Source organism: Glycine max, chromosome 11, assembly GCF_000004515.6.
Source record: "Glycine max cultivar Williams 82 chromosome 11, Glycine_max_v4.0, whole genome shotgun sequence".
NCBI classification, from domain to species: domain Eukaryota; kingdom Viridiplantae; phylum Streptophyta; class Magnoliopsida; order Fabales; family Fabaceae; genus Glycine; species Glycine max.
The window spans coordinates 18928642-19000730 of record NC_038247.2 but is presented as its reverse complement, the minus strand read 5'-3'; the positions used below and the strand labels follow the sequence as shown (position 1 = coordinate 19000730).

The window sequence follows — 72089 nt, the reverse complement described above, 5'->3', positions numbered from 1 at the left end:
GGGACCCATTGTTTCACCTCACCATTAAGATTGGCGATAGGTACTAGGCCCATTGTCCTGGCATTGATCAAGATGCCTTTTGTGGTGATGTTACATTTCTCTTTTTACCTAGGGTGCATCACCCGATGTGTCGTTTATTGAAGTACCACTATCACTTGTTCTCACCAGAACACATGCTCTGGGATATACATATATTACTCCTACTTCTCTTCCACCATCTTCTGATCCACTTTCATCTCTTGACTCATCGTCATCTTTGGATTTTGTTCTTCCTAGTACCGACACTTAGGCGACGCCTTCTAATGTTGCTATCCCTAGGGCGGCGTTACTCACCTTTAGCCTAATTCCTTTGACTACACAATATTTAGTTTTAGCTACCCCATAGGCGAGGAGAGAGGCTCTACTTTTGATTGTGATCAACAACGACATGGAGGATGCTATAGAGGAGGATCCCGAAGAGGATCCAAAGGAGGGTTTGTGTGAAATCCTCTCAGGGATCTTCTTAGGGTACTTTTTGGGGGTAGTTTTAGTAGTGGTGTCCATTTTTGTAACCGAGATAGTATAGGGATAGTTAACTGCTCTATCTAGGTTTTTCCATTCTTGGTGTATTCATGGGATTGTAACTTAGATATAGTATATGTATTTGTGGTTATCTATTCTGCCTTTTGAAATACTTGTACTTTATATCCCTTGTTTGTATGTGGTAACTTCATGATATTTCAGACACCATACTTTTAGCACCAATACTTATGTTATTGATATGTTTATTCCGAAAATGATGCGTATGATTTTTATTATTGCAATTGGTTGACTACATGTTATGTTTTTTAGGATGATGTTGTTTGAGTACAACCTAAAGAGAAAGGAAAGAAAGATCATTTACGCATATATAGTTTCAACCTTTATTTTGTACTATGTTCTCCTTATTAAAGAAAAAAATGTGTTTAAAATAAGCTTTATGCTAAATTGTAGTATTTGAAATCAAAATTTAAATAATATTTTCGTAAATTAAATGAATTTATTATTTTATTACTCGAAAAACAAAGTTTAGAAAAAGGGCATTATAGGATCCTACTAATGGGGTTTCCACACAAGGTAGGGTGTTAGAGATGACTAAGTCTATGAGAAAATTTAGTTTCCTAATATTTTTTAATTTAAACAAAAATCATGTTACTTTAAACTCATGTTTACATGAAATCAATCTTGCAAAATTACGTTGTTCTACAACCAATTCTACAAACGCACAATCCAAATGTTTACGTATTTCATACCATATTAGATTTTGGGAGAAGACCACCAACTGGTTTAGTGTATTTATTTTACTTAGACTTGAATGTATTCTTTCACCTTAAAGTTTCATTGTTGCAAATTTTGCCTCCTAATTTTCTTTCCCGCACATTTCGCCCCTCAACTTCTAAAACATCATGAATTTTGCTCCACATAAAAAAATCACCAAATTTAGGACGTGTTGTGATGATTGTTTACCCTCTAAACATTTACAACTAAGACAATTTTGTGTCATTTTTTCATTAATTTTGATCATTTGCTTTGAGGGGACAAAAAGTTGTGATTTTTGTATATTTAGGGGGGAAATTCACAATGTTTGTAAATTTAGGGATAAAATTTATGAAAAAATTTCAGGAAAAAAATTGTAATTATGTTTTCAATTTATTTACAATGTAGGATATTTATAAGGAAGTTAATATGTTATACATATTTATAATCAATTTGATTACGTAAGCCTAATTTCATGTTTAAATGCAAAAAAATTGACACATTTATTATTAAATTAACTTTTTTTATGAAAAATCTATGTTTTTTTGTAGCCTATGAAAAGTATTTCTTTAACTACTTTTGTCAACATGCCACAATGTAAGGTGAAAATAAGGGATCTCCTTGTCTAAATCTTTTTAATAATGTGAATTCATCTATTTTGTTATCACTTACAACAAGAGTTGATGCACTTTAAGCGAGTTTTAGATATCAAATTCATCCCCTTACATTAAATCTAAGTTTCTTTAACACATAACTAAATAACTCTAGTTCATTAAATCAAATCCCTTATAAAATCTATTCTTTTAAATAGTACCTATATGGTTTATGATTCATTGGCACATCAATAACCTTATTTGGTATTAAATATGTCATCAAGTATTAGCATTTCTTTCATGAAAGCATATTGGTTATTACATATCAATTATTTCAAGACTTTATTTAACCTTCATGTAAGAATTTTAGTCTATGTCTTGTAGATGCATCCTAATAAATAGATGAATCAACGAGAGTTACTCATTTTGTAATGGGTTTTGCTTTTTTATTATTAAAAAAAGGTGGAGTTGCAACCTTTCACCGTACTAATAGAAAAAATATCTTCGACGACATTTTTGAACCTTCTTTGAAGTCAACATCATCACTTTCCATGACGGTTTCCAAAAACCATTTTAGAAGAATACAATTTCTAAGACGATTCCGAAACAAAACCGTCTTAGAATGTCTTTTTTAAATATTTTTTACAATTGATAATTCTAAGACGGTTTTTGGAAGAACCGTCTTAGAATGTCTTTTTTTTTAAATATTATTTTTTCTATAGATATAATAAAAATATTATTATTAAAAAGTTATATAGATATAATAAAATTATTGAAAATATTATTTTATATATATTTTTAAAAAAAGAAATAAAATAGAAATAGTGAAAGACAAAATAAACTTGCATAAACTAGACAATGAGAGATCAAAATGTGGCACCAAACCTTTCTATTTTTAAGTGCTAAGTAACATGCATTTTTTTTATAGATAAAATAGCTAATAATTGTTTTGAGATAAGATCACACTGCATTGCTGCAAGCTGTTTTCCATGAAAAATGTTTGGAGAAAGAAAATCATTGTGGTTTATAATCAACCATATAGCATATCATACCAATTTTTTCATGGAAAACAAAAATGGGGATATAATTAGAAAGAAAACAAATTAAATATAGCATCAAACATTAGAATAAAAGCCTGGTGACATACAATGCCCTTGCTTATTTCACATCTGATTAGCTCCCTTGATATGTAACTAGTATCACAATTTTCAGAAAAGTTGACAACAACCCACTAATGAATATGTAATGCTTGTAGAAGTGTCTATAAAAAAGAAATATAACATCATAAATTACTAAACTAATTAACCAAATATTAGATAACTCCAAAAAAAAGTCCTGAAAACTTTTTGATCCATGCCTCTCTCAACTCCCAATTAACTAACTACTTATGGCTCTCTCTAACCATACACCCTATCCATAAATACAAAATAAATAAATAAATAAAAGTTGTGTTGTTTACATACAAAGTTGTCATATTGTCTGCCACTTTATTTGATGGTATGGGTCTAGTGATTTGATTCCAGCTAAGATCTCTAGAAAACATGAACCAATCACAAATGAGTTTGTAGCCAAAATGCGAGAAAAAAAATGATTTCACTATCATTAGGCATAATATAAAGAAAAGCCACCAAATATACTCAAACATACAAATAGGTAAGCTTGGGTATTGAACTGGAATCAAGAATAGCTCCTTGTAGACTACAATTTCGTATACTTTTGTTAAATCAAAAATAAAATCAGAGTCATTTAGTATTTGTAACATCCTACATTATGAAAAACAAACTAAAAGATAATAGCTATTGCTAGTTGTGTCTCTAGTCCTAATCATCATCATATTATCTAGTTCAACCACTAATTTAACCAGTTTAACAAATCAATCACTACTAAAAAAATAATTTTTTACGACGCACCTTTGACGATGGTTCTTGAAAACCGTCTTAGTATGTAAGGCGGTGACAAATTTGTAAATAAGAGGTTTTTCAACGAAGACAGTTTTACAAAAACCGTCTTAAAAACTATCATTCGATGACAGTTTCGCAAAAACCGTCTTAGAAGGTTATTATTCAAAACCGTCTTCGTTGAAAGTGCCCTCTACTCTATTGCTTTTTACTCTCCCTCTCACTCTCACTCTCATTCTCATTCACAAACCCTATGTTCTTTTCATCTTCCACTATGTCCATCTTTTTCCTTCTTGGTCTCTGACGACAAACAGAGATGCAAAATAAGGGTCATGGCCGTCGCCAGCTTCCAAAGGACATTCAAAGAGTACAAAAGTGACTATCTACTCCATTCCCTTCTCTCTTCCAAATACCAAACTCGTGCCTTCGTTCTTTGTCACCTCAGTCTCTCACCCTTTTGAAAAACTCTTCCCTCTCACCATGACCAACCTAATCCCTAAGAGTCAAATCCCCGATGAAACCCTAAACCCTAACGCCTGAATGAGATCTCGCAGTGCGTCAAAAGCCTCAACGACGTCAAAGAAGGAAGATGCAAATCCTCCCTCACTTTCTACAGACCCAATTTATGAGGCTACTTTTATCATTGCTTTCATTTTTTGGGTTTTTTAGTTTTCTCTGAAACCTTTTCTTTCGTTTTTGTTTTTTGCAGACCAGTCGGTGACCATCGATTTCCCGTGCGATTTTCTGGGAATATCGATGCTGGAGCAGCCGAACAAATACTACTTCATCATTTGTGGCCATAAGATTGTTTTGGAGGTTGATTCTTCTATCTTGCTTATCATGGAGAAACTCCAGTCCTACAACTCCAAAGTCGCCCTTCATTTCAAGGTTCATTTTGTTTTGCGAGTGCCGCGATTTTTATTCTTATGTTTTTGCTCGCTTAATCTATTATGATGGTTTTGTCGAGAGTGATGTATAAATCGGGTGACTTTCAAATGAGAGTCATTAAAGTTGTTCCTAGTCAAGCATAAAGTCTCAAAGGAATTATGATTGAGTTGTCTCAACTCTGAATTATAGTTGTTGAAAATAATACATGTTTGTTACTTGTTCTTAGTGTGTTTATGGTATGCTAATCCAACGTTATCAATAGAAGATTGTGGAAAATGGTGTATAGGGTCTCAGGGAAATAGTGAAAGTTGCATAGTGGTTGAAATAAATCAATTATATGTGGAGAATAAGTTAAGTTGTATGCAGATTAAAAATAAACTATATAACAATTGGCATAACATTAACTCAAAATTTTAGTTGTTCAATACAAAATACTGATGAAGACATTAAAAAGAATTTGGGAGTGAGAAATTGTGACTAGGAGGGAAGTCACTTGTCTTGCTTCCCGGTCACAAAATCGTGATGTCTATTGCAGATGTAATAGCAGTTTTTGCCGAAGCCTCACTGCAATGGAGTCGCAATAGCGGATTGGAGGATTTCCGTTAAGCTATAAAGCTATAGTGGCTATTTAAATAGTCTGGTAAATAGAAATGTGAGGTCTAAATAAATTTCATATTTGAATTAGTTTGGGTAATCCTGCATCAAACTTTGGAAAGGAAATGTACAAAATCCATTGCTAGTGTTGTTTTTTCCATCATGTCTCTTATACAAACAACAATTTGTCATGATTGTTGTCTCATGTATAGCTAGTCTCTTTAGTATCTCTTGAATATTGAGATAGCTTTTGGTGTTTTTAATGTACGTGATTCAAGAATTGAATGCATGAATGGTGTAGTACTCATGTATGTAACAGATGGGTTTACAGTAAATTAGTAACTAATAGGCTGACACTCTAGGTGTGGCTTTTGACACAGTGCTATATCAGATTGCTTACCACATAGCAGAAGCAATTGACCCTTTTAAATTCATAGAAACACAAAATCATCTATAAAATAATGTCCTACACAAGGTATTTTTTTTTTGTGAACACAAGGTATATTCCCTACCCTTTTTATGTTGACGACCTAACATTATTCATTTACCTGTTAACTTTTTTTTTTAAATCATTGTTCCAAATCAAGTATTTTTTATGCAGTGGCTGGAATTGCATTGAATAAGAACTTTGTGAAGCTTGTTTCTTGGTACGACAACGAGTGGGGATACAGGTAAATGCACCTTTAACATTTTCTTGTATGTGATAGTGGGTTAGTGTGTCAATAAGTTGTTAATTTGGCAAAAAATCTAATGACAAATTTTAGACGCTTTATTATTATTAATTCAGCTGGTTCTAATACCTTCTTTGTCCTCGGTTCTGCAGCTAACGTGTCATTGATCTTCTTGTATTTGTTGCCAAGAAGTCTCTTTAAGGTGTTACTTTAAACCACCCTAGACAGGTTTAAGTGTGCATGAGGAAATAAATTGAATGAATTGATTATTAATATATAGCTTTATCTCTATATTATGGTTGGTTGTTATTTGGAAATTCATAAATTTTTATGTAACTCTTTCCACAAATGTTATGGGAACACTTCATTCCATTTGGCTTTCTATATAATGCATCCAAAAGATGGATTTAGTGGTTTCTTCTGTTAGTGTATGTTCTGTTCCACTTCATAGCCATTGCATTCACCCAAACAAGCTTGTCAAGAACTAATTCTCCTTACAGATAACCTCTCTTAGGTGAAAGGCCATGAATGGTTTTATATCTAACGCACCTTGTAAGCAAAAGAATCTCAAGTTTGAAGTGTAGACAATGCACAAACCCAATTTACTGTATCCTAAAATTTACTTTAATTATGAAGAACGATGGTGACAAGGATTGAATTCTTGACCACTTGATCGTAAAAGCCTTGGTAAGAGCCAACTCTTATAAAAGCTTAAGCTCTTAGGTAGAGGTTTGTTCATTTGTAGCACTAAATGATGTTTATAAGTCTTATTTATGGTGCATATCGATGTTGGTAACTAAATACCAAAAACTTGATTTGGTGCAAACATTCTTGATTATTTGAGAATTGGCTACATTTGCTTATCTTCCTGCAAGGAGTAACACAGAATAAACAATAATTTATATAGATTTATGCATTTTTCCCTTTGAAGAAGAGTTGGTATTGATTGGATTAAGGGAACTTCTTTGTGAATGAAATGATATGTTTTATAGCTTTAACAATTAAGTGTTATAGTTTTTATGCTTACAATTTATCCTGTTACATGGTTTACATTTCAGGCTTAGCTGGTGCCACAGCTGATGTCCACTATTATGATGTCTTGACTAATAAATGGTCTAGGTGAGCTTAGAACTAAGTTACTCTTTCTCACCTCCATTAAGACTTAATTATTACTTGTATAGACTTGTATACTTTGCATCAATGCTTAATATAGGAAATATCATGCAGGATAACTCCATTTCGAGAACCTCCAACTCCAAGGGCTACACATCTGGCTACTGTTGTAGGAACTATGGTGGTTATTCAGGTAGCATATTCAGGTAGCATGGAAAGAATATCTTAATGTTGCTTAATTTATTTCCTTTATTTAAATGATTAGCTTAGTTCTTAATGGAATAATGCCATGTTAGTATTAGTCTACTCTATATGGCCTGGTTTATTCCGCAAGTATGCATTCCATTCTTTATCGTATTAGTCTACTCTATATATTATTCAATGGTCTATAGTTAACAAATTTTAAATAAAAAAAAAGTTAATGAACAATTATCTTCTCACTCTAAAAATGTCTTGAATGTGATTATTATTATTATTATTATTATTATTATTATTATTATTATTATTATTATTATTATTATATTCATCTTAAATAGCTATTTTCAATTGAAAAAGGTGAAGTTGCTTAGAGTATTTCCACTGAGGTATTGGGGAACAATGATAACATGCATTCTGGAAGCAATTCAAGTAGCAATAATAGGGGCCTTCTTAGATTCCAGTAAAGCTTCCTGGAAATTAGAGTGGGATTTACAACTATTCACTATATTATTCAATGGCCACTTTAAGTTGAGAAACCTACCCCCCCTCCCGATAACAATATAATGACCACTTTAAGTTTAATTTGTTCTACAAATTTGAGCCTGTCACGTTGGTTTTAAGTGGAATCCTATCAATGATTTGTGTGAGCCTTAAACTTGTACGGTGGAAAGCCAACTTAATGTTTTTTTTCATTTATTTGCTATGCTATAGTTTTGACCCCTAATATATATATATTACTAGACTATTTTATTATTATTACAAATATATATTGTCTAAGATTATATATAGGGGCAAAGTATTAAAAAAGTTTTATAAATTACTGTTTTATAAATTATTATAAAACAATAATAATTTACAAAGTAATAAATTTAATTGAACTACATTATTGTTTTATAAATTATTATATTATTAAAAAAATTATTTTTATAATTATTACTTTAAAAGTTAAATTAATTAATTAATAGTATAAATATCTGTAACTGACAGTATATCAAATTAACCTGTAAATCAATTTACTTAAGTTGTATAAGCTAATCCTCTGTATAAAAATAATGCATCTTCTCATACCTTGCCGCTCAATCAGCACACGTAGTATGTTATCTTTACAAAGAGATGCAACTAAGTGGATAGGCTTATTCATCTTGAAACCACATGGCATGACATGAATGAATTGCAAAATCTACACAAATAAATGAAGTTGGCCATGTGGCAATGAAGATGAGATTCAAGCAACATATCAAAACCAAAGCATTAGTAGCAACTCATCATACAGAAAGCCATGGCTTCTCTAGCAAGCTTAGATATTGTTCAACCATCTACTATCAAGGGCCTTGCTGGATCTTCCCTTACTGGAACTAAGCTCTCTTTCAAGCCCTCTCACCAGAGTTTTAGACCCAAGAATTTCAGGTGAACAAATTGCACTATGATTATTGATTACTCTACAACAGATTTAATTAAATAAATATGCATGCATAGTACTGTTCTTCTTTTTTGTTTTATATGTTTTCTGAAAACCAAAAAGGCCTCTATAGGTTCTAAATGTACATGGAAGTTCAATATTAATTACAGGAATGGTGTTGTGGTAGCAAATTATGGTGACAAGAGTGTGTACTTTGATTTGGAGGATCTAGGCAACACTATTGGTCAGTGGGACTTATACGTCTTCGATGCACCTTCACCCTACAACCCTCTTCGGGTTCGTTTTTCCTCTGTGAACCTCTTTATTGTTTATTCATTTAACTAAGAAATGGTGCGAATGATTAGGGTCCTAACTAAGGCATTGGAAGCAATAATATTGGATAGTTTCAGGTTTGACTTTTGAGGCTATTGCTTTAGACTTTAGTATGTACGAATTTTTTTAAATCATGAATCATGAACCACGATTTTAGTGTGATGGGATGATTCATTATGTATATTTAGTTTATAGTTTTTTCCTCTTGGCCTTTACTAAATTTTTGTATTGTATGGCTTACGCGAATTTGGATATCAATGGACAAGGAAGTGGTTATGCTACGTGGTTTGGTGATCTAATTGATATTAGACAGTTTGCAGTTGGAGGCTAGGATGTATATGTTCAAATTGATGATTCAGAATTAGGTAGGAACTTGACTTTGAAACTAATTATTAGTCTTTCTTCAAATAAATTTTTTAGCTAGGATACATTTTCATATGTGAATATTTATGTTACCTTTACTAATTTGTGACCAAATTTAATTAGAACACGCCAATGAGGTCCACAAGAAGGGTGGAGTCCTAGTGGCAGAAACAGTTTCTTTGGTTGTGGCTGCAGTTGCTGGAATACTAATAATACTTGGTTCGTGTTTTAGAAAGAAATCATGTTGCAATGTCAAAGGTAAAATTCATATTTCTATTCCTATTCTCATAAATAAAAAATTCTTTGTAGTGCTTTATTAATGTTTGTAGTATTGTATTAGATGTATGCATATTATTTGACAACCATACAGTGATCTGAAAAACAAAAACCATAGAAGTAAATAGTGTAGAGGTTCCACTCTAGATAATTTGGTTCGCCTTCTTTGGTCAATAACTGCATGCTAAATAAGAAGTTTGTTGAATTCAGTTTGAAATAACAGGACAAAAAGTTTTATGGACGTTGAAAAGTCATGACATACACTTGTTCTAAATTCTTCCTTCAATGGAGACTATTTATGATTGCAACCAATTTATAAATCATATTATGCGCATGACTTTTTTGTTTTTTCAGTTTTTTCTGGATAATGTGTTGGAAAAGGTAAATCAAAATGAACTTTTAATTGATTATCTCAAAACTAACTTAGTTAAAACTGAAACACTTTTTCCTATGTATAGTTTCTACTTGGAGGTACTAGCTCTCTTGTTTCCTTAATTATTTCTTTGCATATGAGGGAGGGAAAGTGGAATAACTTAGAGTAGGATATAAGAAATTTTCATTTTATCAAAAGATGAAATTCTAGTCCTTTAAAAAATTAAAAGAAATATGCTAAATTTTTTATCACAATCTGAAACACCTACTTATACTATGTCACAGAGATCAGACTTCAGTATCAAATCAAATCAAACCAAAATAGTGGAATGCAAGTGGATGATATGGACCTACTAGTTTTTGACTTGTCAACAATAGCTAAGGCCACTAGCAACTTCGCAGTCAAGAACAAAATTGGAGAAGGTGGTTTTGGACTTATATACATGACAATTTGCTTATAGATTATTATGGCATTAAGAATTGAGGAATAAAATGAACACTTCTTGATTTATTTCAAATGATCAATTTGAAAATTAAAATTTTCAAGGAAATCTAAAAGATGGGCAAGAAATTACTCTGAAGAGGCTTCTTGGATGTCGCCTTGAAGGAGAGGAAAAAATGTTGGTTTATGAGTACATGCTTAATGGTAGTTTGGACTCATTTATTTTTGGTATGGATACAAGGAATGAATTGTATTTTAAATGGTTAAGACTGGTTTCATGATTTTTCTTTTATGCTTAATGTTATAAATTAGTGCCTATTCTCTTTCTAGGGTGAAGTTATTAAAAATTTAGAATGTTGAGATTATGATAACAACTTATTCAAGTAATTGACTACCTCATATGTATTTTGCTACTTTACTTAACAAGTATGAATATTGTTTTGATTGTAACATGACCTTTGGGTATTAACCAACCTACTATAAATGGGTATTTCAAGCATTTAGCCATATACAAAACCAAGGGATTCGTAAATCTAAGTTGTCACTGATCATATTCTTATGGCATTTCATGTATGTGAATTTGTTGAGGATAAAGATGGTTAGAGACCCACTACCTGGTTTTGTTGGGACGTCAAGGTCAGTCAAATATAAATACTCTGCTACAATGCATGCATGCTTATTTTTGTTTTTTTTTTACTGTTGCATGCTTGGTTGCTCAATAAGTTACTCTGCTTGACTCTGACTTTTTCATAAATCACAGGTTATATTCTGCAGTGGCATGCTTTATTAGTTGCCTTCAATGGAAGCAAGATATTCTTCATTTTCTTGAGGTTTGTTACTCCTATTCCTACTTATCAGTTCATTTAAGTAGCTTTTGTGGTTCATGTATACTTATATGTTGCAATGGGTAAGAAGAGAGATTACTTCACTACTCCTAATTACTCAATGATAGAGGGCTCAATTATGATTGACCTTTTAATATGAGAGAGCGGGAAAGGAATCTGTATAAAGTGGATGCATTCAATAATAATTTTGATTTTTGTTGTTTGTTCCCCAATTAATTATGTGAATTTTGAGGCTGCACTATTTCAGACCCAATGAAGACAAAGGGCTAGGAGCTATGTTCTTCTCCCGACTCCTTAGGTTCTTTATTCTACTAAAATAATTATTCCTTTGATTGCACTTTGTTATATAATGATATGATATATTGTGCAGCTTGCCTCAATTGCATTAGTAAACATTAGTGTCCTATGTGATAATTCACATGAAGCATTATGGTCATATGTTGTTCTGCTTGATTAGTAAATAGAACTGCTTGACAAGAAGCATTATGGTCAAATTGTTCTTATATATGAAAATTCAATGTAGTGGAAGGGTTATATTATTATTATTATTATTATTATTATTATTATTATTATTATTATTATCTTTCAAAATATTGTATCATTATTCATTGATGAATAAATCGTGGGATACTTTCAAGAGCTTATTTAAAATAATAATTTTGTGAAACTACTCCCAGCTACTAATGGTTATGTCATCGGCTAAAATTCAATACTTTAAGAATCCAAATACAATTTTCTATTGCTTTCTTTATAAACTTGATCCATGCAACTTTTACTTGCATTATAAAATTAATGCATTTAGGATTATTAAATTGCATAAGCATCCTCAAGAGAAGAGTCTTGATACCATTAAACCAATAAATAATTAATTTGTGATGGTCTATATTGTGCAGGGTAAAGGGCTTATGAATTTTTTTATAATTCATATGAGACGTTAATGTATATGAATTTTTTTTATTAAAAAAAACACATTCTAAGATGATTCTCTGAAAAATCGTCTTAGAATGTCTACATATATTTTTTTTTTTAAAAAAAAAATACATTCTTAGACGATTCTCTGAAAAACCGTCTTAGAATGTCTACATAAATCATTTTAAAATCCTTAATGTATTTTAATTTTTTTTTAAAAAAAATATATTCTAAGACGATTCTCCATGAAACCATCGTAGAAAGTACAGACTTTCTACGTTGTTGATTACGACGACGATTAATAACCGACGTAGAAAATATTTGTCGTAGTAGTTAATTGTGACCTAGAAATCTTGCCGGTGCAATTTCTAGTAAGGTTTAAAAAATGTTAGCTAACATGAATGCCATCAATATTTTCACTCTAAAAAACTACTAGTAACTTTCAAAAAATCAAATGATTTAAATTAAAATAACTTTATTATATATATAAAATAAGATGCCGACAATTATCTCACTTTTATTTTTTATATATAAAAAATAAGATAAGGAATGCTCATCCAAGAACGAGGAAATGAACAAATATATTGCTGCATAGAATAAACATACACTCCCTTTATATTATCCCTGCAATTGAATAAACTTCAATTAATTCACCAAAAAAAAAGAATAAACTTCAATATTAATTAAAAAAAAAAAACTCTTTAGTCTCTTGTCCTTGTTGGTTCCATTGCACACCAATTGAAGCATTTAATCATTTAGGTAAACTACATTTTTCCAACAAACTGGGACTTGAATTGGAGCTTCTAATTCTCACGGAAACAAAATTAGATATTTCATATCTTAGCTCAATATTGTGTTTGATTTTACGTTATTTTCTTTATGGTTCCAATGTTCCCTTCGTATCCTTCACTTTCTAGCTGAAAAGGGAAACAATCCACTGCATATCTGCCTGAGTTCTAAATTGATGACAACTAATTGAAAGGTACAAAGGATAGAAATAGCTATACACAACTATGTCTATGCCTATGACATATTCTTCAATAAGAACTATAAATAACAAACTACATTACCAAAGTAACTTACATTAGAGATTCTTGAAATAGCAATTTTTTACTAACCATAGAAGTATCCAATGCCACCTAATAAGTTTCCAACAACTGCCTTACCAACACATATGGATTCTGAATCCACCTGGAAATCCACTACTATGATAAATAATTTGTTAACTTCTAAATCAATTTATTCAACTAAATGAATTATGAAAAATCCATAACACATCAAAAGACGAAACAAGAATATAAATCATTCAGTATGAGATACTTAAACAAAAAAAAAAAAAAAAAGTTAAAGGACAATAAAGTTGGTACTTTCTCAGCTAAATTGAAAATTTTCTCAAACTTTTCATAAAATGCTTGTTCTTTGTATTTCAGCTGATTGGACAGTGAGGTTCCTAACATCGAGCAGGAGAACAAACAAACCGTTACACAAGGACTTAGCATTTAGCAAGCTAATGTCAATCAGAATAAAATATTCTACAAATTCAATAAAAAGTGGTCTCGTTCAACTTAGAATATATAATGTTTAACGCAAAAGAATCCTAACATAAACCAAAAGTTGTTAAACTATAGAAATAAACACATAGAATTTAGAATAAATTATATAAATAATTTGGTTTTTGAGCTAGATTTGAATACAAACACAAGGGTTTTCCAATTATAAACAAAGGGGATTTCAGATCAATTATTAGAACACAGTTTAAATTTTTATTTTAATTAAAAAAAACTGAAGGTTTTCCTATTAATTGAAAGTGAAAATTGAGAGTTAATTTTATATTAAGTATTGCCTTCATTAATGGCTGCAAATTTCATCTCTCCTTCACAAGTACATGGCTTAAAGTTGGGCACTGCTTCTCTCCTTCATAATTCATGTAGCACTAAGGCCTTGCAGCTTCTACTTCGCTGTTGAATAGTCCAAGATATATATACCTGCATGAAAGCATTCCAATCTCTATAACCAAAACACATCTCTACATTACTATCTTAGACATGTATCTCCAAACATGGAAAAAAGCATAAAGATGCATCGAGAACTAAGCTGAAACCAGTTCACTTTGCAGCCCAATAATGCTTAAATTCATAATATCTCATATAACCATAGTAGATCACTACTTAAGTTGATAGATAAAAATATGTCTCACTTTTTGCCAAGGAATTGTCCCATTCGAGCTTCCCACTGGCCACACTTGTGGAGTGTTACTCCTTGGTATTTAAAACTTCCTCTTGAGAAACCAGTACTTTGGCGACGCAGTATATGTATGAAAAGGGTGAGTATTTTTATTTGTTGTTTTAGTACTCAACCCAATTTGACATGGGATAAATCATGGTATGTCCAATTTCTTCCGTCAATTGTATAAAACAAGGGTCAATATTTCCCATGAGATTTGGGATCTCTTCACCTAGTATATGAACAGATTAATAAGGCAAAGAAGGTAGATAGGGTTACACCAGTACCACTTGCAGACGTTTCCAGAAAGCTAAAGGCTCAAAGAAAGGCAGAAAAGGGTGCTAATTTACCTTCCCACACCTGGAAACATTTAACATTTTCCCAGAAACCTTGTGCTGATATGTGTCAAACCCTTTTGACAGCAATATCTTGTCCATCTAGTAGTGTGCCATCATAGCCTTTTGATAGCAATATCCTTTTTGTACTCGTCATATTTGTCATTGAAGTTAGCCTGAAAGGAAACGACCAACCAAAACACAATACAATCAGCTTTTTTACAATAGCATAAAAGAAGCAAAATTAATTTAATCAACACCACCTTGATAGCCTCCAAAACTCTGCCGAACTCCAATTTATCTTCATTCTTAACAGTGGTCAAGCACAAAACGGATGCAGTTTTCTTATGGACAGCCTGTTAAAAAGCATGTGGATTTTAAATCAGTCATTTAATTCATTCATACAGTATGAAAATCACAATATACAAAGAAACATTACCGTTCCCAAGCGGTAATGTTTTATGTCTTTGTATCAATTTTGAACAAACTATATTTTATTTGTATTTATTAGCTATTCTGAGTATAAAAGTTGACTTTGCCTATGCCTAAGAGCTAACAGAAAGCTACAATAGTCAAAATAATTAAGTTTTTTTGTTATAATGGTGATCATAGAATCTCATTTGAAAACTACCATTCAATAACTTTGGAAAATTAATTATTAATACTAGTGTTGCACTTTGGAATGAAAAAAAATATTCATAAAAAATTATACAAATTTAACTTTCACTAGTTCAACATGTAATAAGTTAAGAAAAATTAAATTAGTGAATGTTATATATGGAAGTTATGTTGCATCGTGTGTACCGAAATTCGAATAAATGATTAGTTTTCTATGACTATAACTATAATACAATATCGCTAGTTTCTTAAACCGCATAAATCCTCATATGTTATAATACCTTCAATATGGATATATAACTATCTAATCCACATCTTCTAATACATGTCCCCATGATCAAATCAGTGCAACTAATCAATAAGTTAATAACACATAATAAACAAAATGGAAAATGTAAAGAAACTTGTAAGATTTACAAAACAATTACCTTTTTGTCCAAACAAGAAAAAACAGCAGAGCATTCAAGGAAAGGGAATGCATTCTTCTTAAGATAACAATACAACTCCCAATGTTGTGCAATAGCCATCTCACCTATGGCGTTGTAGCAATAGAAATAATAGCAAATTTTGTTTTCAAGCTTATAAAATATCACTCTGTAGTAAGGATGAAAAGCGATGAACTTTCCATCTCTATTGACTTCCTTAAAAACAACAATATCATAATAATGGGTGCGGAACCACCCGAAGGCACAACCTCCAACTTCATCAATGTACTCCACAAACTCCCAAATACTGAAATACTCACCCAAGATAACAAAACCATTTCTCCATTTATCAATGAAATGTCTATGGTAATCATCTCTCTCTCCTTTTGGTCCAAATGAAGCTTTATCATGTGCCCTGATGTAGAAAGCTAGTAATTAAATTTCACCCTTTGAGTATACTGGTTTCTTTATCCATTTAACATCACTCACCTTTTGAGGCAATTGAAAACTCAAACTAGTCCAACACCCACTATCTGAAGAGAAAACTTTCACATGGGGACAACCTTGGATTTGAACAATTTTGAAGAACCATGATTCTAATGGCTCATAGGCAAGTGTGATGAGGACATGACCAAGAGCAAGGACAAGGATCTACTTGAAGGACTTGGAGGGCCTATTACAAGGGCTAGAGCAAGAAAAGTCAAGGAAGCTCTTCAACAAGTGTTGTCCATACTATTTGAATACAAGCCCAAGTTTCAAGGAGAAAAGTCCAAGGTTGTGAGTTGTATCATGGTCCAAATGGAGGAGGACTAAATGACACCACTTTGTCTCAATTTTAGAGTGTTTAGTTTGTCTAAATAATGGTCCAATTCTTGTAAAGTTGGCTGACCAAAAATATGTTTTGGGTTAATCAACTAAAAGGGCTTTAGTAGGTTTAGTTCAAGTTGTAATAAGGGCTCAATTGGCAACCTAGGCATCAGCCTTTTGGGAGACCAAATGGTGGCTGACTTGTTGGCTGTTGGGGGTGACTTTTGGTTGCTACAATTTCAGTTACACTCAGCCATTAAGTTTTTTTTTAATTCCCTAGGTTAATGACATTAAGTTATTTTAATTCTAGGTTAGTGGGTCATTACTAAAATCTGCTGTAAAGCTTCTATATAAGTTGAACCATTTTATCAATAAACACAAGTTGAGTTTTATTCAGAAAATTAGAGTTTATCTCTTTTATCTTAGTGAGAGTGATTCTCCTAAATTCTTGAGTGATTCAAAAACACCCTGGCTATATCAAAGGACTTTCACAACCTTTGTGTGTTGCCCTCGCTGGAAAGAGTGATTATTTCCTTCCTTTCATATTCACCCTTGTTCTTTCAAACCACAATTCCAGAAAATCCACCTCTGCCCAGAATTATCTCGTGGTCATAACTCCCATTTTACGCACTCAAATTAAGTGATTCTTGAACCTAAATTGAATTTCAAAACGAGACCTTTTACCTTGTTTTGGAATCACCTCATTTGGAGCCCTGTAGCTTCAGTTATTTCCATTTCTATATTTTTGTCCAGCCACCACTTAACCTACGTTTTACCATCCCATTCATCCATTTTATGCCAAGAACCACCTTATTGAGACCCACGAAATTAACCACCTTATTTTCCATCCTTTCCTTAATCAATTTCCGCATTTTCCATCAAGGTTTAATCCTAAACGATCCTAAGTCAGCCTTGTGCCACGAGGGTTCATATCAAAGTGTGACAAAGGAATAAGGTGTGGTGCATGGTTCAGGTAACAACACAGCCACACATTGCTTGGTGACAAGGTTGATCACATAATAGTGATAGGACCCATATGTGAGGTTCCCATCAGCTTGACCCTCCTTGTGGCAAAATAAGAGCAAGCCCTTTCAAAAACAAATAAAGTGTTTGGATTTTACCTTGCAACACATCACCTTAGAGCACCATTTGAAGAGATGGGTGATGTTTCGAAACGGGAAGGGTATGATGTTGTGGACTAGGATAAAGAGCCAAGTGGGGGTAATTCTTTCCTCATTCTCCATGCATTCAATGAGGTCAAGGAAACAAAGGCTCAAGGAATGAGTTGTTGGTTTTGTGGAGGAAATTATAAAAAACAGAGGAGAGAAGAGAGACAATACGTATGCGGAGGAAATAGAATTATTCTATTCTAATTCAAATTGTTCTCAGCAGCGATACAATAAATAGCAAAAGATAAACTAATTAGATAACAAGATATTAGCAAAATAGAATATTAAAACTAACTTGCTCCTTAAAGATAAGAGGAACCACTTATTGATTAGGCTAATCCATTAAAACTGACTTACTCCTAAAATATAGGAAATCAACTTATTTACTAAATCCTATTTTAAAAACTGAAAAATAAAATATTATGCAGTTACAAAAGTATATCTCCGACACTCCTCCTTGCTTTTGGAACTGCAAACTCCAATTCTTTGAGTTCAAGTTTGTTGATAGGTAGTGACTTTGTAAACATGTCAGCCAGTTGATCTTTAGACTTGCAGTAAATTAAGTTCACTTCTCCACTTTGTCGCATCTTTATCAAATAATAAACCTGGATGTTGAAATGTTTAATCTTCCCATGACACACGGGATTGTTTGCAATAGCAATGGCTACTTGATTGTCAACAAAAATTCCAATTTTGTTCTTTTTAGAAAACAGAATGTTTGACCTTGTTGAAGTGAGATACATTAGACATCCAATCAAGCTCCCATAATATCCTTCATCAATGTTATCAACACCTTCTTCCTTGTTAAACTTCTCCTTTTGATTCATTGTTATGCTAACAGACTTGCATTCTTCCATTTGAATCTTTTTCAAATTTTCTTTTGCATATTTCCTTTTTTCATGTTTAGCATTCTTTCAAGATGACAATGATCAAGTCTCTTGTGCCAGAGTTCCATGGGTGTGACTTGAGTGAAATAGGTTGTATGCTCCTCCTCTGCTGGATCAAATGAAAAGCTTTTACCTTTCATTTTAACCCTTAGAACTTCCCGGCCAAAATTGTCATAGATAAAGCAATGTTGATGTTCAAAGGACACTTTAAATCCCTTTTTAATCAATTGACCTACACTTAGCAAGTTTTGGTCAATGTTAGGTACATAAAGAATATCTGATATTAATTTGATACCTGAACACGTTGAAATTGCAACAGTTCCTTTTCCTTTTACTGGAATATAGCCACCATTCCCAATTCTGACCTTTGAGACATTAGTTGGCTTCAAATCCTTGAATAGAGTCTTATCATATGTCATGTGGTTCGTACAACCACTATCAATCAACCAACTTTCACTTGATTCACTACTCAAGAAGCATGTGGCCACAACCAGTTGGTCCTCTTCTTCTTGATTAGCAATCTGAGCTCCCTCATCATGGTGATTTTTGTTGGGGCAGATCACCGCTTCATGCCCTATCTGGTTGCACTTGTTACATTTTGCATCTGGTCTCCTCCAACATCTGAAAGGTGCATGACCTTTTTTGCCACAATGCTGACAAGGTGGATAATTTTTCTTTTTATCCTTACCTTTGTTTTGGTTGTTTGCACTATTTTCACTGCTTGCTGGTTTATTCTTCTTGAAAAAATCCTTTTTGCTTTCATCAACTTCATGATGTTTGGCGAGCAAAGCACCTTCGACAACACGATCTTGTCTCATCAACCTTCGTTGCTCTTGAGCTTGCAGGGCATGTAGCACTTCTGCCAATGTTATTTTTGGCAGATCCTTTGTGTTCTCCAATGAAGCTATAGATGCTTCATACCTCTCCGGCACCGTTACCAAAATTTTCTCTACGATTCTCGAATCAGCAAAATCACTTCCCAACAACTTTATCTTGTTGGCAATACCCAACAATTTGTTTGAGTATTCTTTGATTGTCTTTGACTCTTCCATCCTTTGAAACTCAAATTCCCTCCTTAAATTCAACACTTGCATGCTTCGTATTCTATCATCTCTAGCGTATTCCTCTTTCAGATAATCCCAAATTGCTTTGGGTGATTTAAGAGTCATGATTCTGATGAATATCATTTGTGAAACACCAGTGAACAAACATGACCTTGCCTTTGCCTTTTTCATCTTTCTTTCTTTGTGATTTTTAATTTGGGCCATGGTGGGATTTTCAGGCAGCGGATATATTTCATAATCCTCTTCCACAACATCCCACAAATCCAAAGATTCCATGTAGGATTGCATTTTCACTTCCCAAAGATCATAATTCTCTCCATCAAAGATTGGAAGAGTTATGTGGGAAAAACTTGCTTCACCTTCCATGGTACAAGTCCCGTAAGAATAAGGCTCTCAATACCAATTGTTGGTTTTGTAGAGGAAATTATAAAAAACAGAGGAGAGAAGAGAGACAATACGTATGCGGAGGAAATAGAATTATTCTATTCTAATTCAAATTGTTCTCAGCAGCGATACAATAAATAACAAAAGATAAACTAATTAGATAACAAGATATTAGCAAAACAGAATATTAAAACTAACTTGCTCCTTAAAGATAAGAGGAACTACTTATTGATTAGGCTAATCCATTAAAACTGACTTACTCCTCAAATATAGGAAATCAACTTATTTACTAAATCCTATTTTAAAAATTGAAAAATAAAATATTATGCAGTTACAAAAGTATATCTCCAACATGAGTTAATGGGACACACGAATAGAGGACAAAGTTTTGCCATGGTTTTCGCACACACATGGCTATTGAAAGGTCCTAATGCTCAAGGCGCTTCATGTTATCAATTTGGAGATCGTTGGGCAACATCTTGAACATGTCATCCTTTGTCATGTATTTGTGGTTGGTGGTGTTTTTTGGAACTCTTACACTTTTCTTCTTTCTCCCAACCCAGCTACTCTCCGTTGGAAATGTTTCATTCACTGTGTGACTCTAGTGTATATATATATATATATAAAGAGATGGAGAGAGTAAAAATAGGTGTTAGACAAATATCAAAATTGAAGAGTAAAGAAAGGTTTGAAGAGCACAAGGTCTTGTAAATTGTAAGAGACCTTGTAATAATCTCATACAAACAAGACCCACGTATTCATTTTTTTATGTTATTTAATACATATGGATCAAAAATATTATTAATATTTACATATATTATTTTCTCTCTCTATTTTCTTGTAGCATGTATACATATTTTTATGGACCAAACGATCTACTTTTCCCTACACAATATATTAAAATATTTATATTTTAGTAAAAAACCTAGTAACAAGTGAGATTAAAAATATTAATAAAAATAAAAATTAAATAAAAGATAAGATACTGATATATAAAAAATTATTAATATTTTTCAATACTTTTTTTTTCTTCCGAAATTGAAAGTATTTAATGAGATGATAAAAATCATTAATTCTATTAAAAAACCTTAAGATGTTGATTAGCGAAATTACTTATTATGATTATTATTATTATAAAGTAAAAAATATATGACCTATTAATTACATGTCTTATAAACCTATTTATCATTTAATAATTATTAATTTCAACTCATGAATATAGTAAGAAACTATTAAAAACATTATTAAATATTTTAAATTATTAAATTTTGAAAAAAAAATCATATTAGAAAAACAATATACATATACGACTAAGGATTTGCAATTGAAATGATTAAAATATACATATTATAGAATAGGAATTGAAACCTACATAGGATCAATCAGCAACGACGCGCGTCGTCATTATGATATCATCACTTTAAATTGCATAAATTTCAATTTTTAAATGAAGATTCCATTAATTTATTTATGAAAAGTGAGAGTAAATTTTTTGCGATATACATTCACCAAACAATGCATAATTACTTAAATGACTATATATATATATATATATCAACTCAGTACACATTATTCACATAACAAAAAGTAAATTAGTTCATACATATAATTAAATATGTGATTTACATCTTCAATTCAAAAAATAATTATAGAACCAGCTACTACAGAGGAGTTGATTAACAAAACACAACTCTCTCCCAAAATAATTTCAACGTCATCACGTCAGCTTGACGGCTCCACAAAAGAATCTCACTTCACGTACTTTACCGGTGTCTGTCTGCTCCCACGAATGAAGGTTCGTGATCATCATAGGTACCAACCACACGGTACAAAAATGGCAAGGACGAGTTTATTATAAAAGAAACTAATACAAAAACCAAATGACCATGATTAGTAAGAAAACATTAACAAATATCATAATCATACACAAACATCCATTAGTCCAACATACATTCAACAAGTAGTCATCATCCGTTCATAATTCCAATCAATCATGCTCAATATGATGCATGCACCTGACCTCAACTCTCAAATACAATGTGGTACCATTCGTCAGGAAATAGCCTAAGCATGTCCACGCGGCACTCTTACTTAGGAAAACTAGGCAGCAAGTGTCGAGGTCACCTTGTCGTGCACAGGCAACTCCTCCCATGGTGATCAGCCTGAGTCTCAAGGGTTCCAAACCGAGTGACATGCCCCTAAGTACAAGTATTCCCCCTCATGAAAAACTACAAGTACTTACTGACAAAGTTTATACTATTTTCATGTAATATGAAGTGTGAAACATGGGTAACATCAATGCATTGACCGTGGATAATTAAAGATTCTAAGCCATCACCCTTTAGAGATGCTTAAAACTCTTTAACCACTTTATTTCCCCCACTAGGGATATCCATCATGGTCACTGCACCTCCCATGTACATACACATCATACATCATCACAATGACATTTTCAACATCTCATCTCAATGTCATTCTCAACTTCAAAATCATCTCATCTCAATGTCATTCTCTACATCAACATCATCTCATCTCAATGATATTATCAACAACAACAACAACAACAACATCTCATATCAACATAATCATCAATAAAAGCATCATCTCATATCAATATTATCATAAACATCAACATCGTCTCATATTAATTATTATCAATATCATATTCAATAACAACATCATTCTCTATTAATGTTATCATAAACATCAACATTACCTCATATCAATTAATATCATCAGCAAATCACATTTTGTACATACATACATATATAGTTCATGCATGAGATTCACACTCCCCAGGTCTTCAAACAATACAAGTCTAATAAAAACAATAATATCATTTATCAATAACAGACGTATCGCATCCCATTAGTCAAAAACATTGTTTTTCTTGAAAACTAGCATACAACAGGGACAAACATATATTCTCATAGTTAGGTTCTCTGACCCCAACTAGGGTATCAAAAGCCGTAAATTATAATAAACTCCCCTCACCTATCGTGCGCTCTCCGTTAGTTCCTCTTTGCGTCGCTCAGAGACCTCTACCATCCACGTTCGTCAGTCCAAACACAAGGTTCTATATATCAAATCAAAGGAAATTTAGTATAGATTTCAAAAATAAGGTTAATAACAACATTTGGGGGTCAATTACCCCTGCCAAAACATAAAGGGCTAAGGGATGTTTCGGATTCTACTAAAAAGAGACATCGTTTTGAAATTCTGATCACGCCAATGTGACCGAGGTTCAGCGAAGGTCACAAAATAACATCAATTTTATAAAAAGATAACTTTTACAGCATCTCATTTTCAAGGATTTTTCAAAGGAAGTGTAAAAACACCATATTAAAGTACTCAAAACTAACTAAGAGAAAGGCTTAAAAGTCAAGATTACTTCAGAGAAGTTACGAAAGAAAGGATTGAGGATTGTTCTCCACCAAATCTTTGAGGTGGATTCTGAGGATTTCGCTCCGATTAAAATGTCTCTCTTGGTGTGGTGGGTCGGCGGCAAGGAAAGGTGGCTCGCGGTGGCCACTGGTGGTCGTGAGTGGTGGAGGAGAAGTCTCTAGGGTGGTTTGGAAGTAGTTTTGAGAGAGAAAGGTGTGAAATCATGTTTTTCACGTTGAAAAACGTATTTATAATCTGCAAATCTCGCTTAGCCAACTCGTCTCGCTAAGCAGGAGTCCATTTTTGGCGCTAAGCGCGAGTTTTTTGTGCTTAGCGCAATTCCTCTTAGGTTGAAATTTTCACTAATCGCAACAATTCGCACTGAGCACAATTCCTCTTGCGCTAAGCGCGACAATTCGCACTCAGTGCAATTCTCTCTCGGGTTGGAATTGCGCTTAGCGCGCCTCTCGCGCTAAGGGAAAGGTAAAAAATTGTTATTTTGCATATCCTAGCAGTCAAACTTTGGGAACATGGGTTAGGAACCTATAGTACAAATTTGAAGAAGATCCAACGGTTGATGAATCCAAGATCGTGATTTTACCAGAACAGGTTTAGATAAAATTTAAAATCTCATAATTTCAACTTAGATCAATAAAACTCCATATAACTCAACATCCACATCAAGAAAATCACACATGACTAATTCACACCATACCTCAACTTACTCAAATCAATCATATAACCAAATAACACGATAAATATATTTAAACATCGATTTATAGTTAGCCAAATTTCAGGGCGTTACACAATCTATCCCCGAGTTTCATTTCTTTTATTTATTTTCAATAAATTTCAATCAAACAATTCATGTTAATTTGTATTCTTGTTTCTAAATAATAATTTTATAACCAAGGGTGTCTAACTTAATTGATTAAGCAAGATGCATGAGCGTTGTAAACTCTTTAATACCATGTTCAATTCTTATAGATAAAAAAATTATATGACTATTTTACATACCACTAATTAATTTCTAGTTAATAAATTCAATCAAATTTGATTAAAATATTTAAATAAACAGTTAAAAATATAACATTGTGAAGTTGATTACCTATCAACGCCGAATCCCCTTCTTAGTTTATTTCACTATTTGATAATTATTATTAACATATAATTAAATACTTATTTCATTAAAAAAAACAATCATTCTAATAAAAAACGTTATTTATTTTGAAGAGTGAATATAAGTTGAGGCTGAAGCTAACCTAGTTTTAGAGGAAATCAAATTCAACTTTGGAAGAGATAATTATATCTTAATCCTTTTTGAAATTTAGGATGCTTTTGGTTTGTTTGTGGAAAAGCTCATTTTACTCTTATAGGACGGTGCATGAGACTTGTAGCTGAAGAGAGGATGATGATACAATTTGATGACGACCGATAAAGAACGATGATGGAATCCCAGAAGGGTGCAAATGTAATCAGGAAGGTGGAGGTTAGTGGTCAATATGGTAACTCTAAATTGGAAAAGAGAGAGGATGTAATAACAAAGAGAAAGAAGAAAACCCATTTTAGTATATTAAATATTATATTTTTATATCAATTAAATGTTTTTTAAATGTTATATTAAATTTAAATTTTAATATATTAAATGTTACTACCTTTATTTTGATTTCTATTTTATTTCATTAAGTACTCATTAATTGTAATTTGAGTGGTTGGTTCTAATTTTCATAATCAATATTATTAAGACATTAATTTATTTATTTATATAGGGTGATTAGACATAACATTTAATTACAATAACTTATCTATATTAATTTCAATTTATCACAATAAATATTTTTTATTTTATAATGTTTATATTTATAATTATAATAAATAAAAACTTTAATATTCAATCATTAGTATTACATTTGGATCTTATTGGACCTTGGTTAATTATCAGCGTTATACTTAGCCTTGGTAAAAAAATCAATGTTACACTTCGGTCTTGTTGAGCTTTAATTTGGTTAATCATCAATACTACACTTAAGCCTTATTGAGCATTAGTCATTCACCAATGTTACACTTAGGCCTTATTGGGCCTTGGTCAATTATCATTGTTTTACATTGAGCCTTATTGGACCTTAGTCAATCATTGGTACTACGCTTAGGCTTTATTGGGTCTTAATCCATCATCAATGTTACATATGAGCCTTATTGGACCTTGATCAATCATTAGTACCCCACCTAAGTATTATTTGGCATTGGTTAATAATATGTGTTACACTAGAGTCTTAATGAGATTTGGTCAATCATCAGTGTTACACTTGGATCTTATTAGGATCAGCCAATCATCAGTACTACACTTAGACTTTATTGGACATTCAATCATTAACTAGCACTTGAATCTTATTAGGCTTTGGTCAATCATTAATACTACATTTAAGTCTTATTGAGCCTTGGTCAATCATCAAGGTTACACTCAAACCTTATTGAGCTTAAATTAATCATTAGTGTTGCACTAAGTCTTATTGGATCCTAGTCAATCATTTTGGATCTTATTAGGTCTTGGAGAATCATGAGTTTTAAACTTGAGCCTTATTAGGACACTGTCAATCATTAGTATTACACTTGAGTTTTGGCCAAACATCAAGGTTGCACTTAAGTCTTATAGGGTCTTAGTCAATCATTGTTATTACAATTGGACCTTGTTAGGCCTTGAACAATCATTAGTGTTAAACTTGATCTTATTGGACCTATGTCAATCATCCATGTTACATTTGGATCTTATTGAACCTTGATTAATCATCATCGTTTCACATCTAGTCTTATTAGACATTGGTCAATCATTAAGGTTTGAAGTGAGTTTTGTTAGGCCTTAGACAATCATTATTTTTACAAGTGGATCCTACTCAACTTAATAAAACACCAAAGTAACATTCCGTATTGTATTCCTAACGTTGTATTCTTATTCTTATTTATTATTTGTAATATATGTTAAATATTTATTGTTTTTTATATTTTTAGTTTTATTTCGTACCAAAAAATATTACAGATATAGTATTTATAATTTTAATTTCGTAGAATATTTATTATGATATTAATATATAAAATATTATTAATTTTAGCCGGTAAAGCTAGGTTCTTCAACTTTAGTCCTCAAAATAGTGGAAATATATAAAACAATAATCTTGAATGAATATGCAAGTTAGACATGCACATGAATCTCACTCGTGTGGGCATACATGAGTCTCATCCCTCCAGGCTAAGCAGACTCATTTTCCTACTTAGAACTATTAAACATTTGTATGGACCACTCCTCAAAATAAATAGAAATTTAAATTTATTTTATGACAATCACGATATTTTAAACATGTTTTCTTCACTTTCACTTTCAATTAAACATCTTGATTCATCTAATGAACAACAAACTGCACTCAAACTAATTAGAAGACATTTAGGCCTATAATACAATAAAAGAGCAAGCTCAAATTCATCTCAAGCTGCTGCTATGAGAAATAGAAAGACAAGACAGGCACACTTTTATGTTCAACCTTCATAATTTTTTGTGTCTCCAGTTACTCAACCCTTTAGCTTGCTTAAATTACTTGTTCAAGCTTGAAAATATAAATTGAGGCTCCCACTGTAATTTAGGACTAGAGTAAGAATTTCTCTTTATTAGTTTAAGTCACACCTCATCCATTTAAGCCAAAACAGCAGTTGTGCCAAAAAATAATCTGCATAACAGGCTCTGAAACCTACCTGACAAGAATATTCAGAAAATACTCTACAGAACTTGAAAATTTATGGGACCAGTGAGGCTGGAAAGAGGATTTCCAGATCTAAAGTCTCCTAAAATATCAAAGACTAACTCTTCCAGACCTTAACACACGAACTTCTGCAAGACAGCCTATCTGCTGTCAAAATTTGGTAGCAACCACTAACCATTTCAATTTTGAGCTTTTTTTGAAGTTTTAACCATCCCACTCTTAACTTTTCTCAAACCCACTGAGCTTAGCTGTTAAACCTTAGAGTTTAGCTTATTCAGAAGATTTTACCCTTTTGGTTCTAAACTCTCTAATTAAATATAGGTCCAATTAATCAACAGGATGAAGCATATATGGTTTCTTCACAAATAATCCAAAACTCTTCATGAAATATATATATATATATGAATAAAAGGACTTTGGCTTTAGTGAATATTAGTCAGGTTTTTTTTACTATTTTCTCAAACTGGTTTGATCCTGGAGATGTTATACGACAAAAGGCTGACACAATGAATTTCACAAGGATCAGCATATCAGCTAGAGAACTAAGAATTTTAAAAGTTATCAACACTTGGTTCTTATTAGTTATTGGATCATAATCAATCATTATTGTTACATTTAGACCTAATTAGAATGTAAATTTACAAACTTATAAATTAGCACTGGCTGGCACAGGTGTTGATAATAAGTTATTTAGTCAAATGAAATCTGTGTGAAACTTGTAAAGGAGAAATTGAAAATCTGAATTTTTCTTGTTTTTATTATTATCTTATTAATACTTACTGGTTTTAATCCATAGTACTAGTTATCTTTATTGGAATTTCCTCGTTTAACATTTTTACCAAGACTCAAATTTAATTAAGGGATCAAGTTCAATATCACTTGAATTAACTTGTTAGTAGACAAGAATGTAATTATTTTTTTAAAGAAAACCAGGATTTATTTGAAACAATATATTAAGATTTTTAGTCAAACAAGTGAACTTTTTATCCAACAATATATTCTTTATACCAAATATATGTCGGTTTATGCTAAATATTTTAAGACACTGGCTGGCACTAGTGTTGATAATAAGTTATTTAGTCACACTGAGTGCATGATGTTTTCAATCACATCCTGGTTTCCAATTCTTCATTTAAAAATTTTACAAAAAATTGTTTGACTAAGTAACTTATTATCAACATTTTTTTTAACACACTGGCAATTTATTGTCTAACTCTGGTAACATTATTATCAGCACCATTGATCGAGGCCCCCAAATTTGTTCAAAATGTAATGATTAGTATTTGTCATTTTTGTTTAAATCATTCTAATTTTTTCTAACATTCTTTAATTAATATTCTTTTTTTACAAGAAAAAAACAAAGTAGAATATATTTTATGTTTTTAAATGTCTCTTTCAAAAAAAATGTTTTTAAGATGTCGATCAGTTTTATAAACATAATCTCTAATGATATATATATATATATATATATATATATATATATATATATATAATTAAATAATTTTATGTTGGTGAAAATATATAATGATATTTTCTATGCTTTTAAAGCCTTTATATAGAATAATCCACTAAGGTCTGATGATTGGATCATAAGTCTGAATCTTAGTGTTAATTTTATATATAAAACATTATACAGCAGATAATTACATAATTATAATTAAATTGAACAATTATATATACATGTATATACTAATAATACTCATTAGCACTGTTTCAAAAATCGGATCAGAATGTTCAACAGATTGAGTTGGAAATTGGTCGGGTGATCTGGACACTCCACAAAATTCGGGATTTCAGAACTCGTGGGAACCGGCCCAAAACCGATGTTAAACCAGTACTTTTCATTTTTTATTTTTACTTTTTATTTTTTATTAAATCTAAAATCTTTTTAAGATAAATAAAAATACATACTTAAATATTTCACAAAGGTATCAATTATTTTGTAAACTATTTTTAACTTTTATCTAATAAAACATATAATTTACTAAATTTAGTAATCTATATTAATTTATAATTTGTTAGATCCTAATTTTTTTATAGTTCTATGTTAGTTTATTACTTAAAAATATTATATAATATTAAAAAAATACAAAAACCGATTCAATCACGACTCAATTACTATTAAATAATTGAACCTTAAATCAATATAATTTTTACCGGTTCGGTTTTAAAAACAATATCAATGAGTAAAATGATTTGGTATTTTTCATGTAAAGATTTTATAACTATTAAATGATTTTGTAAAACTAACTTTTACTCACACAAAAGATAAGAAATGACCTATTATAAATAAAGACTGGATTATTTGAATCTTTTATCCTGTTTATTTTATTTAAAATAATTTTTTATCTTTTTAAAAATTTACTTTGACCTTATATAGAAGTGTCAAAATAAATTTAAATTCATGAGCCAACTTAAGTTCAGTACAGCAGAGTCAGGATTTTTTTATTTTTTATTTTTTGCAATTCTAGCCAAATAGTAATATTTGGCTTATCACTTAACCCACGAAGGAGGAGAGTTGAAGTTGGATTAACCCATTTAACCCTTTTAAACTTTAAAAAAGTAAAAACAAGTATAGAAGGCTCTTCACTTGTCCCTGTCTAACTTAACTAAAACATATTTTCTCTCTGCTGCCTACTGCTCTCTCGACTCCCTCCAATGCGATTTTACTATACCAAATTTAGGAAATTAATTGATTTCATTGCGTTTCTCCCCGTTGGCACTATTTAAAGTTCAACAGGAATGGAAAAATACATATCAGACAATCTTATGGAATCTCTAATAGTTATTTACAAAATACATCCTTCCATAAGAAAGCAATCATTCTAATTGTTTAATTATAAGTTGTGCTACTCAGGTCCATTAGAAAAAGAAAATGAATAGAATGGAAGAAGTTTTGAATCTCCCATTATACACTTTCATTAGAAGTTTCATACAAGCTTCCATTTTTTTATCTTTCTCGTATGATATTTGAATGGTATTTTGTATGTCATTTGAATGGTGCTAATGTGCTATTAAACTACTTCATACTTGCTTACATTATTTGAACGATAATATTAGCTTCTTATACCATTTATACCACCTTATTTGAATTGGATTGTACTTTTTGTCATTTGAAATTTTGAATCATGATTTGATACTTAAATATTATGATATTTTCTATTATTTGTATTTGAATAATTTAAATTAATAAATGTATTGATAGAAAAAAAATGTCACTTTTTAAAAGAAAATAAAGAGAAAAATGTTATTAGCTTTTAAAAAAAAATTGTGAGCTAACCCACCAATTCATGGTGGGTTGGATCGGGTTAAAATTTTCATGGTTCACCACAAGGTGAGTCGGGTAAGCTCAGACCATTTAAAGTCCAATTTGTGGTGAGCGAACTCTTACTCTTATGGGTTGAGTTAATCTAATTTAACACATCTAGTCTTTTATCTTATTTAAAAGGTTTAAAATAATTATTTATTATAAAGTTCACTTTGATACTTTATCTTATTTAAAAGATTCAAAATGATCTTTCAATTATATAAATATATTCATCTTTGTTCTTCAAATAACACTCAGATAAAAAACTATTTTGAATATATTTAAGGTTTAAATAATTTGTTTTTCTTTGCAATTCAGCAAAAAAATAATATTCATTTTCATCTTTGTGATTTTTTTTAGTTCATGCTAGATGTATTTGTTTTATTTTTTGTTCTTAAACTTTTACCCGTAAATAGTACTTTGAAACAAATATATGTTAGTGCCATTTGTAAATAGTACTTTGAAACAAATATATCTTAGTACCATTTATCATATTCTCTTTCTTTTTATTTTTCAAAATTATTTGCAAAGTATTCACCATCTGCAACATAATATACCTATCTTTTTGTAAAATAAAATGGGGTAATGATTATTTTAGTCCTTAAATATGTAAATCGGTAATAATTTAATCTTATTGAAAAATAATTTTTATTTAATTTATGGATATGCAAAAGTAAGACTATTTCATTTTGTCATTAAGTTTGTAGGACTATTTTATCAATGTAAGTTCAAGAACAAATTTGAAATTAAATTACATTTTTTTAGGACCAATTTTACATTAAATGTATTTTTTCAACATTAGCATTAAGTCTTTTTTAGAGGAAATCTAACATTAATTTGTAAATTTATAACATAAAATTGCATTTTATAATTACAATTTTTCCATTTTTTTTTTGTATATAAACCATTATTCTTTGACACTACCTCCTCACATTGCTTGCATGATAAAATCTCACTTATTGTGCATGTGATTGGGTTGTTGTTGGCTTTAAGAACCATGAAGAACTCACATTTGGTAGCAATCCACAAATGTCAAAACCAAGTGGCATTCTCAATCTAACCAACGACTTAAGGTACAAACACATATGTGATTACAACAACAAAAAAACTATAATTAGGACCAAACTATCTTTCGTGCTAAAAATGGCATCACCATCATCATTTGTCTCTCTCCCTTCAATTGTCTGGTCTCCTATTACTTCTCGGAGGCTTAATCGAAACCCACAAAAGCATGAGTTGAATCCCTTTCGTCCAATTCCAACTCAAGAAAACAAGAAAAAAAAGGAAAAAAATAAGACAAAAAAATAAGGAAAAAGAAAAACTTGTACTAAAACAAGTGAAAGAAAAAAAAGAGCAATCCTTTGTTCTAAGTTCTAACCAACCTCTTGTTTTCCTCGTCAATCCGATAGAACCATTGTTTCATTGAAAATCTAAAGGCAAACCATTTGACACAACCACATAAACAACACAAATCCAAAAGCAAAAAAAAGTTTATTTTTCTTTGTCTCGTGTTTAGTTTCACAATTTGATTGATTCCCTCTATTTGTGTGTCTTCTGATATGTGTTTTTCTGTTCTGAGTTTGGTGCAAAAATGTTTTTTGCCACATTGCATTCATCAAACTATGTGTTGTTGATTGGGGGAAAATTGTGATGAGGACATTGATGGATGAAGGTGAATAGTGGTGTGTGTGGGAGGGGGGGGAGGGGGGGTGGGAGGGGGGAAGAAGGGTGATTCAAAGTGGAAACCTTCAAGAGAATGAGCAGAGAGATAAATGGCATAGTGAAGGGCTGGGAAGCAACGGTTCGCAAATCAAGTGGTGCAAAGAAAAGGGCAAACAACATCTTTACACCAATGTTCGTGGCCCATGTGGATGATGATAAGTCAACAGAGGTGTGTCAGGTTGAGAAGATTCTCCCTAACGGTGACTTCTACATAGGCCAATGGCTTGAAAGGTACCCCCATGGCCAAGGCAAATACCTTTGGACAGATGGGTGCATGTATGTTGGTGAATGGAGCAAAGGAACCAACATGGGGAATGGGAGGTTTAGTTGGCCTAGTGGGGCCACCTATGAGGGTGAATTCAAGAGTGGTAACATGGATGGGAGAGGCACCTACATTGGTTCTAATGGGGACACATACAAAGGGTCTTGGGTGATGAACTTGAAGCATGGACAAGGAATTGAGAGTTACCCTAATGGGGATTTCTATGATGGGGAGTGGAGAAAAGGACTGCAAAATGGACATGGGAGGTACCAGTGGAAAAATGGGAATCAATACATTGGGCAATGGAGGAGTGGGGTGTTTTGTGGGAATGGGACAATGATGTGGAGCACTGGCAATAGGTATGATGGGTGTTGGGCAGAAGGATTGCCTAAGGGAAATGGTACTTTTAGGTGGGGTGATGGGAGTTTCTATGTTGGGGTTTGGAGTCAAGATCCAAAGGAGCAGAGCGGGACCTATTACTCTTCTAGATCTTCAGATGACCACATGGATCGAGATCCTCATGATGTGTTCAAGGTGGAGCTGAATGATTTCCAGATTTGTCCTTGTGAGAAGGTGGCAATTTACCCTTCACAGAAGACATTGAGTGTGTGTGGCAAAGAGGATGATAATAAGCCAGTGCATAAGAAAAGAACTGATGAGAGTGGAAGGCCATGGTGGACTTCTGAGGATGGAAGGGTTAGTAATTACAACTCTAAAAATAGGTCTTATGCATTTGATGTAGGTAGGAAATCTAGATTTAGTTCCTTGGGTGATCATTCCATTTTGAGCCGAAACAGTTTGGATTGTTTGAGAATAAAGAATCCCAAAAGACAAGGAGAGACCATATCTAAAGGGCACAAGAATTATGAGCTTATGTTGAATCTGCAGCTAGGCATCAGGTATTGATCATACTTGTTGTTTTCAAGTAATTTAGTCTCATGTTTATGGTTTGGCTGAATGATTGAGTCTTTTCTTCACTCATATATATGAATGTAGATTTTTCTTTTGTTTTGTTTAATCTTTGAGTGATAAATGTATTTTCTAGACTGGAAATATAACTTGAGTTAAATTGATGTCTTCCATAATATGATGCAATGATGTACATGACATTCTAGCAAATAAAATTTGCTTCTATTGTTTGCTACACCATTATTAACTACTTGTGCCATAGCACAGACATTCTGTTGGAAGACCTGCTCCAAGTGCATCTCTTGATTTGAAGTCTTCTGCATTTGATCCCAAAGAAAAAGTATGGACTAGATTTCCACCAGAAGGATCCAAGCACACTCCACCGCACCCGTCTTGTGAGTTTAGATGGAAAGACTACTGCCCAGTAGTGTTCAGGTAGACATCAGGGTTGAATAGTCTTGTTTTTAATTTCAGCAAACTTTGGTCTTGATTAGGTGAACCATGTTTTGTAACAGAATCTACTATATGCTAACTTGTTGAGAGTGGTCTTGAAAATTTATAACCTTCCTTTTGAGGCACAAACAGGTAGGTGATATGCTTTAAAGAAGGTTTTTATTTCTCTAGAAAGTGGCACTAGGAAAACCTCCTAGATGTGTCTCTATAAAGAATAGTTGGGGTTAGGAAATACTATGTTCATGGTTGTTATTGCAATTGTTTCATAACTATAACAATTAGTCTACAATTGTACTCAAATTGATTGCATTTATATTTCTAGGGCTCTTAGAAAATTGTTCAAAGTTGATCCTGCTGATTATATGATTTCAATATGTGGCAATGATGCCCTTCGAGAGCTCTCATCCCCTGGGAAAAGTGGAAGTTTTTTCTATTTGACCAATGATGAATGTTACATGATAAAGACCATGAAGAAAGCAGAAGTGAAAGTGAGTTCCCTTTCAGTTAGTTAGATATAATACAAGCAACTTTCTATTTTTTAGTATGTTTGTCTAAACTGGTTCTGCTTAAAAAAATAGTTTTATGCTTATTTTAAGAAACAATTCTTATCTGCTTCTAAAAAAGGACTTATTTTAAATTTTTTTTTTTTAAGTGTAAACAAACTCACTCGTAAGCCATTAGTTTACACATGCATATATATTCTTTTCAATTTTATAATTAGATAGTTTCACACTTGTAATCTTCATAATCACACTATGTTCCAAAAAAATTAAGCTTGTCATACATATGTATTACTCTAGTTTGGCACGATGTTTGTCAATTAATGTTTGAGTTATAAGGGTTATATATTGTTATATATCTACTACTAAGTGATAATTTAGTCCTAACTTTATAACACGATTGCAGGTTTTTCTAAGAATGCTTCCAACTTATTATAAGCATGTCTGGGCTTTTGAGAACACTCTAGTCACCAAGTTCTTTGGCCTCTACTGCGTTAGACAAACAGGGGCCACACAGAAGAAGGTAGTACACTAATACTGAGGTGTCAAGTGTGTATCAACTAGTGTTTTGGTATTAAAGCATTTAGTACTAATTTCACTTGCAATAATCTCAGGTTCGTTTTGTCATCATGGGAAACCTGTTCTGTTCAAAGTATGTCATCCACAGACGCTTTGACTTGAAAGGCTCAACCTTTGGTCGCACTACTAATAAACCTGAATCAGAAATAGAGCCAACAACAACACTTAAGGACCTTGACCTAAATTTTATATTCCGGTTGCAGAAGTCTTGGTTCCAAGAATTCTGCAGGTGAATTTCTTGCTTATTGCTTCTTTTTCAACTATTTATGTGTGCATAGCATGTAGGACACTACACTATATATGCAAGTATCTATATCATTAAAAGCATATTTTATTAGCTTTTGCAACAATAAAGTAAATTATAACTTTATTTGAAAGATACAAGCTCTCCATTGAAAAAGTTGCAATGTTGCATAAGGTGCATAATAGTCCACAATGTTATATAATATGATTGGTGCACCAAAATGTGGCTTTTGTGACTTGACATTTCTGTTATGGAGTACTTGGAAGTTGGTTATATTTCTAAATATGCTTTCATGTAGGCAAGTGGAAAGAGACTGTGACTTTCTTGAACAAGAGAGGATTATGGATTACAGTATGTTGGTGGGTCTTCACTTCAAGGAAACAACATCCGTTGGCACTATCGCACCTTCTTGTCACAGTTCAACAAGTTGCACTACCCCAACTGGTGTTGACGATGGATTGCCACATCTTTCTGGAGTGGATGCAAATCATTTTATTATAGATCCTAGTCGGTATATAGTCAATTAATTCATCCTAGTAGAAGTTTCAATTTTTTAAAGTAACCTAGTTTTTTTATTGAAATAAACATAAATTCAACTAGAGCACACATTAGTTTTCACTTTTCATTTACTAAACCATATTACGAATTTGAGTTTCAATCAAATTTATCTCATATCAGTAAGACTATTTAGTTTGTACCAAGTCATTTTTAGGGCGGATACTTTTCACCCCTTATTAACTTTCCCTAAAATCTGCATAATTGGTATTACACTATTACTTAAGCCTTCAGTCAAGATAAGGTTTCTTTCATTCTCTAAAAATTTTACATTGTTTTTAATGTTTCAGGAGGATTCAACTAGGAGTGAACATGCCAGCAAAGGCTGAAATGACGACAAGAAAAAGCACTAGTGACACTCCTCGGCTGGTTGGAGAACCAACTGGGAAGTTCTATGAGATCATAATCTTCTTTGGCATCATAGACATATTGCAAGACTATGACATCAGCAAAAAGCTTGAGCATGCTTACAAATCATTCCAATATGATTCAACATCAATCTCTGCAGTTGATCCAAGGCTATACTCTAAACGCTTTCGCGATTTCATCTTCGGAGTTTTTGTGGAGGACACTTGAAGGTGAAGTTTTGATGTTAAACATTCATCTACTTGCAATTGGTGGCCATCAATGTACAATTATAAGGAAATGACAAAGTTATAACCAACATATTGCTACTCATACTTAGTTTTAGCAACCAACAAACTTATTGGAGGTTATTCCATGATCAGAAAGGAGATACACATTTTCTATAATTTGTTCTTTTTTTTTCTTTCTACACTACATTTTAGTGAATTTTACTTTATTTATAGTCACAAAAAATGTATGTTGTAGTGTAGATCAAATATTGTTAAGAGTTAGTCAAAGCCTTTTCCAATTGTAAATGAATGCACAAAGAGGCACACGACATTGGAAATTATTCATTTCCGTAACCATTCTTTTGTGTCTCCCAAATGAGGCCTTTAAGATTCAGCACTCGATAAAATATACATACAGAAGATAAGGTTAGGAATTGTAGTTTTTTGTGTGCAAAATTAAATGATAATAATTAGGTTTGTTGCATTTGCATGCTATGGTTTTGTGACTTACAAACATGAGAACTTTTGTGTGGGTTTTAGGTGTAGTAGCATCCACCAAGGGATATATCAATCATTTCCATATGTGGTTTTACTCTTTTTTAAACCTGATGTGTATAAAACAACAATTTCACAATCAAATGCACTTTTCAATATTTGTTTTTGCTCTAGAGCAATGCTAGATATAGTTTAATTTTGATATATTGTCATTGCAAATATTTTTATACTGCCAATAAATTAAAAACTATTTTAAACTTGAATTTTAAAGTAATTGTTACAAAGTAAAAAAAAATGTTCAATTATATGACAATTTATGTTTGGATAGCAATATATAAAAAAATCTTTATTGTGTATTTCAATTGAACTATTCTTTTAAATACAATTTTTCTTTTGACAGATTAAATACAATTTTCAATATAGATTTGAATATTCCTATAATTAAGTAACATAATAATGACATGCTATGAGATAGAAAAACATGAGAGCAAAATAATATATTTTAGACTCATGTGTTGAAGTTTGGCATGACAAATATGTTTAGTCCCAATTCTTTGTATTTTAATTAAGACAAACCTTCTTAACACAAATTATAAGCTTTATGAGTTTAAGTCTACTAATGAGTTTGTTTAAGTGTGTTAAGAAAATATAGGTTCTTTAGAGAACAACAACTGAAGTAAACTCAGGGCTAACATGAGTCACTCAAAAAGGAAGATAGACTTGAAAACTCAAAAGAAGACTCAGTGTGTCTTTGACTGTGTACTGTAATGAAGTCAACATGCTCACTAGATGAAGAGAAAACTTCAAACCAAGAGAATGAATCAACAACTAAAGGACAAGAAAAACATTGTTCTAGATGGAACAATTATGAGCCATATTGAAGAACAACATTGTTGCAACATACTCAATGAAATTTCATCAGCAATTTGAGTTCATTCTGGACATCATATCTGAAGTTCCAAAAATGCAATTAAGTTGTTTTGATGGCTATGAAAAGCTTGAAGAAATAGCTTCAACTTTAATGAACAAGTCGTAGTCTGAACCTAGATCACGGACAAAATTGAGCCTAAAGTTGTAGACACTGATGAGCATGGACAACTTGATATAAGCACAATAATTTGAAGATTGTTTAAGCTACAGAAATGCATTTGAGATGATCTTAGTGTCTGTGAAAAGCTAAGAGAAAGATATACATTGGATCATTAAAATGAGACTCACATTAATATTGTTTATAAAGGTTTTGGCCTTAATATGCTACGTAATTTGGAGATATTGATATTTCCTTACATATTTTGTGGCCACTTATTTATTAATAAAGTGATTAGAGAATTTGTTATTAGCTTTAAGGCAATGCACTTTTAGATATAAAGTTTATCAAACGTGAAATCTGTTGAGAAAAAAGCCTAATGTTATGAAGAGATGGCTAGTGAAAATTGGGTGTCTTAGTTAAATATTTCAATTATAAAAAGAATGTTGTGTCTTAATTTTTTAGGATGGATCAATGTGGGGGATCTTTAAAAGTGATATTTGGTTGACTTTATGGTTACAATAAAATGATTGGAATATTGTAAGGAAGATATCTACATAAAAATTTGAGATGCGAGTTCTCTAAATTTTGCAACATGAGACACAGGAGACTGTGTGATTTATTATGAGTAATTAATTTTTTCAATGTGAAGTATGAGTTCTCCATATCACGAAACTTGCAAAATATGAGATACTTGAGAGGTACTATAAATTTTGGTATTCACATGGTGGATTTTCCATTGTATTAGAAAATAGGCTTAATAGTCAATTTGGTCTCTTAGTTTATTAAAAGCACTTAATTAGGTTCCTTAGTTTTTTTAGTATTCAATTGGGTCTCTTTGTTTTTTAAATTTTATCCAATTGGGTCAATTTCATTCTTCTCCATCCAATTAAGAAGAAGTTTGTTAGGTTGCATATTTTAGCAACTTTTATTTATGGATATTGGCTGTTTTGAGTTGTCATTAAAATTTTTACATAAAGTAATGATTTTGAACCCCAACTTTTTATTTATTATTTTAAAAAAATAAAAGTTTTGTCTTCTATCAGGTAAGGTTTTTTTAGATAGAAATCAATTTTTTTAACAATGCATGTCATTTCATTAAATCGGTGATTTGGAAATATTCTAATTTTTGAAATTTCAACCCAAAGAGGGAGAAGAAGAGAAGGGAACATGGGGTATGTGACCGAGAAAGAGGCTATCGCAAGATGAACACCGCGCACCCTGTCTCCTCCCTCCTTTATTTCTGCCATCCTGAGATTGAACCACATTGGAAAATTCAGGAATGAGAGGAAGTTGAACCAAATCCAACTGCACAACATCTTTGCGGCACCTGCAAAGTTGTGACGAATGGCAAAACCCTCACCGCCACCATGACCCCCACCTCGCCACCACCAAACGTCCAAATCTAGTCTCATATGGCCAAAACCATTTTGAGGATCTGCAACGTCCTCATTTCGCCTCCTTGATGGTGGGATTTAGTGAGGGTGATGACTTGTGGTGGTGGTCACTACGATGGTGCAAGGAGGAAAAGGAAGAAGAATGTGGAGTTTAGGGTTTGGAGCAGCAGCGACATTGGGCTTGGGCTTCTCCAGATCTTTTATTGAAAACTTAAAAAAAAATATAGTGACAGTTAAAAACCGCTACTATATGTACAAGTTATTGAAAATGAAAAAAATGATATTCTCAAGTGCCACATGTAAATTTCCATTAATCAATTTGTCAAAGGTGACCAAAAGGATCCAGTTGGATAAACTTAGAAAACTAAGGGACCCAATTGAATAGTAAAAAAAAAAGATCTAATTGAACACTTTTAATGAACTAAGGGACCAAATTGGGTATTAAGCCTAGAAAATACACCGATGTTAAATTGACTTTTAATCCATATGAGACAAAACTCACTAATGGTTGTTCACTATACCTAGTTGTGGGGTGTTACTTGAAGATCAACCAAACAAAATTGTGGAGTTAAAGTTTATTACTCTTAAGATGGTAGACTATGAGGCTAAGTGGTTGAAAAATTTGTTAGCGAATATTCCACTAGAAATATAAAATTGAGAAATAATTGATAGAAAATGTTTTATAGCGGATGATTTGAAATGAATAATACTTTTCTCTTTTCTTTCTGCATGTGATGTTTTGTTGAGCAACATGTATGTTCCAAGTTTTTTTTTTAAAAAAAAAAAGGTATGGAAGTATTAGGATGTTAATAAAGTGAATGAGAAAACAAAAATCCTTTAATATCTTCTAAGAGAAATAAATAAATAATACTTTGTACATGAGATGCTTCTAATGATAACATGGAATTATATTTATGTTATACATGTTATGAATATGATGATTGAGACTAAAACATATTACATGAGTAACTTATTGTACCAGGTGCTTAGTGAGCACATGTTGCTTGATGTGATTCATGTATATATATATATATATATATATATATATATATATATATATATATATATATATATATATAGGGTTTGCTAACATATTCTTATGTATTTTAACAACTTACACCAAATTATTTAGACAAAAAATCTAACTATTTTTTTGTGATAATAAATTTATTTAGGGATAATGTGCTAAATTAATGTTTATATTTTAAAACTCATTTATTTCTCTCTCCTACTGATTCTCTCTCCTCTCCCTTGTCTCACGTAATTTAATGTTTATATTTTTTAAAATTAAAATTTAAAAATATTTAGGGAGATGAGAGACAATGAGTGAGAGACAGAGAAGTAAATAAGTTTTAAAAATATAAGCATTAAATTATCATATTATCCCTAAATAAATTTATTATCACAAAAATAGTTGGATTTTTGGTCCAAATAATTTTGTGTAGGTTACTAAAATACTCTAACATGAAGTATGTTAGCAAACTCCTATATATGTGTGTGAGAGAAAGAGGGAGAGAGACATTAAAGTGGAGAGCTTAATTGAGATTATTATTATTATTATTATTATTATTATTATTATTATTATTATTATTATTATTATTATTATTATTATTATTATTATTATTATTATTATTATTCCTACACTTTGAGTATATATATATTTGGAGAAAATGCTTATTGTTTCATATGTGAGTTGTACATTTTTGTACAAAATTATAAATTTTTTAGAGGTATTATAAAATTTGATGCATATGTTAAAGGTGTCATAGTGGATTTTCCACTATATTAGAAGGGCACAATGATGCTAATTGAATCTTTGATTCATATGAGAATAAATTTATGAATAAAATTATTTTACTTTTATACATGTTTTTGCTTGGAATTCAACCAAGTAGACTTGTATAATTTGTTATGCTTTGGAGATTGAGTTTTGCCTTAGTAGAATATGAGATTGATTAGCTAAGAAAATGTCTTAGCAAATATATTTCTTTATGGAAGAGTACATATTCTATATGTTGTGATTGTCAAATGGCAAAAGAGTTCATTGTGATTAAAAGTAAAGAGATATTTTGGTGAAACAATTTTTTAAAAAGATAGAAATATTTTGTTTATGTGAAGCCAATAATGGATTCAGTCGATCCTCTGACTTTAACCCCCAGGGAAGAGATTATTGTATGAAACACCGAGGGGAATGAGATTTTATTAAGCCACTAGAAAACAAACAAGTGATGGTAACTCAACCTTTGTGATTGGAGATCTCATGAAAAATATTCATATGGGTTAAAACAAATCATTTGTTAGTTCTACTAGCACTAAAATTGATTTTAGTCAATCTTAATTTTTAGTTTCTTCCTATGGTGTGAGAAAGTGCTAGACGGTACATTAATGAGAGGTTAAACTTTATAATTAAGCTTTACGTGAGTATGAGAAAGCTTGATGCCTTTTTTAGTGATTTTCATATCCCTTATGGGTGGTGTATGATTTGCAGCCTACACTTAATGACATCACCTGTATAAGTGCCAAGTGGAACCGCTTGTATGAGATCATGGCGAGATCTCTAAAGCACTCTTGAATATTGAGCTCGCGCATGACCTAGTAGCGCAAAACAATAATAACAAGAAGAATTGTGGGGGTGTAATGTGATTGGTAGATTGTTAACATACTTAAAATGTTTTTAGTTCATATAGCTTGTTACATCAACTACACTATGCGTTAAGTCTTATCAATGTAGGTTTGGTTCATATAGCTTGTTATACGAGATCCGAGGCATTACATCAAAGAGAAGGAGAACCCAAGAATTTCTTATCTTTTCTTAAAAACTTTTTGTAACATAAATATGTGGGGGATTGTTGTATATTTAGATTATATATTTCAAAAGGTTAATATTTGGTAAAGTTGTTATATAAAATTATTTAGAACTTAATATGAAAATAAGATATTTTCATATGTTGAAATTACTTCTTTTTTAATGACATTAATGTAATTTGTTAATAAGTTTATTTACATGTGTTAATGTGTATTAATATTTTATATTTAATTGGATTTGTTACACATTATTAGAAACAATGTTTGACCCTTTTGAGTGTTTTCTCCCATATTTGGGTGCTTTTGTTTTCTCATTGAGTTCTTGGGTTATCTCACAAAAATACTAGTCAATTCTATTGTCCCAATTCATTGGGAAGAACCTTCTATATCTAAGAGGGCTTGCGCACATTAGGCGGATAAGTCCTTAAGAATAATATAATTTTACACGTCTCAAATTTATCTTGTTTGTGATATATTTACTCGTGGGTTTGTGATTTATTGTGATTAATGATCATTTTGAAATTCATGAGTTCATTATTGATAAGGAATCATGATTTTGGACAACAAAATCAAATCTATGAAATATTGAATCTCCAAGACGAATTAATATTGTTAGTCATAAGAGACTTCATAATGCAACTCGTCATAATTCACTTGTATTTGTTAGGAAAAGGACAAAGGAACTAATAGTCTTCTATTTTTTTTTACAAAAAAAATTAAATAATTTAGTTGAGTCTCAGGACTCACCAGGATTAGAGTATGTCTCAAGACTCAACAAGCGTTTAAAAATATACATACAAATTATCCACCAATAAGGTCTTCACATGGGCAGAAAAATCAAATCTACATTCTCGATCAACCTAAATTATAGGTTAAATTCTTTACCAACTAGATCAACCTTTGTCAACAATAGTCTTTTACTTTGACGTGCACAAAATTTCTTTAATGTATTATAGGTTAAATTAATTTTTTGGTCTTCTAATTTATTTTAGATTTAATTTGGTCATCTAATTTTTTTTAGGTAAAATTTGGTCATCTAATTTTTAAAATTGATTTAATTTGATCATACCGTCTAAATTAGGTCAACATGTTAAGAAATTGTACTTTGTGGTTTTAAACTACCACAAAATACACACATTTCCAAACACCATCAATTTAATATGGACGAAAGCATTAAACTCAATCGATTTTAAAAATTAAAGGATTAAATTGAAAAGAAAAAACTAAATTGAACCTAAATAATAAATTAAAGGAAAAAAACTTATTTAACCTACATTATATTCATAATAAGTCGAGTACATGACTTACTAATTGGATTTTGCTTTCTTTTCTTCTTCTTCTGTTTTCTCTTTGGTTAATTTTTAAAAAAATCAGCTTCCCTTTGGTTAATTATGTTATGGCTTCCCATCTTTGAATGTGAAACATGAGTTTATTTCGTCTTCGATCGTAATCATCATATTATATCTTGTAAAAAGTTTAGTTTAGACTTCTCACCCGATTCATTAAATCTTTTTTTTTTTATCTTTTTTGAAGAGAAATTTACACAATTAAAGACCACTTTAACATATATATGGTCAGTTTTCCCCCAAAAAAATTGCAAAATGAACTGTCATCCTTTGGGGTTCATGAAACTGATCCATCACCTGTTATTGGCACAAAGAAGATTTAGACATTGTTAGTCCTAAGTAAATGTGGCAAAGTTCTGTTCTAAAACAGCTGAACAACACCAAGGGGGTCTAACTCGTCGACGAGAGTGTGGGTATTGTAAATCCCATTATATTATGTTTAATTTTTACTGATAAAAAAAAAAAAAACAACCAGAGAAACAAATCAATTCGGAAAATAAAAGCAATAAAACCAAACTGTACTAGTTATCAACATACCACTATTGTGTTTGCCCTGCTCCCTTCCCCCGCCAACTTTTTTCCATTGCTTAACAAACAATCATGATCTTTGGTATTTCAATCTTCATTTCCAAGCTATTTCACTCTTGTAACAAATGTTGAAAATCTTGGAAAAGTGTGTTGCAGTATTGGCAAGGCAAACTCGGTTGCTAAATTAGGCAAACTATGTTGTGAGCACCGCCGACTCAATCGTAATGTTATTATAACTGACCAACTCAAAGGTAACTCTACTAAAGTTCAATCTTTAAATTTATTAATAAAAAATTATTTGTTATTGATTATTATAAAGCAAAAGTGTCATATAAGTTAACAAAAAGATCTAACACAAAATAAAAAATAAAAATCTCTTAAAAGTTAAAATTTGCTTCATAACCCTCTCTACCACTTCCAATAATTTAAGGTGCATGGGGTTCTAAAAACAATTTGTTCTCTTAAATCTTTCCATCTAGGAAGATCACATACAACACGATGATAAGTAGAGATACAACAAATTTTAAAATCCCAGGACATAACATCTATCATTATAATACAACTTATAAAATTAATCTAGAATTAATGCAAACTGAAAATTTTAGATCTTGAAAATTATTTAATATTTTAAACATAAGTTATTATAGACATAATAAAATGTATAATTTATCTAATTATTGGTATTTTAATATGTATTGGATGGTATAAAATTAAAAATAAAGAAGTCTATAAAAGTGAATATAAATATTTGAAGTGTTATGAATATATATCCGACACAATTACCACTCAAAAACACATACTTTTTCAGAAAAAGATTGTCCTTTAATTTGTCGATCCATGCAGAAAAGGTAAGACAGTAAAAAAAAAGTGGGTGTCATTGAGATGGGGTGGTTATTCGTGGTTGATAGAGAGTGTGGTGTCTTTTCCCTCGCTAAGGTTTAAGTTAACTCAAATTTGAAATGGATATAAACATCTCATGAAACAAAACAAAATATTGCATTAAAATGGTGGTGACCTTTATCCGCACTATGATGAATGGCATGAAAGCCTACCCTTTGAGAAGGGAGAAAGAAAGAAAACTGCAATTGCTTAATTATTATGTTTGTAGTTATTTCAGTATATCCATGAGTGGCCAAAAGAAAAATATTATAGCGCTATGATTCTTGTCATTCTATTGAAAAATGGTTCAAAAGAGCATTCCGATGAGTTCCCAAAAAGAAAATATAGGTGCAAAGAGTGGAGAGGATAAACAAGGGAGGTTGTTAGTGTGTGTATCTGTATACTTTCATTTTCTTTAATTATAAGATTTTTAAAGTAATTTATTTATCTTTCTTATAAGATTATATATTTTCTAATTTTTATATGTATTTATTATTTTTTTCTACATATTCTTACTTATTTATTTTCTCCAAATATTAATAAAAAATAATTAAATAGATAGAGAGATAAGAAAAGAATAATTCTAAAATGATAGAACAAGTAATTAATAAATTTAATGTGATTAACTGAACTAACTCCTTCAATCTTGATTATAAGTAAAAAGATATATTTCACCCTTATTAAGAAAATTAGTTAATTTTATTAAATTATGTTATTTTTAAATAGAAATAAACATTTTTTTTAAACTATCTTTTATTGAAATTTGATATCAAACATAAAAAAATTTAATCTTATTAAATAAATAATATTTTAAATAAGGTCTCGTAAAATAAGACATAAGTAACCAAAATTTATTTATATTTGAGAATAAAAAAATAAGAGACTTCCATTGCTTATATTTAAGACATGAAGATGAAATATGTTTTTTGCACGCTTATTGATACAATTTACTCATTTTAGTTATTATAATGTTTTATAATTTATAATGTTTTGAATAGTCCTCTAAAAAATAATGTTTTGAATAGGTTTTAGAAGTGAATGTTAACATGGATTAGAGATATCGATATGTGAAGACAGAACAATGCCCCTAGGCCTCATTTGACAATTAAAGTAGAGAAATTGCATTATTTATGTATTTTTTACGGCAAAACGTATAATAAAGATACGAAGGAAAGAAATAAAATAATTGATGTAATAAAAAAATATAAAAAGAAAACTAATGTTATAAAAATAATATAACTCAGTAAGCATGCAACTTTTGGGAGCGGCGGTGGAAATGCAACATAGATGGCAACGTGGATGGCATGGTCGCATGGGTAGTGGAAATGCAAATTACGCAATAGACACTCTCATAATGGACATTGATAATTACACAATAGCTGCTTTTTTCTCTTGTTGTCTTTTGTTGTTCGAGAGTGACATTTTTAAAAGTGATTTCGACTCTTAATTCCTCCTTAATACATCAAGGGATTTAATTCAAGAATATATAAATGTTCTAAATTTTTTAATATCATATTCAATTCCTACAAATAAAAAAAATTTACTTTTATATTAATAGTTCAAATGAAATAACCAGAAGCATGCATAAATTATACAATACATGTGATTGAGGAGTATTATTATCAACCAATTTTTTTAATATACTTTTTTAACAATTTTTTGTTAAAAGAAATTTATTAAAAATCCTAAAATTATAAGTAAAGTTCATTAAATATAATATGAGATTGCATAATTTATGTTATTAATATTTTTCATCGCGTTGTGAACTTATGATGCAATGTTAAACTGTTCTTCTATCCTTTTTATGTAGATACAATGAATTTATTTATTTATTTTCTTTTCCTTATATCCTCCTTAATGGTATTTAAGTTACATTTTCTTTTTTACTTTTGGTACATCGTTCCCTTTCCTTTTTCAAAGTAAAAGATACAAAAGAAAAAGTATAAGAATATAACATATCAATAACATCACATTTTGATTATTTTAAACCCCCCAATTGCCCCCAACTCATCTCTCATATTTTACACTTTTTTATACCTCTCATTTTTTTTATTAATAATTTATTCCTCACACGTATCACTTTCATTATCTTTTTTTCCTGACTCTCTTTCCCCTCAATGTACTATTTACACTTACAAATGAAAGAAAAATTTGAAAAATCTGTTTTGCAAAAAGCAAAATCTCTCTCTTTCCCCTCAATGTACTATTGACACTTACAAATGAAAAAGAATTGAAAAATCTGTTTTGCAAAGCAAAATCTCTTGCAGGCCAATAATTACCACATAAAAAGTATAACTACAATTAAATAACTGTAACGATCCTAAGGCTAAAAAGTATATCTACGTATTCGTAGTTGCACACACATCACCTTAAATATATTTTTTAGTTTCTCTAATTTAATGCTTATTATTTTTGTTTTTGTAATTGTTTTTGTTTTAGTCATTTAAAATGTGTTTCGTTTTTAAAATATTTCATATTTTTTATTTTTATTGTTTATAATATCATCTAAAATATTTTAAGGGTAAAAAATAAAATAAAAATATTTTATAAAAACTAAAATGAAAATAAAAACTTTACCAAGAACAAAAATAAAATAAAAATTAAATTATAATGAGAAAAAAGATATGTAAGCATATTATAAATTAAGCTGAGTGCAATTGAGTACCTATAAAGAAATCTTCAAGTCGCAGAAGCAGGGTATGCATTGTTGTTTGTAACCCCAATTGCAATGGCAGAGGAACATTCTCTGTTCTTCCCACTGCAATTGTTTCCCACCTGCAGTTCCGAGACACAAGGCACTACTGCATTTGCGGTTTTCCCATCAACACCATGGTCATAGAGAAACCCTTTGAACACATGGCCACTAATGTGGACCGTGGCCAAGTATGCAAACTCATCTTCACCATTCCCAATGGCAGAGACTCTATGACACTTGAACACTGCTGGTGCTCGAACATGACCCAGTAATGACTGCTTCAGGCTACCATCTGCATTTCAAAATCATCATTTGATTTTTTTTTTATTCTTAGAAATTAAATACAATCTCATATGATTTATAACACTGACATTCTACTCAATTAACTGAATTATACTCTCTTAATCATTTAATAATTTGGTGCCTCATTTTGCTTCTCAAGTATAACATCAATCTCATGAACCCTCAAATTAATTCATCTTAAACATCAATTTATTCTATCAAACTATTTCAATATGTGACATCCAATTAGTTTCAAAAGCACACAAATTATAGCATACGTGTTAATGTTCCCTATAAATAAAGGACTAATACGGCATCAAATATTTATGGGTAGATTGATTACATGGAACACACTAATATGAATCACATGATGATATCATTTAATTTGAGAAAAATGAACATTTAATTTATTTCATTTCTTTGATGAGGGAAAGAAAGTGAAAAGAAAAAAGAGAAAAAGAGAAAGCACCTTGGTGAAAGGAGCTCGTAGCTAAGCTCCTAGGTGTAGTAGCATTAGAGTTGGAACTATGAGAAGTGACAGTGGCCTTTTGAGATGACCCCACTATACCTCTTGGCCTCTTACCACCACCGCCGGAAGCCACCGTGATCTCGCGCTCGCGGCGGCGAACCGATGGGATCCACGTGCTCTTCACGTGAGTGTTGCAATCATACCCACGTCCCTTGCAGCAAGTCCTGCATCTTCTAAAGATGCAATCTTTCTTAGCCCTGTTGCCACAATCTTGGCACACCCTAAAGTTAGGCCCATAAACCCCGTTTTCTTCATTCTCCATTATACCCTTTTCATCATCATGATCAGCCACGTTGATCACACCCTTCTTTGGAGGATTATTCACTTCTTGTTGGCACATCTTGAGGTTCCAATAGTTGGTGGTGGTGTTACTATTGGCACCACCACCCAACTCTTGAACCTCATTGTTATGATGATGATGATGAGACTGTGGCACACATGGTGTCGCAGTGAGGAGAGGGAAAATGCCAAAGCCAACACTGAGAGAAGCTGCTGAAGAAGGCAAAGGAATGTTATTGGGAGTGTGAGTGTTAGTGTGGTTTTCTGAAAAGGGTTGGCCTTGGTGGTGGTTAAGGGAAGAAGGGGTTGGAGCTATGAGAACTAGGTCTCGCAGGCCTAACATGCTCATTGGAAACAAGTTATCACAAGCTCGGAGATTGAGGCTCTTGTTCTTGTTCTTGGAAAAAGGGTGTTTTGTGTTTGTGTGATTGCAAGTTGTAAGAGACTTTTTTTTATCTAGCTGAGCTAGCTCCTGTTGAATGTTGTGGATGGAGATCTTATCTTATTACGTGGAGAGTAATGGGAACAGAACATGAGTTTCCATTCTTTTGATGCAAATGTGATATATATGTGGTTTTTTGAATTTAAAAAGAAAAAAAAGGGAAAAAAAAAATAAGGAATCCCATAATGGACAAATTTTAATTTTTATATTATTTTGAGTACTTATCTTATTATATAGTTCTTAAAGTATCTTTTTATGGTAAATTTCAATTAAGAGTTTGATGTTCATAATTAATGCAGTAATCATTAAATTTATGAAATTATTTTAGTTTAATTAGAGATTTTAAATTTGAGCCTTGATATATAATTTAGTTAAATATTTTAAAAAAATTATTGTCTATAATAATCAACCAGTTTAAATAACATAACTTTTAATATAAAAAAATGCATATGATCTAGAAAAAAAATTAATCTAATAAAAATTAATATAAATGATGTGAATGAAACTATAAATAACAAAAACAAAATTACTTAAACATCTTTTTTTAATACTAAAACTACCTAAATATGTAATTTTTTTTTTCTTTTTCATCTGTACTTTGATTTATCTGGTGGGGCTTTTGATTAGTGGCATTGAGAAAGGGTGTTTTATTTTTTGGGGGGGGGGGTACGAAGAACGCAGACTGCTACAGGTTCTGACACTGAAAGTCCACTTAGAGATTCTTAGATTGGTAGGGTTAGCAATTATTATTATTGAATTTTTGTGCTTACCATGCAATTTTTGTGCCCGATGTGTAGGTGAAGGTGTAGGTTTCCTCTTGCACGTTTTTGTTTCGAATTCATTTTTAGTGAAAGGTCATTGGGATTTGGGGCCTTCTGTGTTTTGTTGCAAATGGAAGGGAGAGATAGGAAAAAAAGGAAAAACGAATAGGCTTTCCATTTTGAAAGAATAGAAACAAAAGGTCTCTGGTAATAAGTAAACGGATTTAGTGTTTTGTTCTTCAATTTTCTTATTATTCTCCTTAAAGTACCTATTTATTTTATCTATTTAAATAATGTTATGACACTTCTATAATTTTCACAAAAGTAGATGCATTGTAGAAGAATTTATTTCCTCCATATATAGTACTTAATACTTATGTGATGCAACTTAGATTTAAGTGGGTCTAAAAAGTGGCAGATCGAATTTATTTAGAAAAATTAATCTTATAAAATAAAAAAGTGAAAAAAAGACATAATGAATTCAACACATAAAATAAGAGGTTTAAATATAAAATTTTAAAATTAATACTTATAATTTTATTAAAATAAGAGAATGTATTTATTTATCCTCGTATAAAAATAGTTTAGGAAATTGAAGCATATAAAATTAGAATCTGTAACATATACAATTTTAAGATAAATCGTATGTGACTTTATTAAAATAAGGGAGTGCATTTTCCAACATCAAATACATATAAGTCCGCTTATTCATCTACATTTTATGATTTTTATCTAAGCCAAAATTGAATTAATGTTTTTTTTTTTACTTTTTTCTTTTTTTTTCTTACATGGGGGCTGAGTTAATATTATATTAAACGATTTTAAGGAAGATAATTTTCTTCCTCGATCCCACTCTATATAAAAAAAAATTCAATTCATCATTGTCGAGTGACAAGCATATTTATCTCTTTTAATAAATAATTAAATTTTCTATTTGTTAGAAGAAATTTTCAAATTTTGTGATTAACTTTATCCGTTGTAACGAAAACAAAATCAATTAAATAAGTGAAAATTTTATACTTTCTTAAACTATTAATTTATTTTCGCAACTTTGAGAAATACCTACACTATGAGTGATACTTCGATCATATAAGACATACAAGTTTATATAGAAATAATGAAAATGTCCTTTTGGATCATTTTTTTGTCTTTTACCTAAAAAATGTGCATTTTTCTTCTAATTATAGAAATTAATCACTAACTTAAACGTAGGAAATTAGCAACATAAAAGTAAAATTAAATCAAGAAAATTATGTTTCACCAAAAAACAAAATCAAGAAATTATGCTGAATTATATAAATGATCGAATGAAATTGCACTTAAACTGATAAATTAAAGTCGGGAAAGTCTAATTAACCTTTTTCTTCTTTGCCTTAGGATGCAATATATTTTTTCATTGAACCTTTCTTCTTGCTTCTTGCAGATAACTTAATATTTTTAGAAGATTGTTACATATACAATGTAAACATTCTTTCTACTTAAATATATATCTAACTCAACCACAATATAGGTTACAAGTAAATTCATTGATCTAATTTCGATTATGTCTCCTGAATAATTTCATTCAGTTTAAAAACGAATTATAAAAGGAACAAAAAAAGAAAAAGAAAAAAGAAAAACATACAACTATTAAAAGGACCTTCTAGCCAGTCCCAACAATAGACTAGGGAGTAGTCTCATGTCATGTCTTACAAGAATACTACGAAGACCCGTTAGAAAAATGACTAGAAAACAATTGTCTTTTAATCATTTAAAACTAAAAAGAATAAAATTAACTTAATTCAATTTACTTCAAGGAATTGGTCTAGTTAGCTCTCATGATATGTAATGCATGTTTTGATTTACAAAAACAAAATCATATCATTTCATTAAGGATAATTGAGAATACATATATTAAAATGCAAATAAAGTCATAAGAACTAGTATGGAATACTGATGTCCTGACTAAATTATGAGCAATAATATGGTCACGTGTTATAACATGTGAAAAAGGTTTATATAAAATGAGTTTGTATATATATAAATAATAAAATATTTAATTGAATTTAATTAAAATGTATTATAATCTTAATGCACCTAATTATTTAAGAAAATTTGCTCTATTATTTAGTTTAAAGATAACTTCACAATTCGGGGTAGATACACCTATTCTTTTTCTTCCTTTTATATATATCAATATCTTATCCATAGGCGCTAATTACTTTTTTTTCCATGTTGAGTAAACACCATATTTTACAAATTAAACAGCAACATATTGAAAAACCTTTTGTCTTTCATATTTACTCTTGCGTGCTTTACCTGATAACTATAACTAATTTGATTATATATGATCATAGTCAATTTTTATATATATGGAGAGATTTACTTATTTCAAGAGTAATTTTTCATCTCATCCTTCATTTTGTTAAAATCCAATGATTATAATAAATAACTAATTTTAAATATTAGATTTTAAAAAATAAAAAATTAGGATAAAAATAATATTTTTTATGCCATACTATATTATTTTGGTAAATAAACAAGAAAAGACAATGATTGCCGTAGTTTCTAATATGACAATAATGAAATAAAATTCACATCAAATAATTATATATCATAATCTGAATACAATCCTTGACAATCTTCGTAGTTCATGAAGAAACAAATAACAAATTGAACCATCACTTACAATTCAGAGATTACTTAGTTAAATTCCTGCGAAAATCCGAAACATTAATATGAAATTATGGTGTTATTAAAAAGGTACTAAGATTTGATGGTTGACGAACGGTGCCAATCTTTGTGTTATTAAATTGGGGAACATGGTTAGGTATGTAACAGTGAAGGTTTCTAATACTGAAATTACTTAGCATTGTGTGTGGGGGGGGGGGGGACCAACCTACAGTTCCATAATACACCAGAGAGTCTATGTAGGTCAAGAAAACAGCCTATATAACCCTAATTGCCCTATAGAATTGCCTTAAAGGAAACAAAAATAGCTGACTATGGCCCTATGGAACCCTAGCCTTGGTACCTCATTAGTCATTCTTCTTCATAAAAGTTGGCCCTCTTTTCTTGCTTGGCCAACCGAACTGACAATGATGTGGCATAATCAACCTCTTTGCACCTAATTATATTATTTAATTTTAAATATATTTTTAATCTTGAAATTTAATATTTTTTTATTTTTCTTTTAAGAAAAACTTAATCCTTACAAATTATATTTATTTTATTTTTAGTTTGTAAGACACAACATTTTGAACAGTTAAAAAATACTAAATTATAAAGATTAAAAATATATTTAATTTATCCATTTGGTTTTTCAATTTTGGTCTTACGGGTTCACACTACTAAAAAAAGCTCTTTTTACGTTGCTATATCCACATCGGTTTAAAGGAAAACGATATAAAATAACGTACAGTGACATTTTTCGTAAATAATGGAAAGTGTTTTACATCGTTTTTTAAGAGAAAGTCTTTGAAATTAGATCGTTTATGTCAGTTATTTAAAATCGTCGTTGAAGGGCACAAAAACCTAACACGTACGCATCCTTTTTATTCTCTTTTCTGGCAGTAGTATTCATTCACCCTAATTAAAATCCACAAACCCAATTTTCTTTTCTCTCTCTCTCCTCTCATCACTTCGCAATTTCTCTTCCACCGTGAAACTCTAGACCCAACTGCAAGTGTGGAGCCAAGCCATGTCCCTCAACCGCCTCCTCTCTGAGGCCCGCCGCTTCGATCGGCGAGCCTCCGCCCTCTCCTCCCTCCAATCCCTCTCTGCCTTCGCCGCCACTGTGGCTCCCTCCACCTCCCGTCCCTCTTCCCCCCACCGCCATGATCAATGACCGCGTCGCCGAGGCTGTGAAGTACAAGCTTCGGCAGCTCGAGAACCCCGACCCCCGGTTCCTGAAGCACGGGTCCCCCGACCTACCCTTTCTAGCCACACGCGCATCCTCTCCTCCCCCGAGACGCGCATGACCACGCTTCCTAACGGCCTTCACATTGCCACTGAGTCCACCCTCGGCGCCCACACCGCCATCGTCAGCATCTGGATCGACGTCGGGTCACAGTTCGAGACTGAGGAGACCAACGGCACCGCGTACTTTCTCGAGCACATAATAAGAATAAGATACTTCATACTTGTCCCTTTTTTTTTACGTCCTTTGGATATTATTGTTTGTTTATTTATTTGCTCATTTGGTGTTGAATTTTGTGCATTTGTGTGTGAAGGGGAACATTCCCTGTGGAGCAAGGAGATCTACACAAGAGGTGGAAGTTGGTGAGTAAGAGGTTGAGAAAATTTCACCAATGTGTTGTGTTTCCTATAGGTAACTTATCTAGTGGACTCTGTAGGCATCGCGCAATTCTCTTCAAGGTGAAGAATATGTTTCTTTGTTATTGTATCATTTGGATGAGTTTAGACGTTAGTGTTGTTGTTTTGCCTAGTTGATTTTTGTAATCTCATATTAGTTATTTACTTATTTGAAGTAATTTGATTTTATTTTGGTTTTGCGGATGCAGAGATTGGCTGGTAGTTGGCAGTTTCCGCGTTGATGGTTTGGTTGTTGCTTCTGTTGCTATATGTCGATGCTGATTCTAATAATCTGCATTATCCTTTTGAGGTTTTTATTATAATTTTATTACACAAATACCATATGCCAATATGTAGTGAAGTCTTTTGATATTGTACCATTGATTTTGCATAGTGTTCTTTATACTACTTTGGTTAGGTGCTACAGTGCATTATAAAAGGATAAATATTTAGTGGTATCAAATATTGAAAATGTAACATTAAGAGGTTACTTTGTAATGCCATATTCTATGGTACTCCTTGTTATAATGTCATGTTTTGTGGCATACCTTGCTAGTTGCTACCTCGGTATTTGACTTAGATGTAGCTGTTTATATTTTCAATTTATGAAGATAGTTTTTTGTAATTTTAATTCTTTCCTAATGGTGTTTTTTTCTTATTGTTGAACCTCTATTTTCTTTTCTTTTATCCTATTTGATTCTAGTTGGACAGATGAAATAACTGATATCTTAGCAATGCAGTAAATCAGACTTGGATGAGGCTGAATTTTCCAATTTCCATTCTAATGTGAAGCGCGGGGACATAGTTGGTATCACTGGGTTTCCAGGTTTGTGATGTTATAAACTTTCAGTTTAATCTTTTTTTAACTGTTTTTCCCACATATAAGGTCTGTGTCCAATTCTATGACAACAACAACAACAACAACAACAACAACAACAACGCCTTATCCCACTAGGTGGGGTCGGCTACATGGATCAACTTCCGCCATAATGTTCTATCAAGTACCATACTTCTATCCAAACCATTAATTTCGAGATCCTTTTTGATAACCTCTCTTATAGTCTTTTTGGGTCTTCCTCTGCCTCGAATTGTTTGTCTTCTCTCCATCTGGTCTACTCTCCTCACTACAGAGTCTACCGGTCTTCTCTCTACATGCCCAAACCACCTAAGTCTATTTTCCACCATCTTCTCTACAATAGGCGCTACTCCAACCCTCTCTCTAATAGCTTCGTTTCTAATTTTATCCTGTCGAGTCTTACCACACATCCACCGCGACATCCTCATCTCCGCTACACCTACTTTATTCTCATGTTGGCTCTTGACCGCCCAACATTCTGTTCCGTACAAAATCACCGGTCTTACCGCAGTCCGATAAAACTTTCCCTTTAGCTTGACCGGTACCTTTGCATCACATAACACCCCCGATGCTTTTCTCCATTTCATCCATCCTGCTTGAATGCGATGATTCACATCCCCTTCAATTTCCCCATCATCCTGTATTACAGACCCAAGATATTTAAACCGTGTGACTTGAGGGATAATATGGTCTCCTATTTTCACCTCTGAGTTAGAAACCCTCCTTCTTTTGTTGAACTTACATTCCATATACTCCGATTTGCTTCTGCTTAGGCGAAAGCCATGTGTTTCTAGAGCTCGTCTCCAAGTTTCCAACCTCTCATTCAACTCCTCCCTCGACTCTCCAAGGAGGACTATGTCATCTGCAAAAAGCATGCATCTCGGCGCTATCTCTTGGATTTGTTCCGTGAGGACATCCAGAATTAAGGTAAAAAGGTAGGGGCTAAGGGTTGACCCTTGATGTAAACCAATTGTGATGGGAAAATCGTCTGACTCTCCACCCTGTGTCCTAACACTAGTCGATACCCTATCATACATATCTTGGATAGCTCGAATATATGCAACCCTAACCCCTTTCTTCTCTAGAGCTTTCCACAAAATCTCTCTAGGCACTCTATCATACGCTTTCTCCAAGTCAATAAAAATCAAGTGCAAGTCTTGTTGGGCCATGCGATATTGCTCCATCACCCGCCGTAATAAATAAATCGCTTCCATGGTCGACCTTCCCGGCATGAAACCAAATTGATTCTCAGTAACTTGAGTCTCCTTTCTTAATCTCCGTTCGATCACTCTTTCCCATAATTTCATGGTATGACTCATGAGCTTGATTCCCCTATAATTTGCACAATTTTGTATATCCCCCTTGTTCTTATAGATTGGCACTAACGTGCTTCTCCTCCATTCCTCCGGCATGCGTTTTGACCTCATAATTTCGTTAAAGAGTTCGGTGAGCCACTCAAGACCTCTATCTCCAAGAGTTTTCCACACTTCAATAGGTATGTTGTCTGGCCCCACCGCCTTACCATTACTCATTCTTTTCAACGCTTCCTTTACTTCCTGTTTCTGAATCCGACGATAGTACTTATAGTTCCGGTCCTCTTCTCTTGTGTCTAGACTGCTAGAGTCATATCCATATCCATCATTAAATAAGTTGTGGAAATACGCCTTCCACCTTTCCTTGATATCTTTTTCATGCACTAAGACTTTGCCTTCTTCATCCTTAACACACTTTACTTGATCCAAATCTCTAGTCTTCCTCTCTCTACCCTTAGCAAGCCTATATATAGATCTTTCTCCGTCCCTGGTTCCTAGAGCTTGGTATAGTCCGTCAAAAGCTTGGGTTCTTGCCTCACTCACCGCCTTTTTGATTTCATTTCTAGCTATCTTATACTTATCCCAAGTTTCAGAATTTTTACACCTAGACCACTCCTTGAAACACTCCTTTTTTACTCTAACTTTGCTCTGAACATTTTCATTCCACCACCACGATTCTTTACCCCTAGGTCCAAAACCTCTAGATTCACCCAACGTCTCTTTAGCCACTTTAATAATCTCTTGGGACATCTTGTTCCACATATCATTTGCACTTCCTTGTGATTGTCCACACCAACCCTCCCATATCTTTTGTTGGAAGATTCCTTGTTTCTCACCCTTCAAGTGCCACCATTTGATCCTTGGTGCTACCAGAGGACTTCTTCTCTTTGCCCTATCTCTAATTCTTACATCCATAACCAAAACTCTATGTTGGGTAGTCAAGCTCTCTCCCGGGATAACTTTACAGTTCAAGCAATACTTCCTATCAGACTTCCTGATAAGGAAGAAATCTATCTGAGAACATGTCCCTCCACTTTTGTAAGTGATAAGATGTTCCTCTCTTTTCTTAAACCATGTATTGGCTATAGAAAGATCTAAAGCCTCCGAAAACTCCAAGATGGATTTACCCTCCCCATTCATCTCCCCTAGGCCAAAACCCCCATACACCCCCTCAAAACCTCTAGCCACGCTACCTACATGTCCATTGAGATCCCCTCCTAGGAAAACTTTCTCTCCTTGGGGTATATCCTGAAGTACCCCTTCTAGATCCTCCCAAAATTTTACCTTAAAGTGTTTTGCTAACCCAACCTGAGGTGCGTACCCACTAATAACATTAAAGGTGTCCTGTCCCACTACCAATTTTAAGACTATGATACGATCTCCTACTCTTCTTACATCCACGACATCCTTCTTCCACTCCTTGTCCACAATAATCCCTACCCCATTTCTTGATCTGATTTTTCCCGTATACCACAGCTTAAATCCCGAGTTGTCTAATTCTTTCGCTTTTTCACCTGTCCACTTAGTTTCTTGTAGGCACATAAAATTGATCTTCCTCCTCACCATAACATCCACTATTTCCATAGATTTTCCAGTAAGTGTGCCTATATTCCATGTACCAAAGCGAATCCTCCTGTCATGAACTAGCTTCTTTACCCACACCCGTTCACGAAAATGTGGGAACCCTTGCTTACTTTTCACTACATCCGGGCGGCGATGCAGCGGCCCTTGCTCTTTTAACACTGTACTCGAGCCATACAGCGCGTTGCTTCCGGGCAACGACCTAGCATTCACATTATTACGTAATTGATCCATATCATAGAGATTCGACAAAGTTTAACGTTGGCTGTCGAAAGCCTAACACAACCCTCTCCTTTTATCCGGGCTTGGGACCGGCTAAGAATAGCAAAGCTACCCTAGGCAGGATTGTGTCCAATTCTATGACCTTGACAATAAATACATGCAATTAGGAGAATAAAGATTTTCTTAAAATGAATTAAGTCTAGGTAAATAGGAAAGTGTAAAATTATAAATTCTGTTATTATTTCAATATTATTAAATGATTTTTGTCTCAACTAGGAAAGTCATGTCACATTGTAGCAAGCAATTGGGAACCATTTTAAGCCCAAGAATCACTCTCTAAATATTAGCTAATTGCCAAAATTTAGACGTTAGAACCATATTTCTTGTATGCTTGTGCTTTTTATTCATTACAAATGGCTAAATCCTACTAATCATGCATATGTTTTTCTATTTTGATTCTCCATAGTTAGGATGCATTCTACAGTATTATATTTTGAATTACAAGTTTATTCACTCTATAGTCAACAACTTTTTCGGTTCTCCCTTGTTTAATTATCCAGGCAAAAGTAAGAAAGGTGAACTTAGTATTTTCCCCAAGAATTTTGTGTTGTTGTCTCATTGTTTGCATATGATGCCAAGACAAAGTCTGTTGTTGCTGCTGCGGATAATGCAAATTTGAAGGTCAATAGGATAATTCTTTTATTTTATTTTATTTGTATGTTATGATGGGCATGACATTAGTCTATGCTTAGTATTTACTAAAGGAACTTGTGAAAATTTATAGGTTTACTTTTTTTTTTTTAAGTAATACTTTTGAAATTCAGAGTCAAACAATTGACTAAATTTTATAAATGGTAAAAAAACACAAACGAGCATAATTTATAATACAAAAGGAGATTAAATTCAACGTTTTGTTTCACAAGGTGGTTATCATTTGTAAGTCATGGTATTGGAAAGATTCCAGGATCATCATCCATAAGGAATTCTATAGTCAAGATATTTGTGATGATAGCTTCTCGGTTCTCACAACATGATTTTGTTATATTCAGGAATTCTGTTTTGAAATATTTATGGAATATTTGTTTCATAATTTTCTAAGATTATATCCTCTGAATCTACTTTCAGAATGGCACAACACTGGTATCTAAAAAATGTCTTCTTTTTCAGAAACCAGGTGGAATCATTGCTCTGCTTGATGAAGCTTGGTATGAAGAAATTTCTTTATTCTTTGCTGTGTATGAATTTAGATTTGAAAAAAAAAAAAAGAGGAAAGAATAGAGAAATGGGAGGAGTTCCATAACTGTGTCATGAATTATATCTTTGAATAGATTGTTACTGTTTTAGTAAATGGCAATCCAAGTTTTCTGCATGTAATGGGATGTGATGCATTGATATTTGGAACTATTAGGATTTGATGTTCATTCTTATGAATTTGAAGTGAACGAATGGGTAAGTTTTAGTCTCTTCTTTACTGATAACTTTTTCCAAGTCTTATGGTTGTTTCCTAGTAATCTCTCCTGATGAAGTCATTGATTATATTTTCAAAATTGTTCATAGGCTGCGTATAAACTTGTTACATATAATCACAATCTTTTAGTGGCTATAATATGATAGAGCAAAGCCCCATATAATAGTGGCTATAAATAATCACAATTTTTTAGTGGCTATAATATGATGTCTCAAATGCAGTGATTAGTTTTGTGAATACTGGTATAATATGATAGAGCAAAGCCCCATGGGTCTAAAAGTTTTTTTTTGGCTAAATCAAGATCCATTGCCAAAGATATGGGGCAAGATTGTCTTTGGTGGCATTGACTGGCCACACTTATGTTCCACTTTCTCACAATGTTCATTGGAAGGTCTATTATATTTTCAACTTTATTTGCTTCATTTTGGCTCTTCTTATCAACCTTGTTGGTGTAATTGGCTTTGTCCAATCTTCCCTCCTAGTTTCATTTATTCCTTTTCATTTATTCCTTTTGTTACTATTAGTTAACATTTCAAACATTTAGTATTCCATTTTTCTTCTCATATCCTAAGAGTTGAAGATGGCTGCTCTACTGTCTGCTATAGTGGTTTTGTAGGTCTGGAAGTGCCTCTCCTCCACAGGGTCTCTCTTGGTAATGAATAATTATTATATATCGTTATTGGATAACTATCAACTATGCTTATGCACTTAATCACTAATTATTATTATTATTATTATTATTATTATTATTATTATTATTATTACATACGTAAACAGATGGCAGTCGTTGTATGGTTGGTTTCAAGGTTCTTTGGAGATTTTTTCTTGGGAGCATGTGATTTGGAGTTTGACTATGGCAATCTGCCCAAAGGATTTACTAAAGTTGTGTACTTGTGTCATTACTATGCTAAATTGTGTATAGAAAATAAAAAGATTCACAAGATTCACATCAGTTAATATTATTGTTATTATTATTATTATTATTATCTTCATTCTTTATTATTATTATTATTGTTGTTGTTGTTAAAATGGTTTATGTAGCAGTCTCTAAATTTTATATATTTTTTAATTTTTTATATATTAATTTATCAATTTATTGACTGTGAAAGTAATTTTTTTTCCTCCTTACTAGTGGCACCATTGTTCAAATATTTTCCTCCTTTTGAGCATAAATCTAATAGTTTACTCTATGAATTTAATTATGGATCATTCAAGATTTGATATATTTGAACTTTGTCTTCTTTACTCAAATATATTATAGAAAATGACAGATATATCTCCTGTTCGGGAGAAATTTTTCCTGACTTTGTTAAATTTATTTTTTTTGCTAATGATCATAACAAAATAACGTGAGGTAAGTTTATTTGATGTTGAATCTAGAAGACTTAACTTTAATTCGACATTTTTTCTTCTAATTGATGCTAGATAATATTTTGATGGCCTAAATAAGATTACTGTTTCAAAAATATTAAATTATATTTCTGCTTAGAACTCGAACCAGTTAAGTTAGGAGTTGATTGATTTTTTGTTTGAATTTCATTGTCCACTGCAGCTAACCAAATTGGTTTTTCTGAGTGATGAATGTTAGTCATTTTATATGGTTTGTGTCAATAGGGTCATGCTATTGTTACATTTCTAGATGCAATTTTGAGCAAAACACTTTGTGGTACCCTTGCCTTGTTGGTTGGTCGTGGCTGTGGGAAATCAGCGCCCTTGGTTTATCTATTGCTGGTGCTGTCGCTGTCGCTGTCGCTGTCGGGTACTATGTTTTTCAGACATAAAGATATCTCGTTGTCGGGTACTATGCTTCTCTTTATGTATGTTGTAAGAGATAATATCATCGATCCTGTCAAAGACGAGGTACTTGGTCCTCTGAATTTTTTTCTCTGAAAAATAATTATTTAATTTAGGAATTTGTCTTACAAATTATAATAACGTTATATAAAAAATTATAATAACTTGTATTTTGTATGAAATTGTCTTAGGAATTTTTATTTTGTTAATTTCTTGTAATTAATATTAAAATTTATTTATAAATTAATATTTAAATGATAGATTAAATATAAATAATTTGTGAACCTCTTATTTTGATTTAATTTATCATTTAAATATTTATTTAATAAATAAATTTTACTATTAATATTAATCACAATCATGTTAATATAAATTATTTTTAATTATTTATATTTTTCTGATGGAATATCATTCAGAAAAAATATCAATAATTAAAAATAATATTTAATTCAAGGACGGTGCTTATGTAAGCACCATCTTTGAAAGTTGCTCACATTCTAAGACGGTGTTTTTTAACTCGTCGTTGAAAGGTTTAACTTTTCACGATGTCGACTTCTACGACGGTCAACGACCGTCATTGTATCTTGTTTTTGACCATCTTAGAAAAACATTTTTATAGTAGTGTCAACACACATGACATGATATTTTTTTATTTAAATGAATGTATTTTGAAAGAGTGTACTGAACTTTAGATATTTTTAATGAATTTAAATAAACTTCTATCTTATAAATTAGAACACACAAATTTAGTGTATGTTTGGACTAGCTAGCTTTCAATTCTACAAAATCAAGTTGAAGGTCAAAGTAACAAATAATAGTTGCTTCAACATTTTCAATTCTTCACCATGATTTTGAGGATCAAAATTAATTTTAGAAAATATCTAAATTCATAAGTTAAACTCTTAGTACTTTTCTTGTGCTTTCCATAAAACATTATTCATACATTACTACAAAATGTAGATTTAACATTGTCAGCTTAACATCAGTTTTTGACAAAACTTATGTGAACATAAATGCAGTGAAATAATTGTAAATAATGTGTATTTGTCAACATCGGTTTTCTGAAAACCCGATGTTAACATTACTTCGTTAACATCGATTTTTCAAGAACCGATGTTAACTTCAGTTCATTAACATCGGTTTTTCAAAAAATTGATGTTAACGTCGGTTAGTTAACATCGGGTTTTCAGAAAATCAATGTTAACGTTAACATCATTTGATTAACATCGGTTTTGTATTGAAAACCGATGTTGGGTTTACATTTAAAAATATTAGAACGTGAGCCCTATTTTGCTCGCGCTCTCTTCTTCTCTGTTTAAGCTTCTTCTTCGCGACTGTATCTCTCTGTCTTTGCAACCTTATCGAGATGTTGACAACTTGCCACCTTTCGTGACTCTGTCTCAGGTACTTTTCGAGACAATGTCTCTTGTCTTTAACATATTGTAATTTTTATTATGAATGTAGCAAACAATGCCCTAGTGAGAGGGACTAGCGCTAGCTAGATTGGGTTGTGTTGTTGAGCCTGCAGATTTTGTGCATGTTTATAGCACGAAAGCATACTACAGAAAACATCAAGAGATTGATTTATTTGGGGAAATTTCGGGGGTTTCTTTGAGCCCTGATGATGAGTGTATGTATATTGGAATGTGGGATCGAACTTATGCAAGCTTGCTTTAGTATAATAGGAAGCACCAATATAAATATCTTGATGCCTACTATTGATATATAGCATTGAACATACATTAAACTAGCTAGAGAGAATAAAAATTGCTGATAATAGTACACTCCATAGGTAGTCATGATGCGTAAACCACTACTGCAAGAAAACACTTTAAATTATAGTATTAGCTAGTAATTTCTGTGGTTGTCTTGATCATGCTTGGCCTCACATGACTGACAGGTGGCGAATCCATCTGCCTATATAGACCCTTCCCCATAACTTCCTTTTTTACTACTTCTTAAGAAAATTTCTAATAGGAAACAGTAGAAGAAAATTACCATGAGACTTCCATGGCTGAGAATGAAGGGTCAGTTAAAGAGAGTTATTGTGTTAAATGTGTTTAAAATGTATGAGTTATTATTCACTTCATATCAACTTGTATAATGAGAGTCTAGAATAGACCATTGCAGTGAAAATTTCTCTGGACACAAATGATTTTGGGGTTTGAATAAAGTGCGAAGTTGCATGGAAGAGGCAGTCCATGCCAACTTTCGTAGCCGAGAAGGGGCAAAACAATAGTCCCTTTGACCCTGTGTATTCTGTTGGTGGCAGTTTGACACAAAAAAAAAGGACAATCTCCCTTGATGTTGTTGCATATAAAAATAAACATTTACACCTATATCAAATTCATTTAGATTTCTAAGTTCATCAAATGCCTTTTATCTCATTTTTCCCATCAATTATATCTTTCTAGTCATCATAGGGGATGAAGTGTTACTATATTATACCACTCTAGCTGTTAACATTACAATTTCATGAAACTTGGATTGTAGCAACACCTAATTCTAGTTCCAATTTCAATTATGATTAATTAATAAATTAATTAGAAGATAAGTTTAAGAAGGATTAATCTGTTATTAACCATGATAGTATTGTATGCAATTGAATTGTAGAAAGGAGTGGAATGATACCTGGCATGGCTTTGGCTCTTATGCACTGACATATAGACTGCCATGGCTTTGGCTCTTATTCGACTAGGAAAGAATTTTGGTAGAAGGAGACCTGGAACTGGGCCAGCCCCAAGAGCAAATGTTAAGACAAACCTGCATGAAATAAGTATAAATTAAGTGTTCATATGCCAGCTATATTCATAGAATCATAGTTGCATACTCACAGTAACATGGCACCAACATAAAAGTACTAAGTTTCCACATTTGATACAAGTGAAGTTGCTCCTGTGGCTTGAAGGATCAATGTTATTTTCATTCTCATGCATCTTCTTGTTGTAATTATAATGTTGTAATGGTCTCTTAATAAATGGGGAATGATTGTTTGTTTCGTTCTCCGTTTGGTTTTTCAACTCTAGGGCTGGTTAAAGATGAACAACTTTATTTTATTTACTTTTTTTTTAATTTGATGCATAATAAATGAGTGAAACTGGAACTTGGGTTTTGCACTTTCAATTCTCATTTCATTATACTTATTATTATTAAGAGCTTGGATAGGATTGATGTGAAACGGGATTTTGTTGCAAGTTTGTAGGCCTTGTAACTACTCTTTCCATTTTGTGTGCAGTTCAAGTTTGAAAGCAGTTTAGCTTTCGTTCTTGCATTTGTGGTGTTTTGTGTCTTCTTGTGTAATTAAATGATAGTTATTTCTTTATCGCAAGAGCCTTGCCTGTTGTCCCATATACAAATTTATAACAAGTCTGTGCTTGAGTGGGAAATCGTGGTTGGCTTACATTACAAGGTTGGTGGCTGAAAGTTGTCAACCAATTATCATTGGCAATTCATGTTCTTTTTGTCATGTGTTTTTATTAAGCTTGTGTGTGTGTCAACTGTCAAATCCTTTAGGGTCCATTTTTTTAGCTAGTCAATGTTTTATTAAGAAGGAAAGTATATATATGGTATGCGTGCATGTAGCCAACATTTTTTTAGGTTTGATTGTTTTTGAAAAAAATGCCAATATATAGTCCAATGACCAAACAAATTAACCAGTAGGTACAACAAAAAATTGATATTTGAAATTTAGGATATGATACGACCTAGATACGTTAACAATAATTGATAAAACATTTTATATGTTAGGAAATGTAGCAGCTGGTTCACAACAACAACAAAAAGGAGTGATGAGTGATGCATTAAGAAATAGAATGATGTTTGGGGCTAGGAATGGCTACAACCTAGCTAGGGAGGGTAATGTAGTAGGATCTGAGCAAAGAAACAAGTGATGGGGCCTGTGTGGTGTGAGTGAGTTGAGTGCTCATGAGTTTGGAGTTTTCTGTGTTGGCATGGCGGAAAGGCACTATTGTGTTCGTTGCTTGCCCACTTGGTCATCATAAATGTCAACTGCTTCTAAGTTTTGGTTTCTCACCAAATGATTTTTTTTCTTTGTCAAATAAATTTAATATGGAGTATAAACATTGTTAATCTAGTTTTAGTGCCTATTACAGTGGTATTATCAAGATGTACTTTGTATGAAATTGTTTTTGAAGTATGTTATTCATACATAGGGTGATAACTTGCTACTTTGAATCAGAACAACACTAGGTCACTAACCTATTTGTTCCAAATTTCAAGCCTTAACAATTATAATTTGTATGTCATATGCACATCTAGGGCTTGCAAACTCAGGAGTTACAAATAAAATATTGATTCCAAACCCACTTACAGTAGTATGTTGTAATTAACCCACTTAGATTTATATTTTCTTTATGTTGGATTTGTTTATTATACTTGCTACTAAACACTCAAAATTCATAGTTTTTTATATGTGATTGAATTTTACTTGATATATCAAAGTTTGTGTTATATCTCACTTAGCATTGAAATATTTAATTTGTAGGCACTATTTTTCTAGTGGTTTGCATCGTGATCACGACGTTCGTTGTTGGACACTATATTGATCATCATCACAAGTACAAAAGTTTTTCATAAACTTTTGATGCTTATTTTTGCTACAAATGTTTTCGTACGTTGTTGTCTGTCATTAATGTACTTTGCTTTATATACAACTTTTTTTCATCATGAGTGAACCTTAGATTCTTGTTTGAGATTGAATACAATGATTCTTGCGGATAATTTGCATTAATCATTATATTGAATCTTGAATTATCCGTTTGGACAGTGGAGGAAGCAAGTTGATGGAGGTTATGAATATCTAGAAAACAAGTTGATGGAGGAGAAAAAAAAGAAAAAAGTGGAGGAAGCTGCTCAATTCGGAAACACTAACACCGTGATTGATCCTCCATCTCCCATTAAACGACACGTGAAGTGGAAGATGGCCCGCACCAAAAAAACTGAACAAATGACGTATGAGACAACAAAGGAAATTGCTAACAAGATTGTAAGTCACTTTCAATTGTTAATTGCAATTATTTATGTTTATTGTGTGATTGAGTAAACCAATAAATGTGTTTCTTACAGGATTTGTTGGAGGAGCAAGTCTCATAGGGTTCCTTTGTCGGTCATGGACGTCAGGATGTACTGATTGCTGCCATTGGGCTACCAGAACACCTTGGTCGTGTGCGTGCTTTTGGAGCCGGTGTGACGATCAAACAATACTTTGGACCAGCTCCAAGGACCTCCTGCACGTCTTCGTGCATGGCTCCCAAAGACCTAGAGCAGCTGACGCAAAAAATCAGGGACTAGCTAGAGGAGTTGATCACGAAAAAAGTGACTCGACAACTAATGTTATCCTTCAGCCAGATGCAATCCCAGTTTTAGTCCCCAGATGCAATCACAGGGACTTGCACTGCCTCCTAAGCCTGAGGTTGGTCCTTTAGTTACTCGTGTTAGCACAAAGGAGAGTTGTGTTTATTCCTCAGGGAATGATCCAGACACGGGTGATCATGATGTCGATGATCTCCTATATTTGATGACATTGATCATCCCACAGCTTTTTCTTAAGCCGTTGTAGGTTATGTGAGATGTTATCGTGTTTGGGGTGTTTAATGACAAATTCCCCTTGTACATAAAGCATAAAGATCTATATGAAATAACACACAGTGGTCAATGTCTTAACATCTCTGTTTTACAGTTGTGGATTCTGTAAGTCACTTTACATTATTGTTTATTACCTAACTTATTGTTTTAAAATCATATATAATTTACTTTATTTTAACAACAATAGGCATATGACTGAGACAAGTATGCGAGCGGGAAATGTCGATGTGTATGAATTTCTCGAGCCACAGTCCATATAGAGATCTGGACAATCGCAATTTGAATCAAAAAGTTATATTAAGAATTGGATGCAAAAATCAAAAAGGGATATGTACTTAGTAGCCTACTTGAAAAGGTAAGTTAAACCGAACAAATGAATTTAAATAATGTATAATAGTATAATAACCTATATTGGTCTCCACTGGAGTGCACATTGGCAAATGGTCATCATGTTGCCTAAGGAAAATGTTGTCATCTGGTTTTGTTTGTTGCATAATATAGGCCAGACAACTACCTCAAAAGAATAATTAACATGTCATTGTTGTTTTTCAATACATTTGGATTATCATTAATTGGGAACATCAATATTTTAGTTGTACAATACACATCCATGTTTGTATTCAACAATGCTTTGAAAGGACTTGACGATACTCCACAAAGTAAATCCAAGGTTGTTGCTAGGTGAATTGTTGTTAAAGTAAATCATTTAAACAATACTTCTAGTTATATTTTAGAACTGTGTAAACTAATTTGTACTTAACGTTGAATATTTAAATTTCATAATGTATTTAGTGTAATAGACAAAAAGGAAGCACCAAGTGTGGATATTATGTCATGCACTGAATGTCAACTATAATCTTAGAAAGTTTCAAGAATAATTGAGAAACAGTAATTGTTTAATTCAAACAAATTTTATTTTGTTATGATTGACATTATATTATTAACTTATGTTTTATTATATCATGCATTATTTCAATGATGCTAGACCATTGGAACCAGAGAGATTAAAGGCGCTTCGCATCCAGTGGGCAAAATATTATTTGAAAGTTAAAAATGAAACAATTAGTGTTTAGGCAATTTTGTAATTGTAGTTTAGTTACTTTGCATTTTTTACAATTCATGTTTCCTTAACATTAAATATTCTTTTAATTCATAGTAAATAATAAATTTATGATGGAATTTATGAAAAAAACTATTTCAAAACAGAATGAAAATTATATGATGTGATTCTGCTTTTAAAATTTGCAGGTTAATTTTGGAATTATTAAAAAAATAGACAATATATTAAAAAAAATAACATCAATTTTAATAAGAAAACTGATGTTGTATGTTATATTGACATCGATTCTTTAAAAAATCAATGTCAAACTTCATCAACAACATCAATTTTTAATAAAAACCGATGTTGTTTTATTACCAGCAACATCGGTTTTTACCAAAACTGATGTTAATATAGACACACAACATCAGTTTTGGCTAAAAATCAATGTTGTCTTCATATACTAACATCAGTTGTGGTAAAAATCGATGTTAATATGAAGATATATTACTTTTTTTATAATTCTTATTATATAACATTGGTTATTTAAATAACCGATTTTGTAATTTTATATTAACATCGGTTTTGGAAAACTGATGTTAACGATATTACTTTTAACGTCGATACTTTCAACATCGGTTAATAACCGATATGAAAAGTTTTTAATAACCGATGTTGAAATCTTATTTTTTTAGTAGTGATAAGTTAAACAATTTATTCTCTTTTTTAGAAGTCTATTTTACCTATCACCCCATAATTACCTAAATTTTTCCCTCTCAATAAATTATATTACTTTTATTTTTATTTATATATTTGATTTTTTTTAATTATTTAGCTTTTTCAATTTGGCATCTTTTATTTTTACAGTTTGCTTTAAAATAAATTGTCAATAGTTAAAAGTAAATATATATCACAATTTAAATAATTTATATGAATATTAATTATATAATAATAAATATTTATCTTGTATAATATAAAGACAAGAATAATAGTTATAATAATATTGTGTTTAAAAGATAATATTTTAACATATTATTTCCTACCGTGGGGTAAGGAACACCCATATCTTACCCAAGACAAAAAAAAATTTTTTTTTGATAAATCATCTATCTCTCTATATTATTAAAAGTAGAATAACCTCGATGTTTTTCCCACTTTATACCATGCAGTATTTTTTTTTTTCTTATACAAGAGGTCACTTGCAAGTGCCATCGCTTGTTTCTGATATAAGGAACGTGCTAGAAAAATAAATCGTGGTCATAGTCTTACCTTTCATTTGAAGTACGCGAAGTAAGGAACACAAAAAGGGACATAAAAAAAGAAGAAGAAGCAATTCATTGAGAGAAAGAAGAGGGATAATGACAAAAGTTTTCATTTCTTAGAGAGAAAATCTGTAATTATTTTTCTTTTAATTCTATTGGTATCTCTAAAATTGTCGTGAGATAGAAAAGAGAGTCAAAACACTAATGTGGTTTATTCATATCAATCTAATACTTTAATCTGTTTATGTGAAGGAAAGAAAAATTGGCTCCTTCAAACATTTGAAATTGTCCAACAAAGGAAAGAAAATTGTTCTTTTACAAAGACAATAAAATCCTATTTGGTTTTAGTATTTGTAAACAAATTATTTATTTTTAATACTTCATTTATATAATCATTAATGTTAGCCCTATGGGGTTAAAAAAATTTCCTTCTGTAGCTCAGTTTTAGTCCATCCCATATACTAATATTGATGATTACAAATAAATGATGGACTAAGAAATGTACAAACAAATTTATAAGGATTAAAATAAAAAAATTAAAATGTTATAAGAATCAAAAATTTATTTAACCTATTCTTTATTTATTTTTTCTTTTCACTTTCTACAAAACTAAACAAGAGAAAAGTGTTTCTTTTCTTTTATTTTTTTCCCCTTACCAAACAATTTAAAAATCATCTCAGTTTCATTCCTTTTCTTTTCCGCTCCTTACCTTCCGCTTTCTTATACTTTCAAATTCATCCCCAAACTAAACATACCTCTCTCTTTGATATTTATTCCTCTTTTATTTATTTATTTATTGATGTACTAATAATGTTGAATAAAAAATAATAAATCTTGTCTCTCTGTTAGTTGTCCTTATGATATCAAGAAATATAACTCAATTGATTTAAGTTAACTCTAATACTCGAGTTTAATTATTATAAATAAAAAAAATTGATATACCTGATATTTTTTTTTCTTTTCACTATTTTGTGTGTATGCGCCTGGTTTAAGATATTAATTTGTCTTCTTAAGCTAGACTTGTCCCTAAATACATCCCAAGTGTCTCATAAAATGTTTTGCAACTTTTTCATGCCTTGTAATCCTCGAAGGAAATAATTCTATGCACTTTTTACGATTTTTTAGGTATAAACTTCTATTGATTTATATATTTTTAATTTTATAAAATAGATTAAATGAAAGCCTTATATTTTTCTAAAAATATCACATCATTACGTGATCACGATAAATATCACATCATTAACTATGCATTCTTTCCGTCAATGTCTTAAACATAAAAAGTTTAAAACGACATATAAGTTGAATATCCAAATCCTAAAGTATACGTATATGTATGACTGATTGAGTTAGGTACGTAGCTTATAGGCTTTTTTTATCATATGAGGGCAATTTTTTTTTCTTGGATTTGATTTTAAATTATTATAAAAAATAGGATAAATCAGGTGTTACATGATGTCTTAGCACATATTATTTTTTTTAACTGAAGTCATAGAATTTTTCACAATATTAGTTTAATTTTTTTATTTATGACTTTAAAATTATATATATATTTTTTTATTTTATTACTTTAAAGTTGTAAGTTTTTTTTTACAACTTTGAAGTCACACTTTATTTTATTTTAATTTTTTTATGTTTAACATTTTTCGCTTTAGGATTTTTCATAATGTTGTATTTTCTTTTGTTTTGCTTTCAATTTTTCAAAAATTGTAAATAATTTTATTTATTTTATTGTTAAATAAATATTTTTAATTTTACTTATTATTAGTTTTATTAAATATCTTGTATATATTTTTTATATGATTTTATTTAATATGTTATATATTTTTTAATATTGTTTTGTTTAAAATATTTTATATAATTTATAATATTATTTTATTTAATATATTTTGTATATTTAAAATTTAGATAATTTTTTAATAATTTTATTGAATTTTATTTGTTTTTAAACGAAATAAAAAAACTAACATAATTTTATTTAATATATTTTTTTCAAAAAAATATTATTAAAAACTAAAATTTCTATTTACAAAACAAATTAAATTCAATAACATTGTTAAAAAATTACCTAAATTTTAAATATACAAAATATATTAAATAAAAAATATTAAAAATTTATTTAGAATATTTTAAATAAAACAATATTAAAAATACATATTAAATAAAACCATATAAAAATTATATACAAGATATTAAATAAAATTAAAAACCATTAAAATTATCAATATTTATTTAATAATGAAATAAATAAAATTATTTACAATTTTTTAAAAAATTGAAAGCAAAACAAAAGAAATACAACATTATTAAAAATCCCAAAACAAAAAACTTTAAATATAAAAAAAATATAACTTCAAAGTCATAAAATATATATATATATATATATATATATATATATATATATATATATAAACTTACGACTTAAAAGACATAAGAAAAAAAAAGACATAAGAAAAAAATCATATAAAACTTTGAAGTCATAAATAAAAAAAATTAAATGAAAATCGTAAAAAAATTTATGACTTCGATTAAAAAAAAGAAAAAAAATTATAACAATTACGACTTCTGACTTGAGTTGTAATATTTGTTACAACTTACTCCATTTTCGATAATAGTTTAAAATCAACCCCAAATGAAAAAAGCAAAAAAAAAAAAAAATTGTCCTCAATCGGTAAAAAAGCATAGTTTCTAATTTCATCGATACAAATTTATATTTTTTGACATTTTATACTGTGATATAGGGATACTGAATATGCCATCTACTTACACATGGATGCATGGACGTTTCATATTTGCCTAATCCTTATTTCTTGCTTCGACACTCCTCTTCGGCACTCCTCAAATATATGGCAAAATGCTGATTCAATAACACCTC

General features: G+C 31.4%; 3 protein-coding genes and 1 long non-coding RNA gene across 7 annotated transcripts; 3 read left to right on the top strand and 1 right to left on the bottom strand.

Moving 5' to 3' along the window:
* The first annotated feature begins 8509 nt into the window (after positions 1 to 8509).
* LOC100806824 (photosystem I reaction center subunit VI, chloroplastic) lies at positions 8510 to 8974 on the top strand. The gene is made up of 2 exons (XM_003539204.4): positions 8510 to 8637; positions 8800 to 8974. Exons 1-2 carry the CDS (start codon positions 8510 to 8512, stop codon positions 8972 to 8974), a joined length of 303 nt encoding a protein of 100 aa, XP_003539252.1.
* A 22395-nt stretch (positions 8975 to 31369) lies between these two features.
* Positions 31370 to 49119, bottom strand: LOC100805228 (protein LATERAL ROOT PRIMORDIUM 1). Of its 4 annotated transcripts, none has more exons than XM_006591134.3 (3): positions 48244 to 49103; positions 47463 to 47784; positions 31370 to 31782 (listed from the first exon to the last, which is right to left on the bottom strand). In XM_006591134.3, exons 1-2 carry the CDS (start codon positions 48929 to 48931, stop codon positions 47477 to 47479), a joined length of 996 nt encoding a protein of 331 aa, XP_006591197.1. In that variant the 5' UTR covers positions 48932 to 49103; the 3' UTR covers positions 31370 to 31782; positions 47463 to 47476. The 4 variants fall into 4 exon arrangements, with proteins under 4 accessions (XP_006591197.1, XP_003539250.1, XP_040862975.1 ...); XM_003539202.4 differs by lacking the exon at positions 31370 to 31782 and adding an exon at positions 42870 to 43687 and having other exon boundaries at positions 48244 to 49119; XM_041007041.1 differs by lacking the exon at positions 31370 to 31782 and adding an exon at positions 43709 to 44097.
* On the top strand, positions 31782 to 36321 carry LOC100811434 (phosphatidylinositol 4-phosphate 5-kinase 6). The gene is given in 6 exon segments (XM_041006824.1): positions 31782 to 33452; positions 34190 to 34355; positions 34774 to 34890; positions 34982 to 35175; positions 35489 to 35701; positions 36036 to 36321. Coding segments are annotated over 6 exon segments (2151 nt in total). The 5' UTR covers positions 31782 to 32277.
* A 5170-nt stretch (positions 49120 to 54289) lies between the features above and the next one.
* LOC106795181 (uncharacterized) lies at positions 54290 to 60475 on the top strand. Its single transcript, XR_005887306.1, has 5 exons — positions 54290 to 54388; positions 54819 to 54904; positions 59218 to 59255; positions 60124 to 60170; positions 60296 to 60475. It is a non-coding gene; the product is annotated as an uncharacterized lncRNA (long non-coding RNA).
* The last annotated feature ends 11614 nt before the right edge of the window (positions 60476 to 72089 follow it).

Coding starts and splice junctions, on each gene's coding strand:
- LOC100806824 (XM_003539204.4), top strand. CDS start 8,510: ATGGCTTCTCTAGCAAGCTTAGATATTGTTCAACCATCTACTATCAAG. Junction 8,638..8,799: donor TTTAGACCCAAGAATTTCAG/GTGAACAAATTG, acceptor TATTAATTACAG/GAATGGTGTTGTGGTAGCAA.
- LOC100805228 (XM_003539202.4), bottom strand. CDS start 48,931: ATGAGCATGTTAGGCCTGCGAGACCTAGTTCTCATAGCTCCAACCCCT. Junction 47,785..48,243: donor TACGAGCTCCTTTCACCAAG/GTGCTTTCTCTT, acceptor TTTGAAATGCAG/ATGGTAGCCTGAAGCAGTCA.